We start from the raw sequence: 72089 nt of genomic DNA on the forward strand, positions 1-72089 counted from the left end.
TCACTTGATCAGCTCTTGTTGCTCAGGTTCATTTGAAGTTTCAAAGGTCATAGCCTCTTCTTCTTGCTGTGACTGCTGTACTGTTTCTTCTCCTGTTGGGATGTCTAGTTTGATTTCTGGCATTTTACTGATATTTGGTTTTTTGTCTCACATCGAAGTATGCAATACTGTGCACTTTGATTGTTTCTGTGGTAGGATCAAATATTCTGTAGCTTTTGCAACCCACAAATAGCCAACAAATATGCCGTCTTCACTTCTGCAATCTATTTTTCTGCTCTTTTCTTTGGGAATGTAAGCATACACCTTAGATCCAAACACTCTAATATGCCTTTCACTTGGTTTGGTTCCATTCCACAGTTCAAATGGTGTTGCTTCTCTGCCTTTAGTGGGTAACCTGTTTTGCGAGTAAGTGGCTGCCATGATTGTTTCCATAGACATGCCAGATCTTCTAGACATCAGTTGTTTTGCAGTCCAGCCTGGAGAAGCATACTTCTCGACATTTCTGTGTTGTATTTTTCCTTTCTGGCACTCCATTTTGTTCTGGGATAAAAGGAATTGTTTTTTTCATATTTAAATGCCTTGTTCCTTTAGGTATCCTTCAAAATCTTTCCCTGTGTATTCACCACCATTGTCAGTGAGCAGTCTTGGGCTTTCTCCCAAATATATTGCTCAATCTCACCAATAAGCTCTTTAAGCTTTTGTAACACTTCATGTTACTCTTTAAGAAGATGTGTAGACATATCTTGAAAAAACATCTATAAAAGTAAGGAAATAAACATTCCTTTCTGGTGTCATTACAGGTAAGGGTCCACAGATGTCACTGTGGAGTTTTTTTCTGATTGGACTTCAGCGGATGGCCTGTAGGTGTCTCTAGTTGCATTTGCTTTAACATGAGCAACACACAAACTCAGATTTGCACATTTTTATGTCTAAATTGTTAAATTGCCTTTCACGAGTTTTGAAATGCAACATTTCTGTGGCCAAATCTGCAATGCCACAACCCCATACAGTCTTTATGAAGACATTCTTTAGCAGCATTAGCTTGCTGTCTCACAGTTTACTTCGTAAAAGTCTTCATTACTTAAAAGTCCTCTCATAAGTAGTTCTCTGCCTTTGAATACAAAACAATGATCTCTCCTAAACAAAACTCTTCAAAATGTGTAGCTGTTTTTACACATTAAACTGTTCTGTAGGAGATGGCACATAGTAAGCTCCAGGAATGCACACTTCCCTGGTGCTCCGTTCACCCAGTTCACATTTTAAATGAACTGTCCCTTTTCCTTGTGTATAAATACATTGTACATCAGAAGATAAACTGGGACTTTATAATCCATATCTATATCTGTGAAAACATCCAAATTGTTGAAGAAATGTGAAGTTGCCCTACTGTCTGTGTAAATCTTGTTTTGTGCTTGGTTTGAATCAAAATTATTTCTTTTGCAGTACATATTTTATTTCCTTTCCCAAAATTATTTCCCAGAGACATATTCCCCCTTACTCCTTTGTCTTTTGATACTGCTTCACATCCCTTCGAATGTGTCCTTCAAGGTTTTTCTCAGGTGAGGGCAAGCACTTTTCCAATGCTGATTACTTCCACAAAAGAAAGAATGTTTGCCTTGAGTCAGTCTGTAGGCTTGGTTTTTAGTTTCCATATTTTGTAGCTGTATTTCCTGCAAACGTTCCTGGACAAAAACTCAAAGTTAGATTTTCTTTAACTTGAAGTAAATTAATTATTCCTTCATATTCTGGAGGCAAAGTGCTGAGCAAAAGGCCAATCTTAGCTGCCTCAGGTAAATTTATCTGCTGTTGCTCCAGTTTTCTTACTGTTCCCAAGAAAGAGCTCATATGTCCTGATAGATTATTTGGATCTTTAAGCCTCTTGTTACAGAGTTTTAGCATCAAGGAAATGAGTATTGTGTTTTGTTAAAAAAAACTTGCCTCAGCCTTTCCCACATTTCACTTGCAATTTGCTTATTTTCAACATGGTAAATTAAATTATCACTTACAGCTAGAGATATGTGTCCCATGGCCAGTGGCGTATCAAGGGGGAAGCGGACGGGGCGGTTCACCCCAGGTGCATGCAATAAAGGGGTGCAATAAGAGCTTTGCCCAAGTGCCGCCTCTTCGCCCGGCCCCCTCACAGGCAGCCTCGCTTGCAGGGACAGGGAGCTGCTCTGCCAGCCCCCTTGCAGAAGCTGCCGCTGCCCCTGGGGGCTAGGAGCGCCTTTTGCTGAAGGGGGGCTCTGGAGAACACCATTCCCCATTGCTCAGCTGTGGTAGTCTGGGTGGGGCTTCCATTCGCCTCCCCCCACCCAGGGCCCACCTGCGGGGGGGGGCTTAGACAATTTCCCGGGTAGGGGTGCCTCCTTTTTCTCCCCTCCCTGGGCAAAATCTGAGTAGTGGTGGGTAAGAGCTCCACCCTGCATCACCTCAAGGTCATTGAAGGGCAGTTGGGGTGCCTTTCACCAGGGCCCGCTTTCTTTAAACCTGGGAGAAACAACTAGTGGGTAGTGTGCCTACGGTTAGGAAGGAAGGAAATGTCATGGATTTCCAAGTTTACTTGCTTTCTTTGACGTACAACTGACAGTGCGTCTCAGTGCATGCCTACTCAGAAGTGCGTCTCAGTGCACGCCTACTCAGAAGCATTGAGAAAGTGGATAGAGAAAAGTTCTTCTCCCTCTCTCATAATACTAGAACTCGTGGACATTCAAAGAAGCTGAATGTTGGAAGATTCAGGACAGACAAAAGGAAGTACTTCTTTACTCAGCGCATAGTTAAACTATGGAATTTGCTCCCACAAGATGCAGTAATGGCCACCAGCTTGGATGGCTTTAAAAGAAGATTAGACAAATTCATGGAGGACAGGGCTATCAATGGCTACTAGCCATGATGGCTGTGCTCTGCCACCCTAGTCAGAGGCAGCATGCTTCTGAAAACCAGTTGCCGGAAGCCTCAGGAGGGGAGAGTGTTCTTGCACTCGGGTCCTGCTTGCGGGCTTCCCCCAGGCACCTGGTTGGCCACTGTGAGAACAGGATGCTGGACTAGATGGGCCACTGGCCTGATCCAGCAGGCTCTTCTTATGTTCTTATGTTCTTATGTAAGCCCCATTGAGTTCTACGGGACTTACTCCCAGGTAAATGTCTGCAGGACTGCAGCCACGTAAGAGGGCTAATCCCACCCCATATATGGGGCCTGTTGGAACTACAATTGTGTGTGTGTGTTGCAGAGCAGAACTGTTGTGTTGTTCTGAACAAAGGCATCCTTAAAGATTTTGCTCTGGCTTATGCATTAAATCTTGTCTATTTAAAAAGACTTCTCCATGTCCTTAGGAATATGAGAATGTCTGTAGCTCTTTTCCTCTCCTCTCTAATCCTTCATTTCCCATTGCCGATGTTTTTAGGGTACCTAAGCATTGAAAATAAGCCCGTTATTTTTTCTTTAATTGCATCTTTCCTAAAGCTGCTTGCATACTTTTGCATTATAATTTTTTTAAAAGGCAATAGGTCTCTTCCCCCCTTTTGCTGCACTTAAAAAAACAACACACTTTGACTTCTCTTTCCCCCTCCTCAATTTTTCCCCACAGAAGGTAGTATCTCCCCCCCCTGCAGAACTGCAGGTTGCTTTATGAAGTATTATGCACCCCTTTTAATTGAAATGGCCCAGGGCAAGCAGCAGCGTGGACCCTGCCAGGATGCGATGGACCTGGTAGCTGCCCAAGGATGCTAGGTGCTGATGCCAGCCCAAATACACTGCAGACCTTAGTCCGGGGTGGGAAACCTGATTTAGATGGCCACATTCTCCATCTGGGCAGCCTTCCAAGGCCACATAGCAGAGTTGGGCAGAGCCAGAGGCAAAAGTGGGCAAAGCACTTGCACATCCCTCTCTATCCTCCACTGAAGCAACCGAGAGGCATTGTCAGAGTTCAAGAACACGTTCCAGTCAGGCACAGACACTTAAGGAGGGTAAGAAGTAGGCTGGTGGGGCTGAGGAGGGGGTGGTCTGGAGAGAGTCCGAAGCAGTGGTGGTGGGTGGCTCCATATCAGTGGGGAGAGAGATCCACTCCACATTTTAGTACAAATGTTCAAAGCTCGGAGTAAAACCCAGAGCAGATTCCACTGCCCCAGTGTCATGGAACCATCAGGCACCACTGGTCCCACGGTCCATATAGAGAGACCTGGAAAGATGCATTTGGCCCCAAGGCCTGAGCTTCCCCACCCCTGCTTTAGTCTATTAGCATTTTGTTTCCCCGGGGAACACTGGGAGTAGATGCTCTTTTATTTATTTATTAGATTTAGATCCTGCCCTTCCAGTAGGAGCCCAGGGCGGCAAACAGCAGCACTAAAAACACTCTGAAACATCATAAAAACAGACTTTAAAACATATTACAACAAAACATCTTTGAAAAAATGGATGACCTCTATCGGGAGGACAGGGGGAGTGAGACCCTGTTATTCTTACTTGATCTCTTGGCTACTTTTGATACCATTGACCATGGTATCTTTCTGGGCTGACTTGGTGAGATGGCTATTGGAGGAACTGTTTTACAGTGGTTCCGATCCTATCTCCAGGGTCATTCTCAGATAATAGCATTGGGTGATTGTCTCTCAGCCTCCTGGCAGTTGTGCTGTGGGGTGCCACAGGGTACCACCTTGTCCCCCATGCTGTTTAACATCTACATGAAGCCCTTAGGATCAGGAGATCTGGGGCAAGGTGTCACCAGTATGCTGATGATACCCAGCTCTATTTGTCCATAACATCTGAATCGGGAGAGGCCGTACAAGCCCTGGACTGCTGCCTGGATTCGGTGGTGGGCTGGATGAGGGCCAATAAACTGAGTCTGAATCCTATAAAAACAAAGGTGCTGTGGGTTGGTGGTTCCTAAGTTCAGATAATTGGTCAGGCGCCTGCTCTGGATGGGGCTGTACTCCTTCTGAAAGAGCAGGTCCGTAGTCTGGGGGTGCTCCTGGACTGACTTGAAGGCACATAACAAAAACAAAATCTTACCTGCGTGTGAAATTATTCCAGAGCCATGCAAAAACTTCCTGCACCTTTAAAAAAAGTTGCATCTGCCATCTGGGCCCCATAACCTGTGGTTGCCCCTTTCATATTTTGACCCATGAGTGGCTCAAATAGCTCTGTTTATTTTATTTCCACATTCATCTATCTCTGAATAGGGTTGCAACAGTACAAACAAAACACCATTTATCCTTTGGATGGCAAGGAATTTACTATAGTGGGCCACCTGAATCGATCCTCGATATAATTCTGGAGTAAGCAGTAGCAAGCTTCCACAAAAGCTGAGTGTTGTTTCCTTGCAATCGACCAATGCCTGAACCAGGTCCCAATGGTAGGTCTGTTTAGGCTAACTCATTCAGTTTGTGGATTTTTTAAAAAAGCATTTTAAGCCTCTAGTTACATGAAGGGTTACTGTCCACCCCGGATGCAGCCAATGGAGGTTCCCAGCTCCTCAATGGACAGACGGGCAGATAGATGGGGATGGGAGGCGAGAGGGAGCCGCTGCCAGCTTCATTTGAGCCCCAGAGTGCAGGATCAGTACTGGACTATGAGAAAGAATGATGGCGATGACAATGTGTGCCTCTGAGCGTGTGCAGAGCATCTTTCCGGTTCCCTTGAGAGATGTCGTGCAACGGGGCTGAAACACTGTCTGAGTGTCTTTTCTGGCCATTATTATTATTTGTTTCATTTCATGATTATTGCTGAAAATAATTTTGTCGTATAGAGGAGGAGGGTGTTAAAAAATGATCCGCTCCAGGTGTCAAATACGCTAGGTATGCCACTGCCCATGGCTTTGCTGTTTGCAGCATCCCATTCATCTTGTTTATTTCCAGCCTTGATTCTTTGAGGACAAAAGCTAACTCCAAAATATTTCAGCAGCATTTTCATCTGAAAGGACTATCTTCTGTAGTTTGAGTCATTTAGCTCAATGGCATCAGACCTACTAGCAGATTCAGAAGTGGCCGTCCTTTCTTATCTAATCTGTCTGGATTACAGACTCCACAGACTCTTTTTTTCTTTTTCTTCTATAAATCTCTAATTATGTCTGGGGCTCTGGGCCCATAACCCTATGAAGAAAGTTGCTTAATTTGAGATATAAAAGACTATGAAAGAGAGTGGTCTTTATCTTAAACAAAACAAACTCATTTTATTAAGAAAGTACATGGATAAAGGTAAAGGTGTCCCCACACTTGTAGTGCGAGTCGTTTCCGACTCTCAGGGTGACGTCTTGCGACGTTTACTAGGCAGACCTTATATATGGGGTGGGATTGCCAGTTCCGTCCCCGGCCTTTCTTTACCCCCCAGCATATGCCGGGTACTCATTTTACCATCCACGGATGGATGGAAGGCTGAGTGGACCTCGACCCCTTTTACCGGAGATTCGACTTCCTCCTTCCGTTGGAATCGAACTCCGGCCGTGAGCAGAGCTTCGGCTGCGTTACCGCCGCTTACCACTCTGCCCCACAGATAGGAAAGGATAGGAAAGCCTAATCATCTACACTACTCAGCCTCATGAAAACCCTATTCATAGGGTTGCCATAAGTCGGAATCGACTTGAAGGTAGTACATTTACATTTATATCTATTGCTCCTAATGTTCAATAGATTCAGAACACGCAGAGCGACCATGCATTGAAGTGAAACTTCCAATACCAGTATTCCAAAAGTCAGAGAGAGGTTGTCACAGGAGATGTGTAAAAATAGTTTGTGAGGCATAGTGGGAAGGGGAAAATATATCTGAGGTGTGCCGTGGCTGGGTTTCTGATGGGCAGCTTGAAGGCTCAGGAGAAACTTTGGGGGCAAAGGAAGAAAGGAGATTCAGGTCAAATGCAGCACAGTTCAAATCCCAGATCTGTCAGGATAAGTGAGTTTGGAATAGATGGATCCTGGGTTGTCCCAGCTGTGTTGGGGCTCAGCTGGCATAACTCTGTCATCCCGACTCAACTGGGGATACGCTGGCATGAGTCCCTCAACCTGGATGAGTGAAGGCTATAATGGCTAAGCCAATAAAATTTACAGCAGTGTAAAGTCCCCCCAAAAGGGGTATTCCAGGGTGCGTCAGGGCAAAGAGAGATTTACACCTATTCCAAACCTCTTTCAGCGCCACATGACCTGGCAAACTGGTGGAACAAGCCGCCACAAAGAATGATGTAAGTCACACTCTGTTGTAAAGACTTGTTTTCCCTCTGTTAAGCTCAGGCAGGCTCAGCCAGCAGTAGCCTTGCTCTTGAATGGAGTTTGGTACAGGGGTGAATTACACTGGCCAGCTTCCTAGACTTAGATTGCTCTGTCTGCAAGCCTAGCCTTAGTGTTTCAATAGAAAAAGAAGAAATTCAACAGATAAAACACACACAATCCATAAGTCTCCTTCCCCTCTTTTTCTTACCTCTTCTACACTGCCAAGTTTCTAATCATTGAACCATTTTTTAAAACGGTAAGCCATAGAAGCTGATTTCTTATTATAATGGCGGAATGCAACTCATTCTTAACATAGGGGCCTATAAAAACTGTTCTTAACTGAACAGAATGGAAGTTCACCATTAAAAGAAAACTCTTGGGTTTGCTTTTTCTCTCTAAAGCTTGACTGTAGTAATATTATACAACACAGTGAGGGGAGAATATTAAAGACTTAAATAATGGGTGTCTTTCTCTGTTTTGCACCTAACTTTGTTTTCCATTGATTCTTTTCAGCCAAAGGATGCAAGTATGTAGATACTATCCAGGGCTGCGATGTACTGCGAACACTGTTTGGTACCTGTCACAAGCAACCTTTGGAACAAAACTGCCAAGCCACCTGTAAATGCACAATATAAATAATATCGTAAGACTGATCTTGGGATAAGTATTCTTAAATAAAGATACAAATTCAACGTTAAACACAAACTACAACTTTTTCTGTTAAAGAAAAAAAATCAATTTGGCATTTGACAATAAAAAAAGTGTTCTCCCTAAAGGATTTTAAAATGATTTCCAAAGGCATCTCCATTTGGGTAAAGAATGAAAGAAATGTATCAACTCTAGAGTTCATGCTTTTGTTTGTTTCTTCTTTATCATTCTTGCTTGGAATCTTTACAACTGAACATTTAAATGGCCCTCCAGATGTTGTTAGACTATGACTCCCACCATCTGACCGTGATCATTTGCCATGCAGGAGTCCAACAACATCTGGAGAGCTACCGGTTCTTTTTCACTACAACGAAAGTATAATCTGAGCTTGGAAAAGTTACTTTTTCGAACTACAACTCCCATCAGCCCAATCCAGTGGCCATGCTGGCTGGGGCTGATTGGAGTTGTAGTTTAAAAAAGTAACTTTTCCAAGCTCTGAGTATGATATAATAATAATAATGCAGCCCAGCCCACCTCAGTTCAAGCTCAGCTCAGCGGGGTTCAGTGAACAAGAATGCAAGTCTAGCTGTTGTAAAAGGCACTCACATCTACCGCACCAATTTGTCTCTCTCTAGACTTAGTACTACACACTGACATTCATGGTCATTCACATTGTGGAGCAAAGTGTCTTGCAATGGGAAATAATGCATGGGCACTGCACAAGCAAAGCCCGAGGCAGCTGGTGCTCACCTACAGCAGTAGCCAATATGGGTGAAAGGGCAGCAAGGCCAAGCAGTAGAACTGTGTTGAACTGTGCTCCTGGAGCTGATATTCTGTCTCTAGCAGCAAGACCTCTTTCCCTGATATTGTTCTGTGGGAAAACCAAGTTTTAAATGGGAAAGAGCCGAAACCCAGTTGCACTGAGACTCAGGTCTCTTCTTACCAAGAACAACTCTCTGCCTGGCCGCTAGGGTTGCCAAGTCCATGCCCTGAGACTGATCCTGTATCTTTAGGAGAAGAGAACGTCAGCCAAGTGCAGGTGTTCTTGCAACTCTGTAATGGGAAAAACCAACTTTTAAAGATACAGAAGAACTTTTGGAGGCCGGGCCTGGCAACCAAGAGGTCTTCTGTATCTTTAAAAGTTGTGCAGGGGGAAGGGAGAATTCCACCTTGTGGAATTATCTTCTCCTAAAGATACAGGATCAGTCTCAGACCAAGAACCTGGCAACCCTACTGGCCACAGATGGAGAGCAGCCAAGGTGGACCGGTGCTTTTTTGTTTTGTTATTTATTGTTTACTGAAATGATTTTGCGATGTGCATTACAAAAAGAATGCCCCTCTCTTCAGAGAAGGTATCAATAAACTTCCATTGTTAAGGTCCCCTCCTCTCCTCTTAGTTCACTGACATGGGTTTACTCTGTGTCCTTAAAATTACACACTGAACAATGCAGATTTGTCTAATATGTGAAAATGAGAAAGATTGAAAGGAAAAACGGGGCAGGGATGAAAAACCAAGGATGGTTGATGGTGCAGATGATTGGGTGAGCAAAGGTGAGGACTCAAGCTACTATGCCTTCCAATTTCATCTAATTTTGTCAAAGAGAAAAAAATAGTAAGTTTTTGGATGGTGTGAAGATAGCCTGCCAGGATGAACCACCCATATAGCATTCATCAGAGATCATATGGGCAGGTGGGAGCAACTGGAGGCTGGCAGGAGCAGGCATAGGCTTATCTTCAGTGTCAGTACTGTAATCCCAATGTGCTAAAATGAGAGAGAAGTGTCTGCCTGCTGCCTTTAGCGTTAAGGAGCAAGCTCTCTGACAGCTCTTTGGCAAAGGCTCATCACCAATCTACAGTGCTTAACAGGGCTTTTAATGTCATAGACTGCCAATTTCAGGATCTCTATTTCTCATTGATTGTCTAAGCTTTACGTGACTTGACCTCCTTCTGTGTTTTAGTTAATCCTGCTATATTAGTGGTTTGGTCAATTACTTTGCAGATGTCCAGTCATGGAATGTTTGCACAATTTTCCCACCATCCCTGCTGCATTGCCTTTTACCTACTGTCTTGAAAGACGGAGCATGCCATTATTGATTGCCTTCCAGGCCTTAAAGAGCCTCATGGTGATAGGAGAGAGAGTATTAAGCCAACGTTACCATTAGAGCGGCCAGCTCTGCCACCTAGCGCAAATTTATCTTGAAGAGTTTGGAATGCTTTAAAAATGTTCTCCTCTGAAAGTAATTTGGGCAGGTGAAAAATACTATGTTTTAAGATGTTGGGAGACCAGGGTTCGAATCCCCACACAGCCATGACGCTCACTGGGTGACCTTAGGCCAGTCACTGCCTGTCAGCCTCAGAGGAAATTCAATGGTAAACCACCTCTAAATACCGCTTACCTATGAAAACCTATTCATAGGGCCGCCATAAATTGGAATCAACTTGAAGGCAGTCCATTTCCATTTTTTCCGTTTTATATTTGTGGCAAGCTTGCTGTAAGGCCTAAGGATAAGACAAACTGTTGCACCATTGCTGTCCATGCCTGGAATATGTAGCAGAGGTGGAGAACTGTCAGCCCATGGCTCACGGTACCTTTTGCTCTGGGTCATGGCTGCACCTTTTCAGTCCCATCTGCCTGTCCTCCTTGCCCTTGCTCAAACATCATGGTTAAGGTGGGGGGAAGCTGCTTCTTTAGTACTGCTTTCCTACACCCAGAGCTTGGAAAAGTTACTTTTTTTGAACTACAACTCCCATCAGCCCCAACCAGTGCCGTGCTGGCTGGGGCTGATGGGAGTTGTAGTTCAAAAAAGTAACTTTTCCAAGCTCTGCCTACACCATGCTAACCTACCTTGCAGGATTATTATGATAAATAATAATAAAATCACTTTTAAAATAGATGCAATGGCCAACTCGATGCCATTCATTCTGAGTGGTAACCTTGCCCTTCCCCCACTCCACTCGAGCAAGCCTCATTTTGTTCAAATTCCATGAGGGTGAATTAAATTAAAAAGCAATCAGCAGAAGGACCTGTTGGGTTTAAGCAAGCTTGCATGCCGCCCTCTTTGATGGGGAGATGTCCCCTCTAGCTAGAATTGGAGGACATCTCTATGCTTGTTTACCATGCTGTAACTTCCTAAAGGGTGGGGTTATTTACCTTTTCTTCCTCCTTCTTTGTTAAAGGGATATTGATCATTTTGCATATTCTCCATTAAGTGTGAGGGAGTAAGAAGCATACACATGCTTCTCTTCCAAGATTTTATTTATTTATTTATTTATTATACTTGTATACCGCCCCATAGCCGAAGCTCTCTGGGCGGTTTACAGTAACTAAAAACAAATACAATTCAAGATACATCTTTTAAAAAACAATTTAAAACATGGACTAAAACTTCTATTTTTCTATCCAAGCTAGAGCCTATGTTTCCTGAACATATAAAAGGTCATGAGTAAACCTTCTTTATACTTTTTACCTAAGAAGACTGTCTGTGTTGTTTATTTCAAATTAACCAGTGTGCATGAGAAGAAGGTGGGACTGGTTATTCTCGATTCCACTGTTGCTTATATACTTTGCTAAGAAATAGGACTACAAACTGTTCCTATTTCATTTAAACCAAACAGAACCTATGCTATCCCATTGAAGAAAACAAAAAAAAATCATAGTAGAAGATATTTAGCAAGACAAGAGACTGAAAATGTGTTGGGAGGTTGAAAATCCATGGCATTGACTGACAGCAGTGGCCACATCTTCATTGAAAGAAAATCTTTTCCTAACACAAATAAGAAAAGGCAGTATATCACAGAGTTAAAAAATAATTGCTAGTAAGGCAAATTGAACAGATGTGTGGATAATTAGTAGTGTGTGCAATGCAGAGCAGACTTCAAGTTTGCTTAAATTAAGATTTCTAATAATTATTATATAACTTCTCAGGGAGGATATAATGGTGATGCTGATCAATTCATTTCTTCCATGTACAAACAACTGAGCCAGGATCTACGTAAGTCATAAGCGTACATGGGATGAAAGATGAAGCAACCAGAATTGTAGAGAATATGTCAAGGTTCTTCTCATAGGGTTGTATTTCTTCCAAAACAAGATACAGAACAGTGAGAATTGCATTGTCAACTTGAAATGAATACATATAAAATGTCAGGATGTACCTTTTTAAATTTTAAGATATAACAAACTTACTTTAAATACTTTATAATTTTAACTACATAACACCATCAAACTATGCACAAATAAGAACTGCAGGAGGGTAGAAAAAGGTGATGAAATTTTCTATGTAGCTGTAAAATGGGGAATGACCTGCACTTAGGTAATTGTAAGTTATAACTAGGCATGGAAGAATCTGTCAGTTTCAGCTCTTTCATTTTTCCAATCTTAATTTCAGTTTCCCATATTTCTGCTGCAACCGTTTGTTTCTGTTCCATACTGATGCATACTGTCGTTCCCACAGAGCATTCTTGCTCCCATTTTTAAAGGGAACAGCTGATGGGTTTATACTACCAGCTTTACTTTTTTTGTTTTTCCATCAATGGATGTTACCATGTTCTTCTGCGTGCACACACACCCTACCTTTGGGAGTGATGGACAGTCCCGCAAATATGTATTTTAGTTATTTATTTTTTATTTTATGAAAAATTATTATTTTATTTATTTATTTATTCAATTTATATCATAACTTTCCTCCTGGAAGGAGCCCAAGGAGGCTCCTAAAGTGTTTAGAGTTTTACAAGTTTATGGAGTTTAAATTGTTGCTGAAAAGAAATTGTCAAGCGATGTCGTTGCTGTAGCATTGACATGATTTGCTCTGGGTTTTTCACTCCTATCAGTTTTCTGGCAGTCACATTTGTGTACCAGTTGCTGTTTCCAAACCAATTTCAAAGGCAGCCCCAACGTAAAGAGTGTTGTAGTAGTCCAATCAACTAGTAATGAGTGACTGAGGTCAGATCTGCCTTCTCTGGGCAGGGCTGCAGTTGGCCAGTTAGCTAAAGCTGATAAAAGACAGTATTAGTGCTGGATCCAGGGGAATCACTAAACTACACACTTGAGTTGCAGGCAGAGTACAAGTCCTATTCAAAACAGGTTGCATCATGCATCACCTGGACCAGGAGACCTTCCAGTTTAACAGTTCCTCGCATCTTTTCTGGCTTTTTCCATGTGCCCCTAACATGAAAATTGTGAATCAAAGCAGAAACTGGGCAGGATGTGTGAGGCAAGCCTTTTTTAAGTCTATAAGGTTCAAAACGTTGCTTGTTCTCCAGCAAAGTTTCTGTAAAATCTTACAAACTCTGGAGAACCAATAAGAGCTACAAAGAAATGGGGATGACCAGAAGCTTGCTTTTCATCATGGTTTAGGCAACTCTAAAGTCCTGGGTCCCTGACTAAAAATTCCTCCTGCCCCACACTATAGTGCTAGTGCTTCTTTCACACTGGTGTCGAAGATTATCCTTCAAACATGCTAAATCCAAATTGGAAATGAATGGAAATGTTACCAGTATCAGGAGTTTTCTATTGCTTTTCAAATGATATTGCAAGTAGTTTTTTTTCTCTCTGCATCCACTACTTTGCACAGGAATTATTTCTAACCCTGATATATTTTTTTTTATTTGAGAAACAGAATTAACCAAGGATGTAACCATGCTGACAGTGTTACTCACAGCTTTGTTCTCACTTCCAGATGCAACATTTGGATAAACTGGGAGTGTTGGAAAATGAAAATTGTCCCAACCCTTTACTGGACTAGAGCTAATGCCATTGTAGTTCATTTTCATAGATACAGAGTGGCATTCAAGAGAGACTTTATCTCTGTTTAACAGCTGACTTTTGCTCTTGCATATGTATTTTGGTGGTGTATAGATGAAGAACCAGCACATGCTAATCTATTTATTTATTTATTAGATTTTTATACCGCCCGACTAGCAATAGCTCTCTGGGCGGTGTACAACAGAAAATACAAAATACATCTCATAAAAAGTGCATAATAAATATTACAAAAAAGAAGTACTTAATAAATAAACATTTCCAAGCCATGTGGACACACTGCTGTCCAACCCACTGATTCCTAGAGGCAGTTCTCCCTTCCACGCTGGGGGGAGGGGGGGAGGGGGGGAAGGAGTCCCATAATGAAGAGATGGGTTATGCTGAATTTTTCTCATCTCTCAGGGAACTGCAAGCAATCTTCAAGCAGTAGGACTCAGCCATTCCCATTTACTCAGAGTGTCCAGCAGAGAACACATTAATGTCCTAAACGCTGGTTGTTCACCAGTTCTTCCAAACACTACCTCTCTCAAACAAAGAGTTATCTATTGCAAAGAGAAACTATTTTTAACTAGATTTTTTAATCTGATTTTTGCACTTTATACAATTTCAGATTTTGCCCAGGAAAGCTGCTAGTAAAAAATGCAATCAATAATTACCATCACAGTAGTATCTAATGAAAAAATGGCAGCAACAAAACACATTTAGTCAACAGAGTTGACTAAAAAATACCAGCAAAAATAAATTCAACAACTTTCCAGACCTGCCAGGAAAGGGAGGCTTCAACACAGCGACGAAATGGACCAGAAGCCACTTAGGTTGTTGCTGTAAGGGAATATCTGGTTCTGGTCAGGAGTTTGGCTGATGCATTCTGTTATTACATTATTACATTCATTTCCCACCTTTCCTCCAAGGAGTTCAAGGCAGTGTATGTGGTTCTGTCTCTTCCTGTAAGGTAGGTTAAGTCAAAAGACAACTGGCCCAAGGTCTGCTTCTAGTCACCTTTTCAAATGCAGCCCCATGCAAATTGCTTTGGCAATGGCTACCATGGCCAAATCTGGTATGGCTCTCAGCTTGACATTCAGGTTTAGTGCAATATCCAAAAAGACACCCCCACATCATGATCTAAGTTTTCAGGGGGATGTAACCCACCCAAAAGAGGCTGAACTAACAATGTTCTTCGTTACAGTTCTTATTTTTCAAATAACGTTTTATTTTATTTATTTATTAAATTTATATACCGCCCGACTAGCGATAGCTCTCTGGGCGGTGAACATAAAATAGTTTTAAGTCTTCAAACATTTTAATCATTGTTCTGCCAATGCCAGTTCCAATTAAAATTATCTGTATATTAAAAGTTGGGGGGAGTGGGTGTGCCCAGATGAGATTGGGTTAAAACAGCAGCTGTAGTTTTTTGTTACCTTTGCAGTCTAGAATTGGTGCATCTCAGTACCGGATTCCCAGCCAAAAACCATCCACAGAAAACATCTCTCCATTTGTAGCACAAGACAATCTACTCAAATTGCCTCCCCAGACACACACCCCAGCCACAATCTATCCTTCAACTGCATGCTGAAGTTTTGTGATCCTTAGATTTGCATGTAGACTCCTTGTGCCAGTTTAACATTTGGAACCTTCTTTGTTGGTTCACATAGCAGGCCACCTTGGTTTGGAGGCGGCTGGGACTGACACTGCCTCAGATGACTTCCCCGCTGACTAGCAATGGGAAAATCTACAAACATTTGCCAGAATGGATGAAAAATTGAGGCTTAGGAGAAGTGCCTTCTGAAGAGAATTAAGCCTGCCAAAATTTAGACAAAGAGAGGTAGAGGCTTTTGTGCAAAGGAGTCTTTGAAATCTGAGAAGGTTGGAGCCCTTTTTGCTCCTTATGTGGCCCAGTTTGCACATAATGGTGGACGGCCTTCAAGTCAATTCCAATTTATGGCGACCCTATGAATAGGGTTTTCATTATAAGCGGTATTCAGAGGGAGTTTACCATTGCCTTCCTCTGAGGCTGAGAGGCAGTGACTGGCCCAAGGTCACCCAGTGAGCTTTGTGGCTGTGTGGGGATTCAAACCCTGGTCTCCCAGGTCGTAGTCCAGCACCTTAACCATTATACCACACTGGCTCTCTTATGCAATATGGTGGGAATTTATTTCATACTCTGCTGATACTGAGGTGAATAAATCTTTACCTGTTTCTATGCAGGGCGTATAGATGGCATGATGTACTCTTTTTCTTTTTATGGACTCAAGGTGGCAACTAACACATCAGGGTGACGGTTATGCCAAGCCTCTTTCTCTCATGTGCTGTTTTTAAAATGCAATTTCCCATTTGCACTCTGAAGTGATGCAATCAAGAAATCTTACAATCTCTGTTCATGTAACATGTCAAAATGGAAAATGGACTGCCTTCAAGTCGATTCCGACTTATGGCGACCCTAGGAATAGGGTTTTCATGATAAGCAGTATTCAGAGGGGGTTCACCATTGCCGTCCTCTGAGGCTGAGAGGCAGTGACTGGCCCAAGGTCACCCAGGGAGCTTCACGGCTGTGTGAGGATCCTCAGTTCAGAACAAAGAAGATCAGCTTGTCCCTGTTGCTTTACATTTAAGAGCAGTTGAGTTTTGAGTTATCTCCTTCCCAGTACAACAACAGGTGGCAGCAACAGGTATCCCATTCCCTGCAAGTCTGTGGGGGCTGAAATGGGCAGACAGCTATGGAATGAAAGGTCACTGTAAACAGATTTAAATCAAAAGTTTTCAGAAGCAGGTCACTGGTGGGCTATAACTGTAACGATAGCTGCCCAGCAGCAGCATCAGTGCCACTTACAAGAGAGGCGAGGAGCGAGGCAGCTGGGTGGTTGGGTTTGTGATAAGCGGTAGTGGTGCCACTGTCAGGAAGCTATTGCTTAGGCTCTGCCCCCTGTGGTATTGCAGAGCCCGGTTTGCACCTTGATACACCAGTAAGCAAAGGGCAATGCAACAAGTTGGGTGACAGCTAGAGCGCAAGTGCTGAACGACATGCTGTGACGCTGATTGGGCACGATTAAAATATCATAATTGTGCTTACCGTGTGGTGGTGAGGGCGGTGAAGAAGACCCACTTCTCTGCAACCATTGCATCCCCAAGTTGCTGTCCAGTGGAGTTTTTCTGTATTGTCAGGGCATCATCAACAGGAAATTGAGTTTTAGACCCTTCAGAGGCCCACTGTGAATTGTTTGCAAGGAACTTTAAGGGTAAAGTTGCTCACTCCATAGCAATCTTAATGCCCCATCCACATCTACAGCAGTCCCCAGTAAAAACATCTGCTGTAACTTCTTGGGATCAGTTTCAGTTGATGACCTGCCTCATTCAACAAGCCTTTGAAGTAGAGACCTTATCCCAGTTGCATCTCTGTTGGAATTGCTTTTTAATCTGTTTTTAAAGCTTTTTTTTTTAAAAAAAGGTGTTTTTAAAGATGTTTTGCTTTAATATGTTTTTAAGGATGGTTTGTTGTAATATATTTTAAAGTCTGTTTTTATGATGTTTTACAGTGTTTTTAATGCTGTTTGCTGTCCTGGGCTCCTACTAAATAAATAAATAAAATAATGACAAAAGTATTCACTTAATCCTTATCTGCAGTAGCGACATATCATCAAAACATGAACTCACTTTTTCCCATTAAAGGAGAGGGATTTACCCAATCTTTATTCTTATGACTATATTTTGCTAGGGTACAACCCTATACACACTTACCCAGTAGTGAGTTCTATTGAACTAAATGGCGCTTACTTCTAAGCAGGCAAGTACAGAAATGTTCTTTGAAACACAAATAAGATATTTAAAGCAAAATACATTTAATCAAAGTGCATTGATTAAAATGGGCCATGTATTAAAGCAAAAATATTTTGTTAGATAAAAGGAGGATTTTAATTTTGTCTTACTGATGGAAAAATATAGCTTATTTATTTATTTCTAAGATTTCTTACCCACATTTCCCATATGGTTGCAGGGAATGTTACAATAAATATACAGTAATAAAAACAGATAAAGCCATTACAATTATAAAACATGTAACTGGTCCAAATGGATCAGAACAGCATATATATAAACAAAACAAAAATGCCTTAACTGCCAGAGTAAAGAGGTGTGTCTTCAGAATACAGCAAAAGCTGTACAAAGATGCTAGATGTACCTTTATGAGAAGAGAATTCCACAATTTAGGGCTGCTGCAAAGAAAGCCCTCTCCTAGGACACCACTACACATGATAGTGGCAGAACGACTAAGAGAGCCCTCTCTGCAGATCTTAACACCCCAGAAGGTTGGTACAGATGAAGATGACCTTTCAGATATTTAGGGCTTTAAACTCTAATGTGAACCCTTGAATCGGGCTCAGAAACAAATATTCAACCACACCATCATCTATGTGAGAAATCATTTTAAGCATGAAATCATCTTAATTGCTGTGGTAAACATTGGGGAAAGTAATTAGAAATAAAAAAATGTTCTTAAGCAATATTATGAATCACTTCATTGGTTTGATATATGTCCCGCAGAACGCAGCCTCCTCAGGAAATTTTTTTGAAGGGCTGGGTATAATTCCCTAAGAGAAAAATAAAATGCAAAGTTTCTAAACAGGAACACTTTGTAAAGCCTTCAGTAGGCTTGACATGTAAACAAGGGTGAGTTTTTGCCATGTCATTATGTTGCAACCCAAATGAAGATAAACGGGCCTCCCTCTCATTATCATTCATTTGCAGACTACTGGCAAGAATGCCCAACACGAATTCTTCCTTCTCCAACGCCATGAGGATCAAATTCCCTATATTTGTCATTATTTTGGAGGTGGCCATTATAATTTTATTTGGGATATTTGTAAAATATGACACAGGGAACAGCCACCCTCCACTCTCAGGTGCATTCTGGTTATACCCACGTAAGTGCTTTTTTTCCTTCGTTTGGTTCTTTTGTATGTTGCCCATGCAACCATGTTCTCTGGGCAGTTTACATGAACAAGGATGGTCTGTTGGTTACTAGCTTTCCGGTAGAGCTAGCTGAATTGCGGTAGCATGGTGCCCAACCATAGATTCATCTGCTAAATTGCCACCAAGCTGCTGAAGGTTCCATCTCATGGGAGCACAACAGCAGACTTAGAGTTTTGTGAGAAAGACACAGGGATTGTAATGATACTGCTATTATCAAAGATTCAAACTGAGGTTTTGTTTCTGGTTAGATTGTCATAGTCATAGTCAATCGTTAATATAATAAGGCTTATTCAAGCTTTTTGTTATTCATAACAGAAAGCTCCTGTTGTAATTTTAGTTTCTCAGCCATTCTACTAGGGATGGGAAGATTTGTCAATTTCGGTTCTCTCAGGTTCTAATTTTTCCAGTGTTAAATTCAGTCCTCCATTACTGCAGCAATCTGCGATTTTTTTTTAAATCCCCATGAAAATTCTCCACCATTTTAGTGCGAATCTCCAAATAAAATTTTTGACATTCTTTTTTGCAAGCCATTTCTCATCGCATCATGCCTTTTTGCCTGTTGTTTTCATATATTCATTTCTACTCACACTTTCCCCTAATACATGCATTTTTGTAACTATTGTTTAGTTAGTTAACTGCATCCCAAAATTCTAATAAATGCGAATTTTGAAGGGTGGCTTTGTTTCGGATCTCATATTGTTTCAGAAAGTATGAGTTTGATAAATTCTGCTTGAAATGCGAAATGAATCAAAAATCTCACCCATCTCTACATTCTATAGCTGGTTTAATAAGGAAGGCTTTAAGTAGGATGAGCCAGTGTGGTGTAGCGGTAAAGGTGTTGGACTACGGTTCGAATCCCCACACAGCCATGAAACTCGCTGGGTGACCTTGGGCCAGTCACTGCCTCTCAGCCTCATGAAAACCCTATTCATAGGGTCGCCATAAGTCAGTATGACTTGAAGGCAGTACATTATTTTTAAAGTAGGATACAGTATGTGTATATCCATGTGAGTTACTTATTTAGCAGGTTCTGCCCCCACTAAAGTTTATACCACAACCAATTTGTTAAATTATCAGTTTGTTTAAGGGACCACATGACTTTTCATAGCTTTTTGAAGCAATAGACTGTTCTAGGATAGCCATGGATCCATTTCATAAAAGTCTGTTTCTTAGATCTTTATTCTATTATTCCCCTTGTGTTTTCTGGGTTCATCCTGTGCATGGGAAATATGGATACAGTTGCAGTTCCTCATTATGTAGGAAACAGCTGACAGTTAGTGAGATCAATGCTCTTTTGGACTCATTTGAAGGAACACCTATTGAACCAATGTAGCAGCATAAAAGGAGCTTTCCCCCAGAACCTGTTCTCATTAGCAGGCACAGCCAGGAACACAGAAAGAGTTGGATTGCCGTATTCAGTGACTTTATCCATCACCTATCGATCTAGGAGCATAAGAGGTTGTCTCACACCAGGTCAGATTTTTTCTCTCTGCTTTGTCTACTCCGAGTGGTAGCCGCTCTCCAGGTCTGATCATTTTAACTGGAGAGTCCCGAATAAGAACCTGGAACCTTCTTTCTCCCAAGCATGTGCTCTGTCCCTGACTTATGTCTCCCCCATCTAATGTAGCATTCTGTGTTTTTATCATACTATTGGTTAGATCCAAAAGTGTCCTTCTAAATGAAGGACTATTTCTGTCTTAGCATGAAAAATCATTTGTGCAAGCTCTTGAATAAGACTTTGCTCATGCTCAAGACCTTTTGTGGCTCACCATCATTATTTAAATTTCTAACCTACTCCTCATTGACTAACAGTCCCAGGGTATGTTACATATAAGATCATAAAACAAACGCCAAGGAACAACAGGAACAGATAAAAATATCAAAATTAAGCATACCATTCTAAAACTACTTTAATAATAGCACTATAGGTAGCCTTGTCATTTACCAATTAAGGCCATTCCATTAAGACAAAGAGGCACATTTTCAACAGATGCCAAAAGACAAGCAAAGTCAGCATCACCCATTCTTCAGTAGTAGAGGCGTTCCTCAAATGGGACACCATCACAGAGAAGACCCTTACCCAAGTCATTCATTCATTATTTATTTATTTATTATTTAATTAATTTACATCCTGCCCTTTCTCCCAGTAAGAACCAATGGCAGCAAACAGACTGTGGGAATGCTGTGGACATAATATATCTCGACTTCAGCAAAGCTTTTGACAAAGTGCCCCATGATATTCTGATTAGCAAGCTAGCTAAATGTGGGCTGGATGGAACAACTATCAGGTGGATCCACAGTTGGCTCCAGAATCGTACTCAAAGAGTGCTTATTATTAGTTCCTTCTCAAACTGAGAGGAGGTAATGAGCAGGGTACCACAGGGCTCGGTCCTGGGCCCAGTGTTCTTCAACATTTTTATTAACGACTTGGATGAGGAAGTGCAGGGAATGCTTATCAAATTTGCAGATGATGCAAAATTGGGGGACACAGCTAATACCATGGAAGACAGAAACAAAATTCAAAGGGACCTTGATAGGCTGGAGCATTGGGCTGAAAACAACAGAATGAAATTCAACAGGAATAAATGCAAAGTTCTACACTTAGGAAAAAGAAACCAAATGCAGAGTTATAAGATGGGGGATACTTGGCTCAGCCATACAACATGTGAGAAGGATCTTGGAATTGTTGTTGATCACAAGCTGAATGCGAGTCAACAGTGTGATGTGGCTGGAAAGAAGGCAAACACTATATTAGGCTGCATTAACAGAAGTATAGTTTCCAAATCGTGTGAAGTATTAGTTCCTCTCTATTCAGCAGTGGTTAGGCCTCATCTTGAATATTGCGTCCAGTTCTGGTCTCCGCATTTTAAGAAGGATGCAGACAAACTGGAGCGGGTTCAGAGGAGGGCAACAAGGATGATCAGGGGACTGGAAACCAAGCCCTATGAGGAGAGACTGAAAGAACTGGGTATGTTTAGCCTGGAGAAGAGAAGACTGAGGGGAGATATGATAGCACTCTTCAAGTACATGAAAGGTTGTCACATAGAGGAGGGCCAGGATCTCTTCTCGATCATCCCAGAGTGCAGGACACAGAATAATGGGCTCAAGTTGCAGGAAGCCAGATTTCGACTGGACATCAGGAAAAACTTCCTAACTGTTAGAGCCATACGACAATGGAACCAATTACCTACAGAGGTAGTGGGCTCTCTGACACTGGAGGCCTTCAAGAGGCAGCTGGACAGCCATCTGTCAGGAATGCTTTGATTTGGATTCCTGCATTGAGCAGGGGGTTGGACTTGATGGCCTTATAGCCCCCTTCCAACTCTACTATTCTATGATTCTATGAAAAACACTAGAAACACTCGAAAACATCATAAAACAGATTTCAAAATATATTAAAACAGAATCTTGTAAAACATCTTTAAAAAAAAAAAAGCTTTAAAAAGATGTTTAAATGCAATTCCAACACAGGTGCAGACTGGGATAAGGGCTTTAGTTAAAAGTCTTATTGAAAGAGTACACGTATCTCTCCAGGTCATGGGATAACAATTTGGAAGCGTGGGCAGGTTGGAAGAGGGAAAGCTGCACCAAGTGGTTCAGTCACTGATACTTTATGTCTTCAAAGGCCAGCAATAACACCTTGAATTGGACTTGGAAGTGCACAGGCAACAAGTATAGATCCTTCAGAATTGGCATTACATGATTCTAGCTAGTTGCACTGTTTCGGCAGCTGCACTGTGCGCTAATTGCCACTTCTGGACCATCTTCAAGGGCAGCCCCATATAAAGGGAGTGACCAGATTTTCTCTGTCCAGGAACAGCCATAGCTTGTGAAGCAGCCAGAAGTGGAAATAGGTACTCCATGACATTGACGCCACAAGGACCTTCAGTAACAAAGCTGGATCAAAGAGTACACCTGCTCCTTTCAAGGGAAGTGCAACCCCTCCAGAATAGGCAGTCTTTCCAATTCCTGGACGTAATATGTTCTCATAGAGTCCACAGTGCTTTTTTCTTCTTGGGATTCAATCTCAGTTTTTTGACCCTCATCCAGCCCATTACTGCCTCCAGGCCAACAGACATGGCCTTCTTTGATTCAGATAACAGGGGAAAACCAAGTAGATGCCATCTGCATATTCTTGGCATCACACTCCAAAGCTTTTAATGACCTCTTCCAGCTGCTTGACAAAGTTGTTGAAAAGGATGAGAGACAAGGGAGACCTATCGGACTCCACACCCCAACTGCCATGGGGCCAAACTAAAGTTCTCCAGGGCTACTCTCTGGAAATGACCCCGCAAGCAGGAGCAGAACCACCATATCACTTTCTTGCAAATTCAACCACCTAGCTGGTCTAGGAGGATATCATAAATGGTTTAAAAAGCTGACTCAAAAGCTGAAAAAGCTGAATTGATTCAAGGAGAATCAATAGACTTGAATTCCCCTTCTCTTTCTCCCCAGATAGGTCATCAACTAGGATGTCCAAAGCCAAAAGGAGACCTGAAACCGGATTGGAATGAGTCCAGATAATCTGTTTAAGCAGATATGAAGGTGGATGGCCATCATCCTCTCAGTATAAGGCAACTTCCAATGTTCCTTTGTTCCTTGTGTATTTGGGCTGCAACCTTTAATCGGTAATTAAATCTAGAAAAGAAGCTCTACTGCATTAATGAAGGTCCTCTTTTAATCAATAAGAGCAACTAAAGCTTTTGTTTATTAATGGTGGGATCGCACACTTTCTTCACTCGGAGAGCACCTGATCTAGTAACATGCAAATTTGTTCAATTTAATTGATTAATTACAGTTAATTAATTTATATCCAATTGGATAGCTTCAGCAGGAGGATTTTTCCCCTTTGGAGGCCTCTTTGTCACACAGGATTTTTTTTTTTAATTGAGTGCGCTCTTCATGATAGGTAATTGGAAGTAAGTGGGTAGTAGTAACTTCTCATTAATGCAAACAGTCGTAGGTCAAAGACATTGCTCTCCTTTTCCTTCCAGTCTTTCAGGATGTTCATGTGATGATATTTGTTGGGTTTGGTTTCCTGATGACTTTCCTGAAGAAATATGGCTTCAGCAGCATTGGTATCAACTTACTCATTGCAACCTTGGGACTCCAGTGGGCCACTCTATTACAAGGGTTTTGGCATATGCACTCAAATGAAATCCATGTTGGCATTCAAAGGTAAGGATAGCACCTTGACAACCATGGGAGCACCTTGACAAGCACCAACCACTTGAGATTCATTAGAGACCTCCTCCATAGGAGAACTCACTTGAATTCATAGAGTCCTGTGGCTCCTTAAAGAACGAAAATCTAGGGTTTTGTAACGTAAAACCAAACTCACTCTTTGGGGAGCTTTTCTATAGACACCAATGCTACCTTCAGCAACTAGAACTGAATTTTACTCAGAAAAGAATCAGGCAAAAATAGATTTTAAGGATCTGCTTAGTTTATAGTATTCCACGTCTTCTCAATCTTATTAGTGAGGAGATCGCCCTCTTATGATTTGTTCAAATGTAAACTGGTCCTGTAGACCCAAATATATTGTAAGAGTCTTGAATTCAATAAACGACTAAAATTAATGAAAGTAAAATCAATTAACTACAACTGAAACGAGTTTTACTTGGAGCATATATTTTGATTCATAGAGCCACTCCAGATAAGTGTAATTTTAGTACAAAACTACACAGCTCAGGTGTTGCAAGGAATTCAAGTATCTTCCCTCAAGGTGGTGCTCTTGTCAATGAGTCGTGGTGATTTCAGCATATTTGCTCAAGAGTGTTGCTGAGAATTCATCATTTCCCAATCCTCAAAATGCACAGCATTATTGTTAATAAAATGCAGTTTGCCATCAGCAGCAACTCCATTGCTGTGAATGTCATAGGCACCTGTTCTGTCTGTGATATCATTAGTGTCTTGTGAAGCCACTCCATTTCTCATGTACACCACTTCTGCACTTTCCTTCTGTAATGCTGAATTCATCTTCCATGAATGCAAATGGTTGGGTGGATTTCAGTTCCCCCTCTGAGCATTCCCCTGTTCTATATATCCTGTAATCTAGGCACTGGACATCTCAGCAAGAAATTTATAAGAGGATTTAGCCAATTCGATTTCTTTTTGGTAGGTAGGATTGTCCCAAATCTAATTATTAATTCAAATAACATCTTGCCAATTTTTAATTTATTGCATGCATTCCTCTAAGTAGCTCAGAGTCACACTAGACAAGCTAAGACATACAGAACTGCTGCTGACCCTTGTCTTTTCCCCTCCCCTGCCTCTTCATTGTAACATGTAATAAAAACAACAGTTCTCCCTGCCCTCTGCCAATTAGTAGCCAACGTTATGAGGCAGGTGCAAGAAGGCACATCATACAGTGATGTCTAGTTATGTAGTTTGCTCTAGGTATTGTAAAGGCAAAAGAGATGGACGAGAAACACTGAGTGGGGGGCATTTACTTTTTTCTTTTAACATCTGCCTGTCACAGAGTATCTTTGGGGCAAACTGCATTTTACATGATTCATTACTTTTAAAAAGCTCACTTGACGGCGACCTTTATTTTGATGCAAAAAGACCTATAAAGCCCTGTTCTGGAAAGTACTCCTGCAAGAGACTGGGAACACATTCTGGATTGGACCTTTCATCCAGTCCCCATGCAGCCTACTATCCAGGCAGCTTAACAGAGACACAGCTTCTTAGATTCCACTGTAGGACATCATAATCATCCCATTCCCTCAAACATACATGACCCCATCCATGACCTCCTACTTACCTATGTTTTTATTTCCCTCCTCCCCCCACTTCCTATTGAAAGTATGATCAATGCAGACTTCAGCACAGCGGCTGTCCTGATTTCATTTGGAGCAGTTCTGGGGAGAACAAGTCCAGTCCAGATGCTGATTGTGACCATTTTGGAAATCACAATTTTTGCATGCAACGAACATCTTGTTGTGTCGATATTAAAGGTAGGAAATTTCTGTGACATATAAATTAAGGACAAAAAGTTGTTCATTTACATTCTTCCTGTACTTTATAAAGGAAATCTACCCCAAGGATATCCAGTCTCTGTTTAGTTCTCTTTATATCTGTGGAAGGTCAATCCAAGCACCAATGTCTGGAGTCTAGAGGGCACCTCCATCCCAACACAGCAGCCGCTAACAAATTCAAGTACTAGTCAGAAGGATACATGTGAATAAATCTGGCATTTCCAAACTGTTCAATTAAATAATTGCACAACTATTTCCTCTCGTGCAACGGAACTTTCCCCTCCTTCCCTCCTGTATGCCCTGCACCATTCCCAAATTATCCCAGAGCATTGGAGTAGGAGACAGGGAGAGAGATGTTCACCACTGTCCTGGCCAACCCAATTGGATTCAGACTCTCAGTTATATTTAAGTTTATTTCATCTCGGTCAGTCAGTGTGTTCCCCTGTTGATTATTCAACATCCCTACCAGTGGTTTAAATTTCCCTTTCATTTCTCTAATCTTTTAGAATAGGGCTCTTGTTCTACCCTTTTTGTTGTCCTCTTCTATTTCTATACAATAACTATTGTAATAGTTCTTTGTCCCTACGTACTAGTGGCTGTATTGTTGCATTTAGGGTTCTGACTGTGTTTCTATCTCCTTTTGCTTTTTGCTTTCCTTTTCTCTTTAACCATTGGAAGAGTTTCTTCGGTCACCCATTGAGGTCTTTCTCTCTTTTTAACTAGAGGTATTGTCTTTTTGCATTCTTCCCTGATAATGTCTCTGACTTCAATCCATAGTTCTTCTGGTTCTCCGTTAACTAAGTTTAAAGCCTCAAACCGGTTCCTTATTTGATCTTTATATGCTTCTGGGATGTTATTTAAATTGTATTTTGGCGTTGTGATTGCTTTGTTGGTCTTCTTTAGCTTTACTCTGATTTTCGATACGACCAGTTCATGATCTGTACCGCAGTCTGCTCCTGGTCTTGTTTTTGCAGAAAGTATGGAACTTCTCCACCTTCTGCTACCAATTATATAATCAATTTGATTCCTATACTGACCATTTGGTGATGTCCACATGTACAGTCTTCGGTTGCTCAAAAAATGTGTTTGCAAGAAACAAATTATTGGCTTCACAGAATTTAGTAAGTCTCCTGCTTCATTTCTATCTCTTAAGCCCGATTTCCCCACAATTCCTAGTTGTTCTCTGTTTCCTACTTTTGCATTCCAGTCCCCCATGATTATCAGCACATCTTGTTTTGGTGTGTGATCAATTTCTTCCTGTACTTCTGCGTAAAATCTCTCCAATACCTCTTCTTCTGTGTTTGCCATTGGAGCATAGACTTGGATGATGGTTGTGTTAATAGGTTTCCCATTTAATCTCATTGATATCACTCGCTCAGACCTTGCGTTGTAGCTCCTAATTGCTTTTGCTACATCACTTCCCACTATAAAAGCAACCCCATTTCTTCTTAATTTCTCGTTTCCTGCATAAAATATTTTGTAGTTGCCTGATTGAAAATGTCCCATTCCCATCCATTTTAATTCACTCACGCCAAGTATTGTAATGTTGATACGTTCCATTTCTTGCTTGACAATTTCTAACTTTCCCTGGTTCGTGTTTCTCACATTCCATGTTCCTATTGTGTGCGTCGTACAACTCTGGACTCTCCTTTCGCATCTGTGTGCATCAGCCTCTGGACTTCCTTTCGGCTTTGATCCAGTTGTGTCATTAGTCACAGCACTACTCATACTTGTCCTTTGTTCTTCCCCAGTAGCTTGGTGAGTGCCTTCGGACCTGGGGGTCTCATCTTCCAGCACTATCTCCTGTTGCATTTTGGATAGTTTGTTCATAGGGTTTTCGCGGTAAGAGGTATTCAGAGGTGGTTTACCTTTGCCTTCCTCTGAGTTTGGATGCATCTTAGTCTGGTGTTTCAGCTTTGACCATTCCACCTTGGGTGCCCTGCTAGGAGTCTAGCCTCTTGGTCTAGACTCCTGACGGCATTAGCTTCTTCAACACTCTCAAACTCCCTCACCACATTAAGGTGTGCATCCTAGAGGGCATCCTAAAGTTTTTTGTTTGTTTTTTAATTTTATTCAAGATAAAGTAAAAGTACAAAATGTTCCAATTTGATTACATAGAAGCATTACAAAATAAAGCAACAACAACAGCAAAAACAAAATATAAAATGAACAAAAGTAATAATAGGTAATTATTAAGGTTAACTTCTTACCCCTTCATATTTAAGCGTAATAATATAATACAACAGTTTCCTATATTGAGGTAAATAAATTAGAGCTGTTTCATCTATCACTTTATCATTCCAGAATTGTATAAATAAAGCCCATTTCTCTACAAATCTGTTTTGATGGTTATAATTCATCACATTTCTATTATAAGTCATTTTTATCATTAATACTGTCTCCCAAGTGTTTTTCAACCAATCCATCAATGTTGGGGGTTTGTTATTCTTCCATTTTTGCGCGATACATATTTTTGCCACTGTCAGCAAAGTAGCTACTAATTGAAAATCTAGATCAATAATTTCTTCACGAAATAAGCACAAAAGAATTGTTTTAGGATTTCTGGATAACGTTTGACCTGTAATATTCTGTATCATATCTAAAATTTTGTTGCAAAAAGGTTTTATTTTAACACAGCTCCAAAAAAGATGTATAAAATCCACGTTACTTCTTCAACATCTCCAACAGTACATATTTTGCTTAAATATTTTGCTTAATCTATGTGGTGTTAAGTACCATTGATAAACTGCTTTAAAAAAATTCTCTTTCAAATTATCATTTGATAATGTGGTTGGGATATTCTTAAACAACCAAATCCGCTCTTCTTCCGACATTGATTTATTAAATTTCTCTAAATCTCTGCTCCATTTCTTTTTATAAGTTGAATGTAATTGTTGCATACTTAATGAGGAGAGGATTTGATATATTTTAGGAACAGCATTCTTTTTCACTGATTGTAGTAAAGAAGTCTCAAAAGCCGTAGGAGGATGTGGGTTTCCGTGTTTTGTTGTTATTTGTTCTACTATATGCCTTAATTGAAAGAATTGAGATAATGGAGGACTCTTATCATTGAAAATTTCAGCTGCATTTTCATAAGAAATAATAAATCCTTGTTGAAACCAATCACTATACTTGAACAGTTTTCCCCATGTATGGTAATTCATAGTTTGTTGTAGTTGATTGTTTACAAATTCGTTTCTCAAAATTGAAGTCAGAGGGGAGAAACCTGGGGCCAGCTTTTTTACGCAATAAATCCATACTTTAAATACTGTGTTTGTAGATGTATAGAAATTCTGTTTAGTTATTATTGTTTTTGGCTTAACCCATAGTAGTTCCTGTAATCTTCTCCTATACATTGCTTGCTCCACTTTTAATAAGATACTATCGCAATCTTCAAACCAATCTGTAATTAACGATAATTGCACTGCTTGGTAGTTGAGAGGTAAATATAGTCAAATCCATGTCAAGTTCTTCCATTTAAATTTTAAAAAACTTAAATCTGACCTTTTTTAAAAAATGATTTTTTAAAAATAAAATTTAGTGACTGCTCCTGGAAGCAGCCGTACACACAATTTGCCCTTTTAGAGAACAATAAAATATTTTTTTAAACTGAATCTAATAATGACCAATGAATGAAAAGAATTATTTAAAATAGTGTAGCATACAGATGGACAAGCCTTTTGGAAGGCACTCTTGGGAACAGCAGTTCTTGGGACACCCACGTCATGGTTGATACTGCATACGCCAGGCGCAGGCTTGCACTTTGCATGTGGTGATAACCAGGTGATCCTTGGAGCTTGCAAAATGCATTTTCTCCAAAGAAAGTCTATGTCTCCACCAATAGATCTCCAGAATATCTCTTGAGAAGCCTGGTACAATAAAACAAAACACTTCAGAGCTGTTCCTACTCCAGCTTAAGGAGAGAAGAATACTGAGATGCAAAAACGTACAGCTAGCAACTACCCATCTCAATAATCGAACTAGCTGCCCACCTCCCTCTCATCCCTCCTGCACTATACAGCTCTGAGACTGTAGGATCTGTAGGATGGGGGGGGTGAGTCTTGCATAGTCTTTTGTGTTGGTGCACTGGCACCAGAACCTTAAAAGTCTTCATAGGAGGGCCATATGTACACAGGCATATTTATCTGATATCATGACAGCAATTGTTATGGGAGGGAGACTTGGTTTTAAGATAGTGGTTCAGCATACTACATGCTTTATAGAAGGAGTTGTACGAATTGTTGGAGCTGCTTATGTCATTTCACAGGCCACTGATACTGGAGCATCCATGACTATCCATACTTTTGGAGCCTACTTTGGTCTGGCTGTTGCCTGGGCCACATATCGCCCTGGTCTGAAAAATGGACATGAAAATGAAGGTTCTGTTTACCATTCAGACATATTTGCCATGATTGGTGAGTATGAGCCTTGTTTTCTATTTTGGGTTAGTTTTCATGATGCAACTCTGCATGCAGTAGCATCACATAAGGATGGCCAGCAAAATCTATATTTTCAAAACCAATGTCCCAATTTGCTACATGGTCAAATGTTCCTAACCAATTATGCCCGGAGATTCAGGTAATTAGGCCTGTAGAAAAGAATTGTAGGTGCCTGATGACACACAAGGCAGGCAATTTTAATTTCCATTTTTGGACTAATAGCAAGTTTTTCGTTTTCTCACTTCTCCATCTGATGACGGGGCAGATAGCAAGTGACCTGTGGACGTGGCATGATTCTAAGGAGTGACATAGTACTATGCTGGAAGGCATGTTAAGTGATGCTCTGACACAATCTACCAAACATGATGTATAGCTGTGTAGTAGCAAGTGATCTTACATATGACGTAACAGCCTCTTCTATAAATGTAGTAGAATATACTGCAAGATTAACACTCATTTTCATGATAATTGCTTACAGAAAAAAAATCCATTTGCAACCCCATTAACCCAGAATATTGTGGGAGTAAAGTGATGTGCAGTTCTTTCCCACGATTCCATAGGGTAACAGCAGAAGTGTTCATGTGCAGAAAGGGTGGGGGAGTAGTAACCTGTCCAATGACGGCCATTGTTCTCACAGCCACTCCTATGAATGAAATTTAGTGCAACATGGCTGTATAGCGGTCAAAAAGCCACAGTACCATAAGGCAACAGATACTCTTAGAAATCAGGACAGAAGTGCTACATTAAAATAAGTAAAACTAATAAAATAAACCCCATGTCTGAATGCAGCTTAGATCATTTAAGGGCTATCTCAAAATTGGCAGCTTCCTATATCCTTTATGTTTCCAAATGGTTTATACAGGTACCCTTTTCCTTTGGGTGTTTTGGCCCAGTTTTAATTCAGCAATTGCAGCACCAGGAGAGGACCAGTACAGAGCGATCATCAACACTTACTTTGCTTTGGCAGCAGGCACCCTCACAGCATTTGCCACCTCTATCTTGGTGGAAGGTAGAGGCAAACTTGACATGGTAAGCTTTGTGTTGAATGCCCATGTTTTTATTTAACCTATGCATATCCATCGCAACAAGTGCTTTTGGGGGAGGTTCTCATGTTTCCAATCTTTAAGTTCAGTCCACATTCCTGCATACATTTGCAATTTTTTTTAAAAAAAAAGTCATACAAAAATTCATCAGAATTTTAGTGCACTTTTCTCCTCATGTACATATTTTTGTATGCTATTTTGCCCAACATGTATATAATTTTGCAAGCAATTTCCCCTAATAGAATACACTTTTGTATGTTGTTTTTCCCTAATATTTGCATTTTGTTCACAAGTTTTGGTTGGAAGACTGTATTACAATATTTGGAGGAACAAATTTGTCCCCAGTCTTTAGTGTGGTTTCATTTGGGTTTCTCAGGTCAGTATCTAGAAAAAGATTTATGTCTTCTAGAGCTGTCCCTATCTTAACAGTGCTTCCAGATGGGGGTTTGTGGGCAAAAGGTGTTACTTAAAAAAGATATCGGATTTTTTTAAAGATAGGGTAAATTCAGATTAAATGGAAGGAGGAGACTGGATTTTTTGTTGTCAATAATGTCAGGTGGACCTACTGAAACCATGCATCAGCATAATTCCTAAAAAATCATTAAAACAGTTCATATCCCCACAAGCATGCAAAAAGCACATATCAAGAAGCATACTAAAACCACCAGGAAGAATTCCTACAGGAAATCAGTACACAATCCGATAAGCACAATCCCACCCCACCCCCCAAATCATGCAGTTGCCCACATGGCGTCTTGGGGCTTCATGGAGTTCCCAGTAGAAGCTGATCCCTGCAGGGTCTTGGGATGCATCACCAGAAACACCTCTGTTTTTTCGTTAGCACACAGCAGAGTGTAGCCATCTTCCTCCCGCCCTCTGCCCTGAGAAAAGTCTTAAACCAGTCCACTTCATCTCCTGCTCCAAACTCCAAATCGAGGTCCTGCCACAAGTCTATATCTGGGGTTATCTTCTTCAGGACTACCTGGCCTAGCCCATCCAGGGTGGCAGAAAAGAAATCTTCTTTCTGCTCTACCTTACCATCTCCAGTGTAAGTTATGGGCCCAAACAGAGGCAGCTAACCCAGTGTCTTCTGCCCTCCAAACTCACTGGGCACTGGATGCCTCTTACTGCTGGAATTTGCTTAAGGATTGCACTCAATCATAGGAGCTGAATCCCACCCTATAAGGCCATTATGGGGGCACCCAAGGGGCAAAATCACTTGGGGGTTTTTTCACCCCTCTCTCCAGGTGCTGGAAGCTTCTCTTGGACTTGCTCCCACCTCAGGCTTCTCCTCCTGCCTTTTTCTTGCACAGACATTTGGCCACGTGCTGGCAGCTCCACTTGCACGCACACCTCCTGCGCTTTTCCTCCTGCACACTTTTCCTCCTGCACTTTCTCTTCCACAGCTGGCACACAGGGGGTGAAGAAATCCATCAACAGCTGCTCTTCTCCAACCTGTAGCCCACCTTTCTCTAAAGGCCCTTCCTTTCTCCTGCACTACTGCTTCAACAGCAGACCCACAAGGAGCAGAGAAATCTATGGGCAGCATCTCTTCTCCAGCCTATCCTCCACTTTCTTCCAAGGGAACTTCCTCTTCATTTTCCAGCCTGTCCTCCATCAATTCTTGGGGCTTTACTTCCAGCTCTCTGATGTCTTCGCCCCTGGCAGGCTCCTGGGCAATCAAGGCCTCTTCTTCATCTGTCACTGACTGCAATTCCTCACAGTCCAAGGCTGGAAGGGGACTCATAGAAATCATCTAGCTCAACCTGAAACACCATAACAATATGTTTCCCTTGTCCCAAGTCAGCTTGCCCATTATTTCTACTACTGCATTCCTAAAGCCATCTTTGCAAATATCCGACAGCAGCGATTCCGAAGCTGGACCACTTGAAAATTGCTGAGGGTGTTGGTGGACCACTTAATAATTTTTCTGCCTGTTGTAGCAATTGTGATGCTCTGTGCTAGTTGTATGGCTTTACAGACATGCCACACACCACCTGCATGAAGCTGGTGGAATGCGAACACAGATCCAGTATTAGTCAATTACAAGATAGGCAAACTGTCTCTTGGGTTTACAGGTTTCATCTCATTTGTCAATAGGTGCACATTCAAAATGCTACCTTAGCAGGGGGAGTTGCTGTGGGTTCCTGTGCAGACTTGAACATCTTGCCTTTTGGCGCAATGTTAATTGGCAGCATAGCAGGAATAATCTCAGTTGTTGGATTCAAATACTTGACTGTGAGTATTATTTTTCTTTAGAAATATCACTAATACCAGTATACTATGCTGAGTAGGCCAAGAGCAAAACCATGCTTGTTAGTTTGTTTATTATTGATATAGCTTATGTTTGAATCAGAATCGGTAATGAAAAAGTTCAGTAGGACTTACTATTCCAGTATCTCAGATATCACTTGTTAGGTCTTCTCCCTGTTGCGCCAGGAACTGCCACATTTAGAAATAGATTACTGTGTAGTGTATGTCTTGTGCTATAAGAAGATATATGGGATGGTTTTTCCTCATACAGTAGCCATTTTCCATAAGTGCTGACAGAATCCAACACATGTGCATGCATGTGAACTTTAAGTGGGGAGGGGGAAGGGGGCAAGTAGGTAAGCGCTGTCCCACTGTCCATGAATATACAGTACCAGCTTCTCTCCCGATCTTTGCCTATTCAGCACACGGGGACCCTGAGAGTGCAGGGCTCTGATGCCCCTGTACATTTGACCCCTCACAGTTCTTTCCTGTGATGGAAGACAGTTTTTGTCATGATGATTTCCATATTTGGTTATATTGGGGATTCGCTTTATTGCCAACTCACAGGCCAGTTGCCATTCTTTAGGGCCACATGGGTAGCCCTGGCAAGGAAAATTGTGTTGGAATTTCAGCAATCTTATTGAAGGCAGAAGCTGCCTTCCATTCCACCCTCCAGCAGAGTCACAGCCTCAAATTATGTTACCTCATATATTCTATTGTCGTTTAGAGAAATGTTTTTGAGATAACTATGGTATAATAAATGTAGATTATATGGTAGAACATAGTGGTTTCATTTGACTTTGTACAAATTCTCTTTTTGATAATGTAAGGAGGACAGGAAAAAGAAGGAAGCACAACCGTTATTTTCTTTCAGTCCATTCAGAATGTTATTTTTCACTTCCCCGTAGCCATTGTTTGCCTCAAACCTGAAGATTCAGGACACCTGTGGAGTCCATAACCTGCATGGCTTACCTGGAATTTTGGGGGGCATTGCAAGTATTATTGCAGCAGCTTTACAGATCAACAGCAAGTGAGTTGCAAAAATGTTTTCCTTAGGCATAGGCTGTCTGGTAGTTTGTAACTGCTAGTAAAGCAATATGTTTACCTTGATTGTAATCTATGTTTTGACAAAAGACAAAAACAATCACTCCATCCAAGACTGAATTAAATATTGCTTTTACATCCATTTAGCAGTAGGAGTAGCATTAGAGCACAGAATCATAGAATCATAGAATAGTAGAGTTGGAAGGGGCCTACAAGGCCATCAAGTCCAACCCCCTGCTCAATGCAGGAATCCAAATCAAAGCATTCCCGACGGATGGCTGTCCAGCTGCCTCTTGAATGCCTCCAGTATCGGAGAGTCCAGTACCTCTCTAGGTAATTGATTCCATTGTCGTATGGCTCTAACAGTTAGGACGTTTTTCCTGATGTCCAGTCAAAATCTGGCTTCCTGCAACTTGAGCCCATTATTCCGTGTCCTGCACTCTGGGACAACCGAGAAGAGATCCCGTCCCTCCTCTATGTGACAACCTTTTATGTACTTGAAGAGTGCTATCATATCTCCCCTCAGTCTTCGCTTGTCCATGCTAAACATGCCCAGTTCTTTCAGTCTCTCCTCATAGGGCTTGGTTTCCAGTCCCCTGATCATCCTTGTTGCCCTCCTCTGAACCTGTTCCAGTTTGTCTGCATCCTTCTTGAAGTGCGGAGACCAGAACTGGATGCAGTACTCAAGATGAGGCCTATCCAGTGCTGAATAGAGAGGAACTAATACTTCATGTGATTTGGAAACTATACTTCTGTTAATGCAGCCTAATATAGCATGTGTCCTTTTTGCAGCCACAACACACTGTTGGCTCATATTCAGCTTATGATCAACAACAATTCCAAGATCCTTCTCACATGTCGTATGGCTGAGCCAAACATCCCCCATCTTATAACTGTGCATTTGGTTTCTTTTTCCTAAGTGTAGAATTTTGCATTTATCCCTGTTGAATTTCATTCTGTTTTCACCCAATGCTCCAGCCTATCAAGGTCCTTTTGAATTTTGTTTCTGTCTTCCACGGTATTAGCTGTGCCCCCCAATTTTGTATCATCTGCAAATTTGATAAGCATGCTCTGTACCTCCTCATTCAAGTCGTTAATAAAAATGTTGAAGAGCACTGGGCCCAGGACCGAACGCTGTGGTACCCCACTCGTTACCTCTGCCCAATTTGAGAAGGAACTATTGATAAGCACTCTTTGAGTACGATTCTGGAGCCAACTGTGGATCCACCTGATAGTTGTTCCATCCAGCCCACATTTAGCTGTCTTGCTAATCAGAATATCATGGGGCACTTTGTCAAAAGCTTTGCTGAAGTCGAGGTATATTATGTCCACAGCATTCCCACAGTCTACAAGGGAGGTTACCCGGTCAAAAGATGAGATAAGATTAGTTTGGCAGGATTTGTTCTTCATAAATCCATGTTGGCTCCTAGTAATCACTGCACTTTCATAGACCTGATATAGTGCATAGATTGTTGTAACCCACCTTGGGACCTTTGGATGAAGGGTAGGTAATCATCATCATCATCTTGAGATCAGTTCTCTGCATTTCAACATCAGTTTGTGTTTATTTTAAAAAGTCCTCATGAAAATGTGCCAGCAAGGAGGACCTTTGAATATTGGACAGTCATGAGGTGGGGTCCCAGGGCAGACCATTTTTCTCACTCATTATTTTAAAAAAGTTATGTGTGTTTTATGTCTAAAAGAACACAAACCAGCAGATTCCACTCAGCCAAGGTGAAGGTAATGAAATATGTATTTTATATCCTTATCTTATAGCTTATCAGCCGCGATGCAGGCTGCAGCCCTGGCATGCTCAATAGGAATTGCTTTGGTAGGAGGGGTATGCACAGGTCAGTAAAACAATGTATCAATGTACCGCTAGGCTACTCCAGACAAGTGTTATTGTGGGGTGGCTCCTCCTGACTGCAAGTTGTTTGCAGTGTCCTTGTGATGGTATTTTCATAAAAATGCCAGCCTATATTCCCTCACCAATTTAATCCATATTTACCGTTTCTGAGGGACATCCAAGAAGTAATGACACATTTACAATATTCAGTCTCCATTTGGAACCATACTTGGAAATGCATCTGTTTTACTGGGTAGAACTTCATGTGAAATGATAAAATCTTCCATAGAAATATGTATGTATTTAATATGGCACTAGGTGGAAAAAAAGCAGAGTTCGGAAAAGTTACTTTTTTGAACTACAACTCCCATCAGCCCCAGCCAGCATGGCCAGTGGACTGGGCTGATGGGAGTTGTAGTTCAAAAAAGTAACTTTCCCAAGCACTGGAAAAAAGAAAGCGTAATCTTTTCTTTTTAGACACTAACTGACAAAAGAATGAACTGTTGAGATTTCTGTGACATTTTCCCCAGTATCCCATCCTATTATTTTTATATAGAACCTATTATGGAATGCTTGCCGCTTTTAATCTACTGTTTGTGTTCTCCCCCCCCCCCCCCATGATGCAGGATTAATTCTACGTTTGCCTTTCTTGGGAGAACTACCTGATCAGAATTGCTATGATGACTCAGTGTATTGGGAGGTAAGACAGAATAATACAGCAGAGTGCACCAAAAAAATGGAATTTTTCTTTCAGTTAGATGCCATTACTGGGCGGCCAGTGCTGACTTGTCTTTCTGGTCCATCCAGACCAATCAGGTTTGCTTCATTTCTTAATAAATGAGTCCATAGCGCATTTACATATCACACTTTTCTGGCTGGGAATCCTGGAGCACAAGAATGATGCATTGTGAGCGGTAGTGTCACTCTTTCAGCCCAGAGTTGTGTAAATCACAGGCTATAGCAGTTGGTGGGGAGGTGTAGGCAGTTTCCTGCTAGATCCTGACAAGGGGAGAGTGAAGGTCAGCGTGATGAGCCCACACCTCACTGTGCCCACCCCACCCCTTGTCAGGAAGTGGCACTGATGCTGAGCTTTGGGGAGGAATGTGAGCAACACCACCCTGCCTCATCCCACAGACCACTCTGCGCACAGGGTGGTTGACTTTGGTGTGAAGCCAAGGGTCTCGCATTCAAGCACCACTTTGACATTTTGCATTGCTGCATTGCTATAAAAAGTTTTCTGTTAAAATTTTTATCAACCTCCACTGTGCCCCATAATTCTTATTCTTTCTCTGGACTCCATAGTACTTGTACCAGTCAGTTTGCACTCCATCTCTCTCCAGCCCCTTTCCTTATTCCCCACCCCATCCCACTGTTCTCTCTGAATTCTGTTAGCCCCTTTCCCCCTCTCATCTGCACCTTAGAGTACATAGTGCTCTTACCAAGCCCACAGATTATGGGAGGAGACACACACACTGTTCTGCCAGCTCCAGAGTGTCTCCACCTCTCTCTTCTGAAAATGGGGCATACGAAGCTAGTCAAGCCCCGGCCCTTTTTACTGTAAAACCTGATGAGAACAGCTTGAGTGCATTTTTTAAAATTCAGCTTCAAAGGGATTTTGCAACTGATTGGCAGATCAATCCATTCCTCCTCCAGGTGTGGCCAATGGAAACACTTTGCTCTGGCAACTAGTGTGTTCACAGCCTGTCTCTGTAACCATTTTCTCAATCTTTTCCTTCTTCAGTCTTTGTCTCTCAAGAGCCAACTGCACATTATCGGTAAATGCATGATCACATTTAACATGTGGTTTAAGGTGGTGGTGGTGATGGTGGGGAGTCAGCTTCCCTCCAACAGCAAATTCTAGCTTCAGAATTTTAGTCACAGGGAAGGGGGAAGGTTTAACACACATACCATCATCAAAGTCCTGATTGAGCTCTGCTTTAGAAAAAAAAAACATGTTAAATGCAATTAACGTAGCATGAAGATTTGCCCTTTCCCAGGTGCAGAGCTTGGAAAAGTTACTTTTTTGAACTACAACTCCCATCAGCCCACTCCAGTGGCCATGCTGGCTGGGGCTGATGGGAGTTGTAGTTTTAAAAAGTAACTTTTCCAAGCGCTTATATTGGAGAAGGAGTGCTCCGGGATGAAAACCCATTACTTTTTTGGCAGGCACCCCCACTCCCATCTCCCTCCAGGCAACCCTCTCTCTCTTGCTACAGCCAATCAACAGGGAGAATCCAGCAAGTCGGCAGTTACTGCAGCCAATTAGCATTAGTATGAATCTCCTTGTTGTTGTGGGGAGGAGAGAAACAGGAGGAGAGTCAACAGGAGTGAAGAGTGTGCAGAAGGGACCCTGCACTTCTCAATTTGCCACTATATTGCTGCCCTCCCCCATTTTCCTGTTTCTCTTACCACCCTCTCACTGCTTTACTTGCAAGAGCACATAAAGTTTCCACTCAGAGGGAGTCCCAGATGTATGTTTAGCTGTTACAGACTTGAAAAACTGATGCCATGTTCCTAAACCAACCACATGACTCTGAACAAATTGCACATTACATTAATTGCATGGCTAGCAGCCATCTCAGAGGATTTTTCACATTTTAATCTTATGGGACAGATTTTAATCAGGATCACAGTGTGTGAGTAGGTGAAGCTTAAACCTTACCTTAATCACAGCCTTGATCCCAACAAAAATCAACTCCTCCCCTGATAATTGCCCTACGGAAAAGCTCCCATTGGTGCCAGTCTAGAGAGAAAAGGAGTCACGGAGACATAAGGCTCATCATAGGGTTTCACTGTGTGTCTGATGCTACTTACATCCCCCTTTAATTTGCATAGTGCACATGCCATTACTGGCAAACAGAATCTATCACACAGTCCCCCTGTAAATCCATACTAATTCAATCCGATAATCCGATAAGGGAAGGAAAAAAGTCTCTGCTTTGTATCTCTAGGGCTTGCAAGTTGCTGTGCTCCGATGCTTTTAGGTGGGTATGTCAGTCATTCCCCTCTCCATGCCCACTTCCTTCTCCTCCCTTCTTTCATTTCATTTCCTGTGGGATGAAGAGAAACTTCCGCTTCTCTCGCCTGTTCTGTAAGCTTCTTTTATGTTGCTGCAAATGGTGCCTGTATTTTCTCCCCCCCCCAACTTGTGCACAAAAGCATAACACTGCTCAAAGATTTGTATTTCATCGGGATTGTACCAGTGAAAATACAAATAATCGCACTTCTGGGTTGTTGTTGTTTTTAAATGAAACTTACTGATAGAACAAACTGAGCAAGCTCAGTTGCCAGGTAACCAGAGGGAGTGGAAATGTTAAATTAGAGGGCATGGTCTTTAGGAAATTCTGTGATTGATGCTTTCCCTCAAGTGTGACTAGAAAACACCATGTTTGCAGCTGAATCCCTTACTATAGATGGTGCAAACAGAAAATGGAGGTAAAAACAGTGTCGTTAGCACAAAGTTATGCTCCCATGTGGCTAAGCCCAGAGTGAGACAGTCATTCTCTCATTTCCACTCCCAGCCTTAGTGGGCATGTTCCCACAAATCTACAAGTTAACTGATTCTTTTTTACTGAATCTTCAGAAAGAAGTGATGTTCCCATAGGCAGGTAGAAAAGGACCACATACTGTGAATCTATGGAATTTTGCAATACGGGCAAAAACAGCCAGGGAGAGGAATGTCATTGGTCCAGTCCTACATTCAGGCACGCCTCTTCTACATGGCACCTTGTGTAACAGGAAACAGACAAAAAGTTGCAAGTCACATTTAAGAAAATGGGGATTACACCTGTAGAAGGAGTTTCAAGGATGCGGCCAAATCCCTCTGCAAGTTCTTTGTTGACTTTGGAGACTGAAATGGCTTTCCCTTTTGAAATCCAGCAGTTGGAAACTAGTAGAAGTCAGGAGGTTTATAATCCTGGCTGTGCAAGCTCCTGAATGGATCACTCAGCCATCATTGCTGCAATCGCCCAGTTTACAAGTTTCAGCAGTATCTAAACTACATTAAAATGTAACACAGTCTGATCCCAGGGGTTTGAGGGATGGCTAAAATGATATGCATGCAGGGTAGCTTCTGTTGGTTACACATTAAATGCTTGCCCAAGGTACTATACAGGTGAAATGTCATCTACTCAAACTGGTTTTCTACATCTACTGTGGTTTTCCTTCTAGGTTCCTTTTGAAGATGCATCACAGGAGAGCAGTGTAGGAAGACCATAGCAAACTCAATGTTGAAGCACAGAAGAAGCAATCCAAGTTTAGCTCTTGTTGTCAAGTGGAATATATGGCTTGTACCTTGTTTTTCTTTTTTATCTTAATGCAAAACTAAAATATTGCTCACATAAGCAGAATTACTTTACAGGACATCCCCATTAGAATGTTTGTGCTTCAAATATATTCAGATCCTGGCAGCACAGACTTTTGACAGAAGGCTTGTTGATAACAAATATGTTGTGTCAGAAGTGACGTCAAAACCTAAGCTACAATCCCCTGGAGTTGATCAAACCTAAAAATGAAGCCTGATGAAATGAATTTACTGCCTCTTTTCAGTAATTAACTGGTAATTAATTTAGAGGAATTGAAAGGCTTATCTTGGTATTCAATGCATAAAAGACACATAAGCCAATGATGATTATGATACCAAGCAAATGGAAACATATCACTGTAATAACAGAAACTGAAATACAAGTAGCAGCAGTTTTTGTTGTTGTTGTTGTCATGTGCCTTCAAGTCGATTACGATTTATGGTGACCCTTTGAATCAGCGACCTCCAAGAGCATCTGTCGTGAACCACCCTGTTCAGATCTTGTAAGTTCAGGTCTGTGGCTTCCTTTATGGAATCAACCCATCTCTTGTTTGGCCTTCCTGTTTTTCTACTTCCTTCTGTTTTTCCCAGCATTATTGTCTTTTCTAGTGAGTCATGTCTTCTCATGATGTGTCCAAAGTATGATAACCGCAGTTTCATCATTTTAGCTTCTAGTGACAGTTCTGGTTTAATTTGTTCTAACACCCAATTATTTGTCTTTTTTGCTCTCCATGGTATGCGCAAAGCTCTCCTCCAACGCCACATTTCAAATGAGTTGATTTTTCTCTTATCCGCTTTTTTCACTGTCCAACTCTCACATCCATACATAATCGGGAATACCATGGTCTGAATGATCCTGACTTTAGTGGTCAGTGATACATCTTTGAGGAGCAGTAGAAACATTTCTAAAAACACTTCTAACCCACAACCCCCAAAAAAGAGTTTATTGAGAGAGACACTCAAGCCATATGCAGCCCCAGCCCCAGAACAAGCAGTTGGGCAGGGAGACAGCATGGGATGCCCCAAAACACAGACGCTCACAGGCATCTGAGGCAGTGGCAGCCCTGGACGCCCATGACCATCCCTCACCCAAGTGCCCAGAGACAGCCAACCCCATCGCCTCACCATCACCTATAGCAGGGCACAGAAGATGGTCATCGCAAGAACCTCTGCCACCCCCGTGGCTGTGTCTCCAGGATGCCTTGCAGGCCTGGCCCCGGGCAGCAGTGACGCTGCCTTCCACCATGCTCTGGGCTTCCTGCACACACACCATCACCTGCACCTGCATTGCCACCTCCCTGATGTCGTCACAGATGGTGAACACTGCTTGTGCCAAGGCTGTGACACCATCCTTCCAGAGGCGCCCAGACTCATGGTGGCCGAGGAAGGGGCTGCACTTCCGAGCCAGGCTCTCCATTGCTAGGCCACAGCACCATCATAACTGTCATCATCCTACTCCTGCCCCTGCACGTCCTCCCCCACCCCAATAGCCCCAGCCTTGTGGGGAGGGGGACAAGAGGAGGTGCCCTGTCCTTACTGCTCAGGCCAGCCTACACGTCATGGCCATCAGCTGCTTGCTTCCATCCTCGGTGTTGCTCCTGCTCCTGCCCTCAGAGGGCCGCCACAAGCATCACCACTGCCTAGGACCCCTGCAGGGCCGGGCCAGGCATGGGGAAGCTCGCCTGGCGCAGTCGGGAGGGCAACCTGCATGCCTTGGGAACGGGGAGGTGACAGCGAGGGGTTGATGGTTTAAGGGTGAGCCAGGTGGCCCGGTCTGCAGGGAAGGAGGGGGCTCAGTTGCAGGGCTGGCAGCCGTGGGAAGAGCACCAGCAGCTTACCCATCAGATGCACCTGCGCTGCCCAGACAAGGGAGTTGCTCGGGGAGAAACCTCCAGGGACAGGTGCAGCTTGGGGGACTCGGGATCCTCTGCCAAGGGCGTCTCAGAAAGCGCAGCTGTCTCTCCCAGCTCAGGGGCGATGGACCCAAATGTGGTGGTGAGGTGGAGGCATACAGAGCTAGGAAACCTGTATGGAGAGAGGGAAGGAGATGGGGCAGAGGGGACAGGAGCATCATCACACCAGCCACAGCTGGCCAGGACCATGTGCTCTGGAAGCCTGGCCCCACCCACCACCACCACCACCAGGCCTGAGGGCACCTGTCATGGGCCATACAGAGATCTGGAAGGGGAAGAGAACTGGGTCCCAGAAGAGGGACTCAGTGGCTTGCAAGGGCAAAAGGCTGAAACAGGAGTAGGCTTTGGCTGTTTAGACTGCGACAGCGCTGCCACCGCAGTCTCAGTGCCCTCAGCCCTGAAGAACTGAGGGGGAGTTGGAGGGCAGACCAGAGCCAGTGTCCAAGGGAGACCTGCCTGGCTTGCCTCCGCCTGTCGCCAGACAGGAGCAATTAACACCCACTCATCCCCTGGTTCGTAGGGGCACCTGCTCCTTCGTCTCAGAGACACCATCCTCAGGCAAATAGAGAGAGCCCGCCCTAAATCTTCTTAATGGGTCTGGAGGAGCATAATTGCCGCAACAATGTCTTAGCTTGAGTAGTCATGCTTCGTATTGCTGTACAGAATCCTGTGTAGCCTGTAGGCTGATTTATGACATACTCTTGACACTGCACATTAAACATAGCAGATAAGATCACACCAGTGGGATTGCATCTGAATCCAGCCAGATTGGCCAGGACACCTGTGGCCATGAGTCACTCACCGCCTGGGCTCAGCTCAAGCTGCAGGGGCAGGACCACATGGAGTCCACCAGCAGCCACCTTGACTGGTTGCAGGTCTTTAGGTGCTGTAGCGTCAGTGAGTGCCATAGGTGGGGACTCCAGGGAATGACCTGCTGAGTGGGTGCCTCAGGCTGGGGGGACTGGCTGGCAGCTCTGGGCACTCCTTGGGGGCAGGCTGTCACTACTTAGCCCATTTCCTGGCTGGCACAGCCTTCTGGGCATCCCCGGGGACTCCCTTGCACTCTTCTGGTGGCACTGGCTCCGACAGCAGTGGCTGTCGAAGTCACACCTCACCTGGGCACAGGAAGGATGGAGGGACCTGCAGGAAGGAAGAGGTGTGTAAAAAAGATTAGGTTAGTTGAGAAGCAGGTATTCACCCAGCCAGCAGAGGCCTCCCACCTGCAACTGCACGGCCGGTGTCAGCCCTGTGTCAGTGCTCACCTGCCAGAGAATCCTCGCTGGTTCCAGAGACAACTTTGGTTGGCAGGATCAGGCTGACGACCACCTTGTCAAGGGCAAAGGCCTGGGTCATGGCCTCCTGGATGGGCACATTCCCTTGCACAAGCTCCCTGGCATGTTGGTGGGTGCTAGTGAACGAGTTATTCCAGCACATACGGCGGGATGAAGTGTGAGCCACCTTGTTGTGGTGCAAATGAACCAGTTGCACCAGTACTCCTTGGCAGGGCACCTGCCCCTTCCTTGCATGTCCTCCCACAGGCAGGACCCCAGAAGCCTTGCCACCCCCAAGGCCATCAAAGGCCCCCAGAATAGTAGAGAATCCTGCCAGGCTGAAGATGGTGGATGAGGGTGTGCGAGGAATGTGACTCCCTGCTGTCCAACAGTCACGATCTGCAATAGATCCCCTCAGAATATGGGGTTGTCTCGCTCTCAGCATGTCTTGGCTAGCAGTCAAGATCACCACGGAGTGGATAGGCGGGGGGGCTACAGGAGTGTCAGGGATTGACAGAAATGGGAATGGCTGCCCCCATGGCCCTTTGTACATGCTTGCCGCCAAACCACATCTTCCCTGGGAGGGTGGGCCAGCTGGGGGGCTGATGGTCCCTGTTCCCTCACCTCTGACAGTGCTGCTCTCCCTGCAGGGCCAGCTGCAAAGGACATACCCTGCTGCCCTCATCGCCACAGCTGCACCTGTTAAACCTCCACCTGGTCATCCTGCTCACGTAGGTCCTGCACCAGCAAGCACATTGCAGGGTGAGGAAGGAGCACGACTTCACTTCACACTTTCAAGCCCTCGCCCTGACGGATCTGCAATGATGCCAGGTCTTCTGGTGAAATAGGAAAGCTATCAATGTACGTTTGCTGCACTCCTGCATGACCACCACCAAGCCTCCATAAACATCCCCATGTTCCAGAAGGTTCTCCTTGGTCTATGGCACCTAGCAATGGGGGCAACTTCCAGTGGGACACGAGCTAGGGTGCCCACCCTGTCTCCCAGTCCTCCTCCACCAGATGCTTGGCCACCTTTCTGGAAGGTATGATGGCCCATGTGCAGGAGTTCATACATTTCCCACAGACAGAGAAGTGTGCAATGGACAAGCTGTTCATCCTGGTTGGCTTCTCTGCCATCCTAGGGGCCCTCATTGGCATTTTCATCCAGATCCTTGTACCTGCACAGAAATCCCACATTTACCGAAACGACCATCACCTGTGATGGCACAACATGATGGCAGTGTGTGATACCCAATACATCTTCACATATCTCTGGGAAGCCATTAGCTAAGTCTAACAGAGAAATTATCACTTCTATGTATATCTAGCATCCAAGATGTATCCAGGGGTGCCCCCAAACCATTTGCCTACTCCTATGAAGAGAGCCACCCCACCTAGAAGGGGCAGTTGGCCTATCTTCTGGACATGGGAACCACCTACCCGCAAAGCCTCCATCTTCTCAGGATTTAGACTCAGTTTATTGGCCCTCATCCAGTCCAACATTGCATTAAGGGCTTCAGCCGGAGCTTGCACAGCCTCTCTTAATTCAGATGTCATGGAGAAATAAAGTTGTGTGTTATCAGCATACGCATTTGTTCCCAAACCCCTGATCACTCACAATGGATTCATGTAGATGCTAAATTTCATCTGAGACAAGATGGTGCCTTGAGGAACCCCATAGCACAGATGACATGGTGTCAAAGATCAGCCCTGTAATTGACCCTCTGAGCAAATCTATTGAAGGCACAGCCTTCAGACAATCTGCTGTGCTCCTAAAAGCTGCACAAGGTCAGCTGTGTGAGGACTAGAAACTTAGGAAGGAAGTATTCTGGAATCTTCCACTGAAATGAAGAGGAGCTATGCAACATCTAGTCCTCACTAGTAGAAAGGGAAGCTAAGGTAGAATTCTGTGCTTTTTCAAAACATTTTGAATCTGATCCAAGATGCTCAGGATAACTAGTTATGATGTTTTGCAATGAATCCTGAACAATATGGAATACACATACCACCCAGCCCACATTGAATAGACTAATACAACCAACTATTTTTCATTAGATTACCGTGACTGAGGGGCTTCCCATAAGCCGGACATTTTCATTGATCAACCTCAGTAGTCTTGCAAATGTGGAATCTTCATATTCATATTGCTTGCCAAGTAGTATGGACACTATAATATTGGCCACTGCTCCATTCATAATGTAGTTGTCTGAAATGGTTTTCCTATACATCAATAGCAAAATTTAAACAGAAATCCTCAGATGAAATACAAATTATAGAAAGCACTCTGAAATGAAAATTGCTATTCACTTCCTTAACTCCTCACTCAGCCTATCTTAGAAACTGAGCCTAAGTGCTGGTGTATTTGGAGATATCTGGGCTAACAAATACTAAAAAAATGCTTGACTTACAGGAACTGTTGCAGCATAGACTTACATATCCTCAAGCAATCTTAGGAACTGTACTTCTGGGAGTTTGGGATATGTACGTAACCCAGCATTCTGTACACCCTTAAACTTAGGGCTCATCCAGACAACTGCAAAATGTGTGACACGCGTGCTATGTGTGCTTATTATTATGTTTCGGTCGTCCAAATGACGTCATGCGGTGTCACGCATTTTCGCAGGTTAAATCCGCTCCTTCCAATACCGGCAAAAATGCGATTTGCTATTTGAAATCGGGAATTTCATTGGGACATTTTTTTTCATTGGGAAACAGCAAACAAAAAGGCGAAAAGTGAGGACTATCAGCTGACAAACCGGATATGGAAACGGTGGATTATCCCGCTCCGTTTGGATAAGCCCTTAGCGTACTATCACCTGGAACACCAGAGGGAACTGTCCAGCTGCCACTTGAATGCCTCCAATGTTGGACAGCCCACCACCTCCCTAGGTAATTGGTTCCATTGTCATACTGTTCTAACAGTATTCTTTCCTGATGTTCGCTGAAATTTGGTTCCCTGTAATGAGCCCATTATTCCATGTCCTGCACTGTGGGATGACTGAAAAGAAATCCTGCCCCTCCTCTGTGTGGCAACCTTTCAAGTACTTGAAGAGTACTATCATATCTCCCCTCAGTCTTCTCTTCTCAAGGCTAAACATGCCCACTTCTTTCAATCTCTCCTCATAGGACTTTTTTTTCCAGTCCCCTGATCATCCTCATTGTCCTCCTCTGAACCTGTTCCAGTTTCTCTGCATCTCCTTAAAGTGCAGGGTCCAGAACTGGATGCAGTACTCAAAGACAAGGCCTAACCAGAAGGGAATGAATACTTCATGAGATATGGAAACTATACTTCTGTTAATGCAAGCTAAAATAGCGTTTCTCTTTTTTGCAGCCACATCACTCTGGTCCAAAAAGGTTGGTGACCCCGGCCCTAGCCTCTGTACCCATCCCTCTGGAATTCTGCAAGTTAACTTCCCAGAGGGGCCGCTATGATGCATACCATTTTCATTCTGAGCAATGCATGGGAGCCTTTTCAACAATGAGATGGACTTGCAGATTATCCCAGAATTTGATTGCAAGTCTGATTTTGCGAATATCCGACACCACCTCTAGTGCTAATGCAATCATTCCAACAGCACAAGGATTTCTCCTTGCCCAACAGCATGATCTCCCCTAAATCTAAATGCACACCCTAAATCTGTTCAGGTGGTTTCCCCAACCCTCCAGAACAGGTCTGGCAATGGCACGGGCACACGTGGGGAGGGTGGGGGAACCCCACCATGCTCGCATTAATTCTAGCTCTAGTGCAAAAAGTTAGCTGAACACCTCCCAAAGCTCTCGCCTCAATCGAGTTTTAAAGCACCTAGCACAAAACATCCTGGACTATTTGTAATTTGGCAAAGTTCTCCCTGTGTGCTTTTTAAAAAATACAAATTGCTTACAAAACAATAGGGATACTCATTGGGTCCTTTTTAAACTATACCAAGACTTGAAAGGGGGCCCTTGCAGAAAAACCACTGCAGCTCTCCTTCTGAAATTTGGGAAGATTCATCCCATCAGAAGGGGTTAGCAGTCCTGCAAACTCCCTCCAATTCTCTCAAAAGGAAAAGTTAAAGCCATTTCATGATTTCCCTCAAATAATGAGAGAATGTGAAGCTTAAAGGTAAAGGTGTCCCCGCACTTGTAGTGCGAGTCGTTTCCGACTCTTAGGGTGACGTCTAGCGATGTTTACCAGGCAGACCGTATATATGGGGTGGGATTGCCACTTCCTTCCCTGGCCTTTCTTTACCCCCCAGCATATGCCGGGTACTCATTTTACCGACCACGGATGGATGGAAGGCTGAGTGGACCTCGACCCCTTTTACCGGAGATTCGACTTCCTCCTTCTGTTGGAATCGAACTCTGGCAGTGAGCAGAGCTTTGGCTGCGTTACCGCCGCTTACCACTCTGCGCAACAGAGTTTTTCCAAATCAGGATTTGGAGCCAAATTAAACCAGGCAGCTGGCACTGGGTTTTCCAAATTGGGGTCCTGTCCACATAAAATCTTATGACTGGCACACTATTTATTATTTATTATTTCTTTGAGCTCAAGAACAAGGAGCATATTGACCATAAGAACTGGGAAGTAAGATCACTCCTGAACATGCGGGACCAATACGATGGCTAGAACTTTACCTCATGGCTGATGCTACAGTGGTTTTGTGAGGGCAATTGGAAAGGATATTTAATTAGATACAGGGAAAAACAATCGGCTCTTATCTTTGGAATCCTGATGAGATTGGTTGGGATTTTGGAAGTATTACTGATTTGACAGCATAATGTTATTTTAAAAGGTTTTTGTTTGAGTATTAATATATTATGTACTGTACTTGATGTTTTATATACCGTTTTAAGATTTACGTTTGTTTTTTAGTTCTGTTTGATATAATGTGTTTATATCTTTGTGCTGTATCTCCAGTTTGTATATTGCTTTTGAGATTCTATTGTATCTGATTTTTATATGTTATGTTGTATATTGATTTTCTTTTTTTGGTACTGATTTGTATTTTTGTATATGGTTTTGTTCTTTTGTACGATACTGAACCTTGATTTTCTACAATGTTCTGAAACTATATTCTATTTTTCTTTTTGTACATTGCTTTGAGATTCCCTGAATATAAAGCCATGCAGACATTTTTGAAATAAATAATGATAATGATATTTATCATTGTTGTTGATGATGATAATAATAATAATAAATATCCTTCCACTTTACTCCACATTTTTGAAAAGAAGATGTAGATGACAAGCTGAGGGGAAATATTCCTTTCCCCTAGGGCTGGAAGCTTATTAGATCTCTTGTTAACAATCCTGCATAGCATCTTTAAGAGTAACCAATTTAGAAGCCATGCTTACTGGAGTCAGAGAGTAAGCCCCATCTAATATAGTAGGTAGATGTGGGTAGGAGCTTATAGGTACTGTGGCCAAAACCCACTCCTGCCATGTAAGAGTATGTCACAAGTAACATGTTGACTGGTTGCTGCAGTTGTGTACTCTTGATAGACAGAACTGCAGTCCCTGAAATGGTATAATATATTCTGGTGGAATAGAATCCTATACATGTCTGTTCATTAAGTCTCATTGAGTTAAATGAGTAAATGTATAGAACAGCCATTGAAGTTCTACCTCTGACAGCAATACACAGTCAGAGGTAGAACTTAAGAGTCTTATCATTTGTGGAGGGGGTGAGGGGGTTGTGTGTTAACCCAATCTGATAGGATTTAAAGTTCCGCAAGAAACTTTTATTCTTTGTTTCAACACATAGAAATGAGACTATAATTCTAATTGCTGGAGAGGGGGATAACTTTTATTATGGAGGCTTACTTTTAAAATGTACATTTTCTGTTTATCTCCAAGTTCAGTGTCTCTAATAGTGCCATCCTACACACATATCAGAAGAAAGCCCCAATGAGTTCAGTGGGACTTATTCCTAGATCTGTATAGGATAATAGATTGTTACCTCTAAATTATACTGTTGACAACAAATAATTTATATGTCCACTGTTTCTGTGCAAGGGAAGAGGAGAGGGGGGAAAAAACCCTTTGGCCTTAAAGTGGACTGTGTTATCAATACTATGGCAATACTGTGGATTCAAGAAAAAATTGCAAAGATTATTGGATCTTCTCAACCAAGGATTGAGCACCAACCAAAAATACCATATAGATGCAGTAATCCATGAAATCCAGAGATTTGCTGGTATCGTCCCAACAAACTTGCCACGTGCAACCACTATGGATGTTGCTTTTAAAGGCTACCTCATTCCAAAGGTGATCAGTCCGATTGAAATGCAGTTCGCTCAGCTGACTGTGCTTTTCAGAAATTGTATATAATATGTTTCTGCCTGTTAAGCATTTCTGTTGATTTAAATGGGAAAGAGCACTTGTGTTACTCTTTCATTAGGAAATTGCCATTTCTAATGGGAGATCATGGTCCATACTTTAAAGATTTTCAAATGAAAATGTCTGAGAAGTTTGTCAGATCTGATCCTTGCACTGGAATTCTCCTACAAATATTTGGAATCTAAAGGAAGTATTTCACCTGAAAGCTTTATTATTGTTTCAGTAGCTTTTCCTCTTAATGTTAAGGACGACACCACAGTCACATGCTTAAAGGGCCATATATATATTTAAGTAATACTTGCTTTGACTTTGCAGGGAACTCACAGTCATTGCATGCTACAGTCATTATATGCCATTACTGTCCTTTGTGCTGCACGATGAATCCCAATGGGAGAAACCACGTGAATTCTATCCTGAGCATTTTCTCGACTCCGAAGGAAAACTCGTAAAGAGAAGTGCATTCATGCCTTTTTCTGCAGGTAACTTCCCCCCCCCCAATGCATACATATTCAGTACGGGCTTAATTAATAGGTCATCCTAAATGCCTATTAATAGCAAACTATCATTTATTTATTTATTTATCATTTGATTTGTATCCCGCCCTTCCTCCCAACAGGAGCCCAGGGCGCCATAGGGTACTACTGCTCCGTCTCAAAAACTGGAGCACTTAAATCTTTCATGCAATGAAAGATTTAATGAGTTAAACATATAAATTAATATAAGCCCTCTAACCAGCCTTCAGAACGTCCCCAAGCCATGGCTTTCAACATACCTACCCCATGCTTTCCTTATGTAATTTTGCCTCATTGGCATACATCTTTAAACTGTGATAATGCCATTTGCTTGCCTGGATGGAGCATGGATATGCGTTATATGTACAAACCTCACAGGAGAGTGGAACTTGGGTTGAAAAACACTTACTAACCTTGGTTTCCAGTACGGTAGACTGGTTCTTTCTGGGATATCATTGTTCTTTGAAGATGAGTATTTATTATTGTTGTATTTTACTCTGATTTTGCATGCTTTATTATGAATTTTTAATTGTTGTTTAGGGCAATGTGTTATGGAAAATCCATATAAAACGTTAAGAAACCAATAAACTCTGTTTCTTTATTGACTGTGTATTCAGGTCAGAGAATATGTTTAGGTGAGGTTTTTGCCAAAATGGAGCTCTTCCTTTTAGTCTTCTGCAGAGATTTACCATCTGGCTAGCCCCTGGAATATCTAAAGAAAATTTTGACTTTACCCCTGCAGTTGGGTTTATAACACCTCCCATGCCCTACCAGTTCTGTGCACTGTCACATTCATAAGACTCAAAGTTCCTGGATTGCTTAGCTTCCCTGTGTCAGATCTGATCCCTGCACAGGCATTCTCCCTTCGCACCATGAGCCTTTTTTACACAGCCCTATTTACCAAGGACGTTTTGGTTTTATAGCCTGTTGGTGCAATTGGCCCATGTTTTGTCACAAAACTTGAGTGTCCTACATGCCATTTTGCTGAATCTCATAAAGCTAGTATTGAATCCTCTCTTATCTAAAAAATTGGACCTCGGTTCTTGTGAAACTCACTGCACAGAGATCAACCAGCAAAGCAGTTTTTTTGTATTCACACGTTAACAGCACCAGGTTCCCAGTTAAATCTGATAATGCCCAAACTTGACCACTGACAGAGCCATTGTAGCCGCTGCAGAGACAAAAAAATCTTAGTAGTTAATGTTTTGAACACCAGTCTTTCCCAAGGGAAAAAACTGCTTCACAAATAAGTAAAGCATTTGGTTCTGCTTCCCCATTTGGCTAGCTCTGTAGTCTATCTGAGCAGCTGTACCACTTTGAACTTGGTTATTGCCATGTTAGACTAAAGACTAGTCTGTTGAACATCTCATCAGATCCAGTTGCCTTGCTGATTTGTGAATCAATCTTTCCTTTTGGAAAAACATATTTAACTTCTTTTAGTAAAGCGGGAGTTTACACAGTACATAATGTCACTGAGTTTTTCTCATATTTTTTCCTGTAGCTGTTGGAGCCCTTTTGTTTCTGATTTAACTATGGGGCATGGGCTCTTATTCCTGTTCAGCCGTAATCTCATCAGATGATGATAGGCAAATTCAGTTTCTTTCAACCTTTTATCTCTAGAATGGGGAATATTAATCACCCATTTTATATATTTATAAATATGATTAAGATTTTCAAGTACTGTGCATTAGGGATGTACTAATGTGCTTCAATCCTCTCCAACATTCATTTGCACTTTCATCTAGTATTTTGCATTCTGCTGCAATTGCTTTATTTTGCACAAGACTTTCTTCTGTTTCATAGTCTGCTGATACAGAAGTATACAAAATTTTGTATATATAGCACAACAGTAGGCACACATCTTAGCCATCCACAGATAAGTACAAAAGTTACCTTTGCTGTGTGTTCCCATCCAACGTTAATGAATTTCCCACAGGGATAACCCTATAACCTTTTATAGCAAAAACCAGTTTGTGGCACCTTAAAGACAAAATTAATGGCCCATAATGAAGCAATCTATGATTTCAATCCTGACCGTGTCTACTCAGTAGTGGGGTTAGGATTGCAGCCCCTTGCCACCTTGATTTCACAGTTGAGTATATACAGTAGGGCCCCGCTTTACAGCGCTTTGCTAATGCGGTGGCTTTCAATTAGGGAAAGTCGCCGCATTAAGGAGTTTGTTCCGCTTTTATGGCGTTTTCTTAACGTCGCATGCCATTTTGATGTCATTTTCACACGACGCACCCCATTATCGTCAGTAGGTTCTGCTTTACGGCGATTTCCGCTTTATGGCGGCAGTCCGGAACGGAACCTGCCATATAAGCGGGGCCCGCCTGTACTTGTCATCCTGTTTAATTTTCCTCACTTTGTGATCAGGGAGAGACAGTTCAGCACCCTGTTGTTATCTTGCTGTTTGTATCCTGCATTGTCAGAATTACTTCTTCATTCAGTGTAGTGACAATTAACATATAAGTCCTTCTATTAAAACATTTTATTTCAGAAACATGTATATTATTCAGAATATGGCTGAATCATACGCTCAGGCTAATCTATGTTTTAATTTTTGGTAGTAAGCAAGATTTTGTATTAGGTTTCAATAGAGCATTGTCACTATTTCTAAATGTATCATTTGATTCTGCTTGTTAAAAAAGCTATGCACCTGTTCACACATCAAGCCCTACATTTAGTGTCAAGTCTACTTGCTTCACTCCATTGCTCATGTATCGCCCTGCCAGTCACTTAAGTCAGTAAGTCTAGAGGTAACAAAAGAGATCTTTCCATGCGAAAACAACAATAATTAATTATGCATTGGTTTTTAAAATTCACAGCATTAAGGCTGCAATCCTAACCCATTTACCTAGGCTAAGCCCCACTGAATTCAGTGAGAATTACTTCTAAACATGCTTGTAGCCAGCCTAAAGGTTTGGGGAGAGGCACCAAAAAAGGAGGGATGGCCAGATTATTTTTTCTGTAATAAATGTTTTTTTTTTTTTTTTGTAAATATATGGGCAGAAAAATTTGGGAGGGCAAGCCCCCTTTAGTTACAGGCCTGCTTCTAAGTAGACATGGTTAGGATTGCAGCCATGGTGCATTTAGGCTACCTTCAGCAATGAACAACGTACACAAAGTCAACAAACAACACTTCCGAAAAACCAAAGCAATGAGCATCTGTCACAATAAGCGATTTACATAGTTATCTATGTAAAATGTGTGCACGTTATAAACATTTTGTTGTAGAAAACTAAGGTGAAACGCATTCCTAGCAAAAGTCCATGCTACGATGGTGGTTGAACAGGTGGATGGAAGGAAAACTGCTTGATAGTCTGTTTTCAACCATCTGACAGCTGACAATCCTGCTGTTCATACTGAAATGGTTATTAACCGTAGTCATGTATCATCTCTGGTGTGTATGTTTCACTTTGTTGCACTGGCTTTTGTTTTATGCAAGCAAAATACCTGTGAACAGCCCTCATTCATTGACTGGGGAACTGAGGTTCTCTCACTCACGAGCGGGGTGTCTGAACTCCCCGAACAATTCTTGTCGGCAAAGAACAGACCTTCCAATGTTTGAAGTACAGGTGTGTCCTCATGTATACATCTTACCTTTCCCTCTTAGATGGGAGTGGCAGCTACTCATTCTTAAGTGAAAAAGTGTATCACCGTACTTCTTACACACCACTGAGATGGGGGTTAAATCTGCTACTGCTTGTCTCCAATGACTCCACCAACTGAGAATTGATCCCCATACTCTCACCCTTTCATCGAGTTTTGCAAAGTTTGGGACCTCAGTTAAATTAATATGCAGTGAAATACCTTACCAGTTACAGCTGGTACAGAATGCGGCGGCGCGCTTGATCAAGCACAGCCGTCGCCGTGATCACATCACTCCAGTGTTAATGGATCTTCACTGGCTACCAGTTGTCTACCGGGCCCAATTCAAGGTGTTGGTATTGACCTTTAAAACCCTAAACGGTTTCAGCCCAGTTTATCTGAAGGAGCGCCTCCAGAGTCACCAATTATGCCGCCTGACAAGATCAGCCTCACAAGACCTTATCTCGGTCCCACCGGTTAAAATAGCTAGGCTGGTGCGGACCAGAGAGAGGGCTTTCTCGATTGTGGCCCCCACCCTCTGGAACTCCCTTCCTCTTGATCTTCGACATACTCCCTCCCTGACAGGTTTTCGCCAAGCCTTAAAAACCTGGCTATTCAGGCAGGCCTATGGGATTGGGGAGGGTTAGTTTTATGTTTTAATGGGAAACTGATTTTAAATTGACTATGACTGTGTTTTATTTTGTATATTGTATATGATGTATTGTTTTTTATTGTAAGTCGCCTAGAGTGTCCATTAACCTGGACAGATAGGCGACCAATAAATAAAATTATTATTATTATTATTATTATTATTACCACCCTGCCGTATATACAAGGGTAAGCAATGTCATGCCCCAGGATGTTGTTAGATTACAGCCTCCATCATCCTTGATCATAAGCCATGCTGGCTGGGACTGATGAGAGTTGCAGTTCAACAACTTTTGGAGAGTATCACATTGGCTATTACTGTAATAAGGGATGTAAATCTCCCCAGGTTCTTGTTAATCAATAGTCCAGTGTGAGGGAGGAAGAGGTTGTTGAGTCACCTGTGTCTTATAGGGTAGGCCTGATCCACGTCCCCAACTTCTCTTTTTCTGCTACCAGATCCACACACACCCCCAATTGCCAGCGGTGTAGGATCTATGATGGGTTTGCTTTAAAGTAAATATGCTATGGTTCCCTGGAAAAGGGGACAGAAGGGGGCAGGCCGGCAGACAGGATTGAGGGCGGCAGCCACTACGTTGCCACACAAGAGCCCTGTGCATTCTCCCCCCCCCCATGATGATACTACAGCAAAACGTAGACGAAAGGGTCACTTTATGATTCCAAAACATCTTCTGTCATAAGGCTTACACTCAGCATATCATCATTTGCCTATGTGCTTAATGGAAGTTTCACCAGCCTCCATAGCAGAAGCTGTGGCTGTTGCACCAGTCTAAAAGGAGTGCAAGCCAAAAGCTTGTGGATCAAGGCCTACTGCTGTGAATAACGCCACCCAGAACTAGGTCAGAGGGGAACTACCCTTGTGGCTGAAAATGGGGTCTCTGGCATAGCCATGCAGGTTCAGGTAATGACCCGCTGCCCTGACAGGACCAAGTCAACTGCAGAACACTCCTGGAGCTGCACCTGGGCTCCCCATGCCCTCTGATTACTCTTGGGGGACAAGCTGAAAATCTGAGCCACGCCTGGGGGGAGATTAATGTTCCTGCTACCAGGGTCTTGCCCATAGTGCTGTGGCTTAATTTAACTAGGAGCTCACCAAAGTGAAGGGCAGTATACAAAGGCTTTGGCTATAAGAAACCTCAAAGGGAAAAAATGCTTCGGTTCAAACTGCACAATCAAGGAAGGCAAAATATCAGTGGGGAAAGGATGGCATTTGCTAGGGGTCAACCTGGCCCATCCTTCCAACATTTGATGAACCCTGGAATGTTCCATCAATTTAACCTATCTCTCAGCTATATCCTTTAAGGCCAGAACAGAACACACAGACACTATTGTCACAAGTGACAACTTCTTGGCCTTCAGCTGAATGGTGAACTGCATAAGATGTCTCACAGGGATGGGCGAAAATAGAACTAAACCTAACTTTTTTTCATCCATCCTTCCAGTACTTAGAAGAGGAGTAGAAAGGGAAAGAAAAATACTCCGTGTGAATGAATGGATACGAAGGTGGTGCATACGTGAGAGATTTGGATTCTGGGACCATGGTCTATGGTTCCTGGAAGATGGACTGCTGGCAAGTGATGGGTGGAATCTCACAAGGACTGAGAAGAATGTGTTTGGCCACAGCATGGAGAAGTTCATCAGGAGGGCTTTAAACTGAATCTTAAGGGGGAGGGAGACGTAAACTTGGTGGTCACAACTGAAGAAGGCTTGTGCACAGTGACGGGAACAGAGAGATCGGCTCTAATACAGCCCAGTAACAGTCCTCAGAAAAATGTGGTAAGGAAGCAAAGCCACAAATCACATGGTCTTCAATGTCTGTATACTAATGCGCAGAGCATGGGAAACAAACAGGACAAACTTGAACTCTTAATACAGGAGGGCAATTATGACTTGATAGCTATAACTGAAACTTGGTGGGATGACTCCCATGACTGGAATAAAGCAATTAAAGGATATTACTAGTTCAAAAAGAACAGAAGGAATAAAAAGGGAGGTGGAGTCACGCTATATGTTAAAAATATATATCTCTGCACAGAAATACAGGAAGATGAGCTTGGTAGCTCCACCGAGAGTATCTGCATGAAAATTAATGGGGCAAGTGATAAAAGGAATGTGGTGCTTGGAGTCTACTACTGACTACCCAATCAAGGAGAAGACGAGAATGTAACTTTTGAAAAGCAAATTGCCAATGTTTCAAGGAGGCATGATGTAGTAGTAATGGGGGACTTCAATTATCCCAATATCTGTTGGGAGACAAATTCTGCCAAACACAGCCCCTCCAAGAAATTTCTGATTTGTGTTGGAGATAACTTTCTCCTACAGAAAGTGGAGGAAGCAACCAGAGGATCAGCTATCCTGGACTTGATTCTAACCAATAGAGATGATTTGGTGGATGAAGTGGAAGTGATGGGAACTCTGGGGGAAAGTGACCACACCATACTTGAATTCTTGATTTTAACAGAAGCAAAAGCTGAGAGTAGCCATACGCACACCCTGGACTTCAGGAAAGCTGATTTTAATAAACTCAGTACAGTTGTAAGCACAGTTCCATGGCAAGCAACCCTAATGAGAAAAGGAGTCCAAGATGGGTGGGAGTTTCTAAAAAAGGAAATTCTAAAAGCACAATGGCAAGCAATTCCAACAAGGAAAAGAGGGGGAAAACAGCAGAAGAAGCCAATGTGGCTTCATAAAAAGCTTAGAGATGACCTGAAAACAAAAAAAGACACATACAGGAAGTGGAAAGAAGGCCAGGCCACAAAGGAAGAGTACAGGCAGTTATCACAGAATTGCAGGGATGGTGTCAAGAAGGCTAAAGCTGAGAATATTCTGAGGTTAGCAAGAGATGCTAAAAGCAACAAAAAAGTTTTATTCAGGTACGTTCATAGTAAAAGACAGAGAAAAGAAATGGTGGCACAGCTACTTAACAAGGATGGCAAAATGACAACAATTGGAGCTTGAGATTTATAGACAAATGGTCAAGGAATACCTAATCACTTTGAACGAGTTCAAATCGGCAGGGCCTGATAAACTGCATCCTAGAGTATTGAAGGAACTGGCTGAAGAACTCTCAGAACCACTTTCTATTATCTTTGCAAAATCGTGGAGGACTGGTGAAGTGCCGGAGGACTGGAGGAGAGCTAATGTTGTCCCTATCTTCAAAAAGGGCAAAAAGGAGGAACCAGGGAACTACAGACCAGTCAGCCTAACATCAATCCCTGGAAAAATTCTGGAGCAGATTATAAAGCAGTCAGTCTGTAAGCACCTTGAAAACAATGCAGTGATTACTAGGAGCCAACATGGATTTATGAAGAACAAATCCTGCCAAACTAATCTTATCTCATTTTCTGACTGGGTAACCTCCCTTGTAGACTGTGGGAATGCTGTGGACATAATATATCTAGACTTCAGAAAAGCTTTTGACAAAGTGCCCCATGATATTCTGATTAGCAAGATAGCTAAATGTGGGCTGGATGGAACAACTATCAGGTGGATCCACAGTTGGCTCCAGAATCGTACTCAAAGAGTGCTTATCAATGGTTCCTTCTCTAACTGGGTGGAAGTAACGAGTGGGGTACCACAGGGCTCGGTCCTGGCCCCAGTGCTCTTCAACATTTTTATTAACGACTTGGATGAGGTACAGAGCATGCTTATCAAGTTTGCAGATGATACAAAATTGGGGGGCATAGCTAGTACCGTGGAAGACAGAAACAAAATTCAAAGGGATCTTGATAGGCTGGAGCATTGGGTGAAAACAGAATGAAATTCATAAATGCAAAGTTCTACACTTAGGAAAAAGAAACCAAATGCACAGTTATAAGATGGGGGATGCTTGGCTCAGCCATACGACATGTGAAAAGGATCTTGGAATTGTTGTTGATCATAAGCTGAATATGAGCCAACAGTGTGGTGCGGCTGCAAAAAAGGCAAATGCTATATTAGGCTGCATTAACAGAAGTATAGTTTCCAAATTGCGTGAAGTATTAGTTCCCCTCAATTCAGCACTGGATAGGCCTCATCTTGAGTACTGCATCCAGTTCTGGTCTCCGCACTTCAAGAAGGATGCAGACAAACTGGAACAGGTTCAGAGGAGGGCAACAAGGATGATCAGGGGACTGGAAACCAAGCCCTATGAGGAGAGACTGAAAGAACTGGGCATGTTTAGCCTGGAGAAAAGAAGACTGAGGGGAGATATGATATCACTCTTCAAGTACATGAAAGGTTGCCATACAGAGGAGGGCTGGGATCTCTTCTCGAACATCCCAGAGTGCAGGACACGGAATAATGGGCTCAAGTTGCAGGAAGCCAGATTTCGACTGGACATCAGGAAAAACCTCCTAACTATTAGAGCCATACAACAATGGAACCAATTACCTAGAGAGGTAGTGGGAGGCATTCAAGAGGCAGCTGGACAGCCATCTGTCGGGAATGCTTTGATTTGGATTCCTGCATTGAGCAGGGGGTTGGACTTGATGGTCTTACAGGCCCCTTCCAACTCTACTATTCTGTGATTCTTTCCAAGATATAAAAGATGCCATAATGCAACCTGTTCTGCTCTGCCCTGGCAGTTGGGGCCAGCTCCCCTAAGCATTGCATCTGGAAATGAGAGGGAAACATTGATACCGTTGTCTAAACTAGGGACATAGCATGCCAAGAACAAGAAGTTCTGTTTAAGACATTGTAGAACAAAGACTTGCAATAGACACCTAGGGGTTTAAGGCATTTGGCTCTTAATAACAGACTGTTAAAACTGCCTGGTTATCACACTAAAGAAAAATCGGATTCCAGAAGTGAGATGACGAACTGTGAACAGTGACAACAAGGGGGGGGGGGAGAATTCAAGAGACATTAACTGTTTGTTAAAAACCAAGTCAGTATTGTGCTGCCTATCAACGGCCATGGAAATACACTCCAAAGGCAACTCCACTAGCAGCATTAGACTTAACCTGCAACTCAACTTCTAGTAACATCACTCCTTATAGAAGAAACTCATCCGACCTGCACTCGTTAATTAATATAGGCTGTCGCCCAAATGCAGTAATACCTGGCTAAGGCACCCTTAGAAGCATTGCAAAGGTGCTGCAAAAAGGCTGTACCAGGAATCCAATCTTTATAGGCGAGTATTAGATGCCCCACCAGCTCCTGCAATTCCTTCAGCAGGAGCTGTTTTTACCTCCAGGCAGTGCTCCGATCCATAGCAGCTCCGACCCTGCCAAGCTGGAGGCTACAGATTTAAGCTACAGTGACAAATGTAATGTCCAGAGAAGTCAGGGTAACAGGGCCGTCAGTCTTTTTGCAGAGTCCAGCAGGACTCCAAGAAAACCAATTTTAACTCATTAAGTGTGCACAGTGATTGCAATCAGCTGGGACAGCAAACATAAACTCTCTGACTGCAGAGACAAGGAGGGTTAAATCCTGCTGGGTGCTACTCTGTTAGCATATTTCCTGCAGGGAACGCACTGGTGAAGCAGATCCCTGCAGCCAGCGGAATTGCTCCCCACTCAACAGATGGTGAGTGAAGGGTTCAATCCTGCTCAGTTTGACTACGCATGTCAACAGGCATGCAGAGTTAAAATTCCTTCTTCCTGTCCAAGTCCCCCACCTGTTGAAAGCCCCAGATCACTCTGGGAGGACTTTAAACTCTTAAACTCATGAGCTTTGCTAGTAATATCAATTTTTAAAAAGTCTCTGTTGTACACTCGTAAACAATGGAGTTATTTAAGCTACAGGTTAGGACTTAAGATCAATATTTGCTTCATGTCTCTTCCCCGATCGAAACATTCCTTTCTTGTTTCTTGAAGTTACTCTTAGACTGGACTTTTCTTTATCTATCATCTACATGTCAGTATTTCCCAAACAATGAATTTCTAGTTTTTTACCAGTGACCCTCAGTATAAGCATTCTGAAGCTCCAAATATTCTGCTACATGTTCATCATAGCATGTAAAGATTTCTTTCTAATAATATTAGCTTAACCAAAGTCTTTTTCTGCCCAGGCCCCTTAAAATGTCCTTCTTATCTTCTATCCCTCTAGATGTAGAAATACAACTGGCTTAAAGCAAGAGTGAATGTAACTCATTCTGGGCTTGCAGGGAGCAAAACTATGAGATCATGAAACAATAATTAAGAACAAGCTATTAAGGCAGCAAGAACTTGCAACGTTCATTTAAACTAAGTGAAATAATGCATTAAATGCTAGCGCAGAGACTTCTGGGATCTCAATATCAATCTATTTTTCTCTATGACAATATGTAACAATGGGCAGTTCCTGATGCATGATGCCCAAACTGACTGGGATTAAAAGATGCATTTAATCTATTCAATTGCACTTAGGTAAGGTTGCGTTGTGGATAGGATTATTCACCCAGATATATGTTCCCAACATGCGCAGAAGGCTACTTATGGACACAGAACTTTCTTCCTGGGTCAGGATTATAATATATACTATATTATACCTGGTTTATTATTTATTATAAACAGGAAAAAATAAAACCTGATTGAAACCCAGATTGAAGTCTAAAAGGTTTATTTTAGACTTCAGGAAGCACTGGTTTGTTTCTCCCATGGATTTCAAAAGCAGACAGAACCATAAAGTTTCCTGACTTTCTGCATAACACCACCTTTTACCCCAGAAACTGCTACAATACACATTCCATCTGTTAGAAAGAAATGCTACTAAATTTTCACTATGCTACAGCAGAGATGTGGTTAAAAAACAGAAGGGTGTGTGGATAAGTCGGGTGAACTTACAAGGCAAGAACTGGGCATTCATGCTTTTCAACAGAGTTACGGATGGTATGTTATCCTCCAGAACATTCCCCTGAGCTGGGAAGCCCCAGCTATGTAACTTCTTAGCTAGGACTGTTGCTATGAGGCGGTTGTACCCTTTCCTGCGGTGCTCAGGCAAGGTATAACCATGGATCATAGTAGCAAACTGATCTGTCAAGCCCCAAGAAATGGGGCATCCACGGCGATCCAGGATGCAGGCGTTCGGGAAGCAACAAATGAGGTCGGCAAGGTACTTCTGGCATTGTTTGCTCCCTCCTCGGGACCATGTCTCGTTCAGCAGGCTGGCATGGGACACGTCAAGGGAAGCAAGACTGGGTGCAGGAACTAGCCTAGAAAGAGATTTCTCCATTTAAAACGTGCTGCAAAAACACAAAAGTGGGGTAGGAATACTGGCACCTAGGAGTAAAAATGGTAAGGGAAGGTGGGCCAAGTATACAATAAAGCCTACTAGACGTACTGTGCTGTCCCTCTCCACCTCTACCCTTTTGGGGTAATACATGCTCAGCTCCTACAACCCTTTGGAGCGCTTTGCCTGCTACCCCATTCCTATATTCTTGCCTCACAAACGGCTAACTCAAGCACGCATGCATACGGATCTCTCTGCCCCCTCCCCTTCTATTTAAGAATGTATATGGCCCCTTTCTCTCAACTGCTTGCAAGAAATACTGAGACAATGTACATCAAGAACCCTGTGAAGTAGACCAATATTATCCCATATTACAGAGGGATTGAGCCTGAGAGATAGTAGTCAGACACGACGAGTCCCTGATTGAGTAGAAATATGAAACAGGGACTTTCTAGCTCACAGTCCATGCTTTTAAACACTGGGATACATCAGTAAATCCAGCTGCAGATCTCTAAAGGCTATCAGAGTGCCGTTTACTTATACCGGAGGTGGAGAACCTCCGGCTAATCTTGGCCTGCCAGGCTTCACCATTTTGGGCAAGCCAGGCCCACCCAGCCGACACCTGACAACCAGCTAGTTGTTGGGAGCCTTTGTGCTGACAAAGCAAGAACCCAGCACTAAGCAGGGTTGTTCTCCTCACACATTGGCTGATAGAAAGAGATAGCTGATAGCTCCCTGCAGGAAACTTTCTTGCACACCCAAACCCAACGTTGAGCAGGATTGCCCTCCCCCATGCATCAGCTGATGCAAAGTGAGAGTGAGCCGACTTGGTCCAGGTGTGCAAGACCAGGCTATCTTTTGCAAGCAACAGCAGCAAAGAGGAAAAATCCCACCTGCCGCTATAGCTTGCACACTGCGGCCTTGTTGCTCCCGTCCCTGTCAAGTGGCAGGAGGGGAGAAACAAGTACACTGCCAGCCCCATGCTGAGCTTCCTACTGTGCCGAACATGGGGCTGACAATGCCCCTTGCTGTGTGGTTTCCAAGTGCCCTTTGAACCCCATGAAAGGGATTTTGACAGGTGGGCAGGACAAACCACCTTCAAACCTGCGACACCATAATGGCATCATGTGATTGACAGATGGGCACCTGTCAAATTTGGCCCACAAGGCTGATCCTGATAAGGTTCCGACCCATGGAGCCAAAAAGATTCCCCACTCCTGACTTATATTATGCAAGTTTTTAAGAAACAGATGCTTACATGGGACACCATTTACTAACCATCCTTCACAACAGCAAACACTAAGGATCCTGCTGATTCAGCTCATTCTTAATTCGAGACATACCGAGTTTGAAGCAATGCATCCATACAACCTTCCTAGCTTTCACATGTGCCATGTAACAATTTTATAAACAGGATTGGCTCCTGGAAAGAATTAAAACACGACAAACAGGCTTACTTAACGAAAACTCGGTGATTGGGGGTGGGGGTAAGAGAACCAGGAATGGACTTTTGAATGACAGAACTGTAAACTCAGTTCTAGGACTAAAAACAAAATCCTGGATTGAGCTCATACTCGGACACACCCTGTTCCTTGATTCTATGTTGTCCCCCTCCCTCCAGATACTATCTTACATGTGACATCAGCAAATGGATCTCGGGCTCAGAGCTTGGAAAAGTTACTTTTTTGAACTACAACTCCCACCCTCCCCAGCCAGCATGGCCACTGGATTGGGCTGATGGGAGTTGTAGTTCAAAAAAGTAACTTTTCCAAGCTCTGCTCGGGCTCTAGTAAAACAAAACAAAACAAGAGATCCCACCAGCCTGAAATCTGCCCATTTCAATGTAGAACCCTAATACAGAAAGGGCAGAAATCAGCAGACTAGGGGTGGGATGGGGAGAGCTCCTTGAGTAAACAGCAGCTCTTTACCCACCTTAGTAAATTGATTCCTTATTACTGTCATTTATTTCAAAAGCAGCATTGCTATGGGAAATAGGAATGATATCGTTAGACATACGGCAGTTTAACCTCAGGAAGTGTACTGGGGTCTGGATAGATAACCATTTGGAAAGAGGACTGCTTTACATCCACAAGCTTGGAACCTGCTACAGCTTTGGAAACTTTGTATAATCCATCCTGCAGTCCTGTGTACACAGAAATGAAAAATTAACCCTTTAAAATGCAAGATGAAAGGAAAGGGAATATTCAAGTTCAGTCAAACCAGCTAGAGGTGCTGATAAATGTTCCTTAACACAGTTTTGGCTCCTTTAGAAATTCTCATTTTTTCACACTCAAAAACCACCATCTGAAATTCATTTTGATATTTTATATAGGTGCTATGTTGGTGGCAGCTCTAGTAACAACAACAATTGTATCCCTCATTGAATTTTTCAAATTAAATATTAAACCGCTCTGTAGATATTTTGGAGCATTTAAACAAATGGTGGAAAGAATCAAAGAAAGTGGTTGGACAAAAAACATTTATAAATGTTTTCATTAGCTGACATCATCATACTCAATTCAATTTTTTCAATTCATTCATTATCACAATTGTAGACCAGCATAAAAAGTGTACAAGATAAAAACAGAGATAATTCAGTACCACACAGCACACTTAGCATAAGATCTCATTAAAATCGGATCCTCGTCATCAAATTAGCTATCGGTTTAACAAAGTTCTTCTGCAACGCATAGCAGCTGCACAGAAACTGGCAACCTTTGCTGATATCTGTGGGGTTTGGTCAGATAGGAGATAATCGACATAAAAAGATTCGTTTCTGCCTGGAATGTTTTTTAAGATTGGAACAATTAACACAGTTCGAAGCTCCCGATAGAATGAGCAATATAGTAGTGCATGACCCACCGATTCTATTGCCCGCCTCATCACATGGGCATAACCTCTTATCATAGGGATTTTTTTTAAAAAATCTGCCCTCTAAGAGAGCCGAAGGAAGAGTATTAAGCCTGGCCAGTGTAAAAGCTATTCTGAATTTGGGAATGGTCAACGATGTTAAATAATGGGCGAGAATAAATGGCCTTGCGTTGCATCATCATACTGTCAAAACTCCTAGTGCAAGACCAACCTTACAAATATGTCCACAAATGTAAGTAGCCCACAGTAATTTTTGTAAACTTACCTGACCACAGATGCCTGTGTCAGTCATTTATAGCCTAAGCATAATTTTGTATATTTTCCCTGCCTGCTGGAGACATTTCCTACCATAGTAAATGGCTATTTAGAAGATAGTGAGAGAATACACACCCAAATATGCAGGTAAAAAATGCTGATCAGCTAACAAAGCCCTATTTAACATCGGCTATACTTGCACCAAGAGAAAAATCAACTCATTTGAAATGTGGTGTTGGAGAAGAGCTTTGCAGATACCATGGACTGCAAAAAAGGCATATAATTGTGTGTTAGAACAAATTAAACCAGAACTATCACTAGAAGCTAAAATGATGAAACTGAGGTTATCATACTTTGGACACATAATGAGAAGACGTGATTCATTAGAAAAGATAATAATGCTGGGAAAAACAGAAGGGAGTTGAAAAAGAGGAAGGCCAAACAAGAGATGGATTGATTCCATAAAGGTAGCCACAGACCTGAACTTACAAGTTCTGAACAGGGTGGTTCATGACAGATGCTCTTGGAGGTTGCTGGTTCATAGGGTCGCCATAGGTTGTAGTCGAGTTGGAGGCACATAACAACAACAACACTTGCACCATTCATTCTATTATCACTTTCATCCAAAGTCATCAGAAACAGTGCAACTTTAGATCACAGCCTTTGAACTGGATTTTCCTTGGATACTGCAAAGGAAGACCAATAGGTACACCATACCCCAGCAAAAATCTAATATATGCCTGGCATGTAAACATTGCTGAAATTCTCAAGTCTGTGCTATTCTTTTCACATGCTCATGTTATTGCTTGGAAAACTTTCTTCAGAGTTCACGGACAGTACTAGCACATTCTCATTTCCACTTGCCAACAAATAGGCTTTTACCCTGTATCTGGAAGACTTGCTCCCAGTTTATGGTTTCTGGATTCTCCAGCAATGCCTGGTACTCTTGCAGGTCCTTGTAGAAGACAGCATAGGCATTGGTAAAATAGTCCAGAGAATCACTTTCAGCCTATGGAAGAACAAAAACAGCACAACTTAGTTCATAACGTTACACAAGCAGATGCACCATTCTTTTTGTTGCCACAGGGCTCAAATCAGGAGGCCAGAGCAAACTGCAGGTTAGTGAAGGGAACTGCAGGCAATTTCAGTTGAAATACTCAGAGAACAACTCAGAATTCTAATTCAGTACCACTGTTTGATATAAAAAATCAGGAGCTTTGCATCAAACTGCCTACCCACCCCCATTTTAAATATTTTTATTGGGTTTTATGCATATACAAAAAGAGTAAACACACACCTCAAAACAAAAGAAGTAGAACACAAGAACCAATTATATGTATACAATTTTGTCCAACGGGTACATAATCAGAAGTAATCTATACTGTAATCTTATTCATGCATCCAAGATTTCTATCTGTTTTTTTAAAGAGCTAGTCTACATCCTTTACTGTACCTTTCTCTGCCGGCGGGTTAGAACAACTTTAAATTCTGGCCATGAATCCACCACCACTTCCTTCCTGAAGGGGTTTCCTCTGTTTATATTTAACACTGCTCCATAAACCTTCAAACAGAAAGAGGTTTAGAAAGGTTGGGAAAGGTGCTTTTAAATATATATATATATACACACACACACTAGGGACTGCACCCTGCTCGCTGACTTTACCTATTTCCCCCCTCATCAAACCCCACCAACTCTCCACATAGTAACCCCTTAGACCAGGGTGAGGAAACATTTTGCTTCCCACCTCAAAGGCCAACTTTCACAGGTGGGTGAGGAAGCCACATGTCAACCACATGACATCATTGTGACATCACATGATTGCTAGGTGGGTTGCCCTGCTCACCTATCAAAATCTCAACCTCAGATTTACACTTGCTCAAGGAGGTTGACAAAGCTCACCCCACAGATACTTTCAACATTTTGCACTCCTTCCCGTTTTTCCTTTGCACCCTGATGTCAGAAATGCATTGCAAAGCCCTTTGTGATGTTGGCGTGTGTGGAAATTGCATGACCGGTGCGTTACAGGTGAGAGCAAGTCGGCCAATAATCCAAGCACAGTCAGATTCACTAGGTTTAAGAGTCCTTTACTTTGGACATTAAGGCATACAAGCATACAAAAGCAGTTTCACTTTCCTGCATGAACAAGACACCTCCTAACAAGAACGTTTTCCTCCACAAAGCTGCTTCCCCACTGGAACTTCCCCCACAGAGCTTTCGGTTTCTCTCCAGCCTTAAGTAGATAAGACTGGCCTTGCTGGGCACAGCTGCCAGCCAACGTCCTTGGTTCTTTCCCTGGCTGGATTAACCCCATAACTGCAGTTTTGCACTGCTCCTCATGTGAGGCACATATGCACGTACACACATATCGAGCTTCATGTTCCAGCACCGGGTGCTCTGTCGCAAGCCATACAGTGATTTATTCAGCTTGCAGACCAACCCCTGTTCGGATAACAACCCAGGGGGTTGCTCCATATAAATCTCTTCCTTTAGGTCACCATGGAGGAAGGCTGTGCTGATATCGTAGTGATTTATATGCAAACCCTGCATTGCTGCCAGCTTCAACAACACTCTTACAGACTCATATCGGACCACAGGTGCAAACACCGCGTCGTAGTCTGTGCCTTGCTGTTGAGTGAAGCCTTTAGCTACCAGTCTAGCTCTATATCTCTGTACCTCCCCCGTCCTGGACCGTTTCTTCTTGAAAACCCACCTGCACCCTATAGCCTTTTTCCCTATAGGGAGTTTACTCAGGGTCCATGTGCCATTATTCACCATAGCCTGCAGCTCCTCTTGCATGGCCTGCTGCCATTTGTGCCGCTCTGCCTCAGGCATTAGCCTGATTTCACTGATTGAGGATGGCTCCTCATGTGCCATGTGAGGCACCTCTATCCGGGCTGTAAATACCGACAGTGGGTCATTGACATCAGCTTGCTTACAGCTCTGTCCGTCTTTCTCGTTATGCCCCATTAACCTCATGTCATTAGTGCTTTTCACACACAACACACCCATGGTCATTTGAAACAGCCCCTGCGTCATAAACCCCCTGCAGGTGACCTCGCCTCCTTTCTGAATGATACATTTCTTTTTGTCAAAATATACAGTACAGCCAATATCCACAAGCTTCTTAACAGAAAGAATATTACTCGCTAATTCAGGGACATACAGAACATCAGTGAGAATCCCCAGCTCATGAATTTTCACTGTACCTCTTGCTAGCACGTTTCTCCGGGATCCATCCGCTAACAAAACAGAGTCTGTCACTGCTTTTGATGTGTGAAATAAACTGGGATCTTTTACGAGACAATGGGATGCTCCACTGTCACACACCCATTGCGTATCAATAGTTCGAGGCTTTACTGCGCTGATACAGTTCACACTTGCTTGCTTCCAGCCTCCCACGTGCTCCACAGAAATAACACGACTTCAGCCTCTTCTGCTCCTGGTAGTTTGACTGCTTGCTTCTGACAGCTTCCTTTGACTCAGCTCTTTTCTTTTCTTGTCGTCTCTGCCACTCTTGGTTCAGTTTTTCTTCAACAAAGTCCAAATTTAAGCCTCCGTCAGGCATTGCCTCCATGGACATCACAAGATTGTTCCAAGACTCATCCAGTGAAGCCAAAACAATGTAGACTTTCTGAAGAATGCTATGTTCAATGCCTCTATCTTCCAATTCAGCAAATAAACATCTGAATTCAGTGAGATGCTCACTCATGCTGCTGTCCTCGGTTAAACGCATTTGGTACAGCCTTCTTGCCAAACACAGTTTGGACCCCGCTGTCTGCTGCACATGTTGGGCTTGCAACACGCCCACATCCTTCTGGCTGAGGGTTCATCTCTCATGTACAGAAGTTGAGAATCAGAGAGTGCTAAAGTAATAAACGCCTGCGCCTTCTCGTCTTTGCGCGTCCAGGCCGCCTGAGGAACCGCCGGTGGGATGGTGTCGATTACTTCAAACAGGTCTTCTTTGATCAGAAAAGCTCTCATCCGTAGCTTCCAGCTAGCGTAATTAGTTTCTGTAAGACGTTCCATCGGCATGCCTGCAGACATATTAACTGCCATCTCCGCTCACCTCTTCAAGGCACGAACAAATTGCCTTCCTGAGCTCTTGTCTTGACTCTCACTGCGCTGTAATGTGCACCGGATCTGGGCCCATAACCCTGTTGGCGTGTGTGGAAATTGCGTGACCGGTGCGTTACAGGTGAGAGCAAGACGGCCAATAATCCAAGCACAGTCAGATTCACTAGGTTTAAGAGTCCTTTACTTTGGACATTAAGGCATACGAGCATACAAGCAGTTTCACTTTCCTGCACGAACAAGACACCTCCTAACAAGAACGTTTTTCTCCACAAAGCTGCTTCCCCACTGGAACTTCCCCCACACTTCGCTGGCAGAACTGCCAAGCCTTTATCTCCCTTGGTTGCCTTGGCACCAGCAGGTGCTGGCCTTGAGCCCTGCCAAGGCTCTGCAAGGCTCTGCAGGCAGCTTAACCCCTGCTTTGCTCTGCCTTGCTTCAGGCTTGATAGAAACACAAGTGATAGTCATGCCTATGGGTCAACATGTGATCCTCTCCCCACTTCTCCTTCCCCCCATGTTGGAGGTGCAAAGAAGGGCAGGAAGATTTGCAAAGCCTTTTGCAATCTTCCTCCCACTTTTCCATTGCCCCTCTAGTTGGAGGTGCAAAGGAGAAGGGCAAAGAGCTTCCTCTCCCCCTTCTCATTGCCCCCTCCCCAAGAAGAAATGGGGGAAAGATTGCAAAATGCTTAGACTTTCTCCTTTCCACCTCATGTTCCGCTGCAGTCAATTAGAATGAAGAGTTGGTCCAGGAGGAGAGTAAGAAAGAGGTTAGAAGCTGCAGCATGCCGGCTTGGGAATTGGCAGTGGCTGCAGGGGTGCAATACCAGGCCAGATGGCCACCACTTCTGACCACCTCTCTCATTCCCATGCTCTTCATCTTAATTGTTTGTGTAGTGGCAGTAGTGGCAGCAGCAGATCCCCAAGGTGGCCAGGGAGGAGGAAATAGCAGGGCTAGCTGGCCTGGGGATCTGTATCCTGGAGGCAGGGACCCCAGGGCTGGCAGGTGGAGGGGGCCAGTGGAACTGGGAGGCTTCTGCACCCTCTGCAGCTTGCCTGACTTGCCCATCCATGTGAAAAAAGTGGATAAGAGAAAAATCAACTCATTTTGAAATGTGGTGTGGGAGGAGAGCTTTGTGCATACCATGGACTGCGAAAAAGACCAATAATTGGGTGTTAGAACAAATTAAACCAGAACTGTCACTAGAAGCTAAAATGATGAAACTGAGATTATCATACTTTGGACACATCATGAGAAGACATTATTCACTAGAAAAGACAATATTGCTGGGAAAAACAGAAGGGAGTAGAAAAAGAGGAAGGCCAAACAAGAGATGGATTGATTCCATCAAGGAAGCCACAGACCTGAACTTACAAGATCTGAGCAGGGTGGTTCATGACAGATGCTCTTGGAGGTCACCGATTCATAGGGTCGCCACAAGTCGTAATCGACTTGAAGGCACATAACAACAACAAGTTTACAAATCCACCTCTCTCTCTCTCTCTCTCTCGCTCACACGCACGCACGCACACACACACACTTTCTCTGACTCCTTTCATTCTGTTTAGGTGTATATTCACCACCACCTAAGAAAGACTACTTACCTGGGGACTACCAAGTTGAGACTGAGCGAAGATACAGAACACTTAGTTCACCCCCACCTCATAAGCACAACTGAGCCATAATAATTACATTTCCATGCTATGCCACCAATCCCGCTTTAAAAAGCATGCAACAAGGGCCAGCTACATTGTGGCCCTGACCAACGCCCCATCTTTCTCTGCCAAGACTTCCCCCAAGGCAGTCATGGATAAGCACAAGAACTTCCAGCAAGCAAAAAAAAAAAATGGCCTGGGAGAAAAACCTAGAGACATTCTTCAGATATCCTGCTGTTCTATGTGTCTAAAATGTTTAGTTATGATTAGGTTTATGTAGCTAATTTCCTCACACATATTGTTACTGAGCTAATCTCCACTGATGTCAATAGATATGTACTGGTACTGAGCTATTCCCTATTGAAGTGTTAAATGTGTATATTTTGATTCTGTATGTATATAAATAGATATCTCCATGTTTAAGATCTGTATGAGTGTAAGTTACTGGGCAAATCTGCCAAGGCACTATTGCCAATGTCTAAAGATCCTAATTCACAAGACTTGTAGAATATGTGAATGTGAAACACGTGTCTACAGAGGAGTCTTGCTCACAGGTCTAGACTCCTGACTGCATTGCTGTCAGCTTCTTTGACACTCTCAAACACCCTCACCACGTTAAGGACCCAATCAATTTACAAGAAACCCATAGCCCAAGTCTTAAGTAATGGTATATACTTAGAACCAATATAACTGAAGCAAGGAGTGAGGCAGGGATGTCCTCTTTCCCCAATGCTCTTTAACATAGCCCAAGAACCCCTAGCATGCTTAATTAAACAATCCACCAAAATTAAAGGGATCACAGTGGCCAAACAGGAATACAAGATTGCTCTTTTTGCAGATGACACCCTGCTTTTTTAAACCAAGAACTCCCGCCCCAAATTGATAATTATAGACAACTTGAGCCACTTGTCCAGATACAAAATTAACTGGCACAAGCCAGAGGCAATGCTCATAAGGCAGGAACAAGTGGGCAGCTGGTGCATAGACTGGACCCTAAACTGTAAAAAAAAGATGACTTGACATACTTAGATCTCCGCATTCCCAAGCAAATTAATGAAGCATAGAATCATAGAATCATAGAGTTGGAAGAGGCCTTGTAGGCCATCGAGTCCAACCCCCTGCTCACAACAGGAAATCCACAGCTAGAGCATCTCCTGCAGATAGCTGTCCAGCCTCTGCTTGAAGACATCCAGCAAAGGGGATCCCACCACCTCCCTAGGCAGTCGGTTCCATTGCCGAACTGCCCTTACTGTCAAGAAATTCCTTCTAATGTCCAATCTGAATCTATGCTCCTGCAACTTAAAACCATTAGACCTAGTCCTACCCTCTGGGGCAGCAGAGAACAAATCTGTACCCTCCTCTAT

The 72089-nt window shown here is 42.8% G+C and overlaps 3 protein-coding genes across 8 annotated transcripts in view; 2 read left to right on the top strand and 1 right to left on the bottom strand.

The window, feature by feature from the left end:
* Window positions 1-17881: 17881 nt before the first annotated feature.
* RHAG (Rh associated glycoprotein) lies at window positions 17882-40867 on the top strand. Of its 6 annotated transcripts, none has more exons than XM_061622327.1 (12): window positions 17882-17900; window positions 18340-18515; window positions 19939-20037; window positions 23559-23742; window positions 25373-25523; window positions 29812-29959; window positions 30846-31012; window positions 33127-33264; window positions 34188-34309; window positions 36100-36173; window positions 36796-36869; window positions 40340-40867. In XM_061622327.1, exons 2-12 carry the CDS (start codon window positions 18353-18355, stop codon window positions 40385-40387), a joined length of 1368 nt encoding a protein of 455 aa, XP_061478311.1. In that variant the 5' UTR covers window positions 17882-17900; window positions 18340-18352; the 3' UTR covers window positions 40388-40867. The 6 variants fall into 6 exon arrangements, with proteins under 6 accessions (XP_061478311.1, XP_061478312.1, XP_061478313.1 ...); XM_061622328.1 differs by having other exon boundaries at window positions 19942-20037; XM_061622329.1 differs by lacking the exon at window positions 19939-20037 and having other exon boundaries at window positions 17883-17900.
* Window positions 40868-49675: 8808 nt separating this feature from the next.
* LOC133382832 (cytochrome P450 2K1-like) lies at window positions 49676-51284 on the top strand. The gene is given in 5 exon segments (XM_061622333.1): window positions 49676-49795; window positions 49797-49905; window positions 50315-50453; window positions 51104-51151; window positions 51154-51284. Coding segments are annotated over 5 exon segments (513 nt in total). The 5' UTR covers window positions 49676-49709.
* Window positions 51285-61430: 10146 nt separating this feature from the next.
* The window catches only part of GLYATL3 (glycine-N-acyltransferase like 3), a 13142-nt gene continuing 2483 nt past the window's right edge, over window positions 61431-72089 (bottom strand). Inside the window, exons 2-5 of the mRNA XM_061626040.1 lie at window positions 66454-66561; window positions 65883-66009; window positions 63891-64017; window positions 61431-61857 (exon numbers count right to left, since the gene is read on the bottom strand). Of these exons, the coding sequence (XP_061482024.1) occupies window positions 61431-61857; window positions 63891-64017; window positions 65883-66009; window positions 66454-66561 (789 nt within the window). The remainder of the gene's footprint in view (window positions 61858-63890; window positions 64018-65882; window positions 66010-66453; window positions 66562-72089) is intronic.

The sequence above is a fragment of the Rhineura floridana genome, chromosome 4, assembly GCF_030035675.1.
Source record: "Rhineura floridana isolate rRhiFlo1 chromosome 4, rRhiFlo1.hap2, whole genome shotgun sequence".
NCBI classification, from domain to species: domain Eukaryota; kingdom Metazoa; phylum Chordata; class Lepidosauria; order Squamata; family Rhineuridae; genus Rhineura; species Rhineura floridana.

Coding starts and splice junctions, on each gene's coding strand:
- RHAG (XM_061622327.1), top strand. CDS start 18,353: ATGCCCAACACGAATTCTTCCTTCTCCAACGCCATGAGGATCAAATTC. Junction 20,038..23,558: donor AAGAGGTTGTCTCACACCAG/GTCAGATTTTTT, acceptor TTTTCCTTCCAG/TCTTTCAGGATGTTCATGTG. Junction 33,265..34,187: donor TTGGATTCAAATACTTGACT/GTGAGTATTATT, acceptor ACTTCCCCGTAG/CCATTGTTTGCCTCAAACCT.